Source organism: Echiichthys vipera (assembly GCF_963691815.1).
Source record: "Echiichthys vipera genome assembly, chromosome: 17".
Lineage (NCBI taxonomy): Eukaryota > Metazoa > Chordata > Actinopteri > Perciformes > Trachinidae > Echiichthys > Echiichthys vipera.
Window position 1 is genome coordinate 22,763,842 of NC_139842.1, and position 60,948 is coordinate 22,824,789.

The 60,948-nt window shown below is 43.8% G+C and overlaps 4 protein-coding genes across 5 annotated transcripts in view; 3 read left to right on the forward strand and 1 right to left on the reverse strand.

Annotated features, from left to right (window-relative positions):
- grin2ba (glutamate receptor, ionotropic, N-methyl D-aspartate 2B-a) overlaps positions 1–4,245 on the forward strand; it is a gene marked incomplete at both ends in the record, with an annotated part of 128,982 nt that extends 124,737 nt beyond the window's left edge. Inside the window, one exon of the mRNA XM_083932018.1 lies at positions 1,927–4,245. Coding sequence (XP_083788144.1) covers positions 1,927–4,245 — 2,319 coding nt within the window. The remainder of the gene's footprint in view (positions 1–1,926) is intronic.
- A 21,149-nt stretch (positions 4,246–25,394) lies between these two features.
- On the forward strand, positions 25,395–41,756 carry tcf20 (transcription factor 20). Of its 2 annotated transcripts, none has more exons than XM_083931148.1 (6): positions 25,395–25,614; positions 27,785–36,124; positions 36,230–36,323; positions 36,441–36,504; positions 36,684–36,784; positions 40,236–41,756. In XM_083931148.1, the coding sequence occupies exons 2-6, from the start codon at positions 28,994–28,996 to the stop codon at positions 40,250–40,252; spliced, it is 7,407 nt and encodes a 2,468-aa protein (XP_083787274.1). In that variant the 5' UTR covers positions 25,395–25,614; positions 27,785–28,993; the 3' UTR covers positions 40,253–41,756. The 2 variants fall into 2 exon arrangements, with proteins under 2 accessions (XP_083787274.1, XP_083787275.1); XM_083931149.1 differs by having other exon boundaries at positions 36,441–36,490.
- Positions 41,757–43,451: 1,695 nt separating this feature from the next.
- gsg1 (germ cell associated 1) lies at positions 43,452–54,380 on the forward strand (the record flags this gene model as incomplete). The annotated part of the gene is made up of 6 exons (XM_083931791.1): positions 43,452–43,569; positions 44,038–44,359; positions 50,691–50,738; positions 50,843–51,007; positions 51,125–51,236; positions 53,915–54,380. The coding sequence occupies exons 2-6, from the start codon at positions 44,062–44,064 to the stop codon at positions 54,378–54,380; spliced, it is 1,089 nt and encodes a 362-aa protein (XP_083787917.1). The 5' UTR covers positions 43,452–43,569; positions 44,038–44,061.
- Positions 54,381–54,603: 223 nt separating this feature from the next.
- LOC310960401 (epithelial membrane protein 1) lies at positions 54,604–60,690 on the reverse strand. Its single transcript, XM_083932100.1, has 5 exons — positions 60,552–60,690; positions 58,535–58,622; positions 57,743–57,857; positions 56,189–56,329; positions 54,604–56,096 (listed from the first exon to the last, which is right to left on the reverse strand). The coding sequence occupies exons 2-5, from the start codon at positions 58,610–58,612 to the stop codon at positions 55,936–55,938; spliced, it is 495 nt and encodes a 164-aa protein (XP_083788226.1). The 5' UTR covers positions 58,613–58,622; positions 60,552–60,690; the 3' UTR covers positions 54,604–55,935.
- Between the last annotated feature and the right edge of the window lie 258 nt (positions 60,691–60,948).

Here is a 60,948-nt window from a genome sequence, read left to right on the forward strand (position 1 = left end):
AGGTCCCACCTGCAACACTGAAACAAATTAATGATATTGATTTAAAAAGCCTCTAATGACTTTGGAACAGTAAATGTATTAGGGGTTTAATCACTCCTATTTTCACAGCCCTCACATCACATCATGTCTAGGTTCATTTGCATTAAGCGCCATACTGTATACTTACACCACACACAGGCAGTATTAAATTATGAGCTGCAGCATGTACAATAGGCACTCTATATGCAATCCTACATAAGGGGCAGCTAGTTATTTGTTGATTTCCTGCCTCTCTGTACCAGTGCAATCACTTATAGATTTTGCTGTGATCCCCCAGTGGATGAAAATTCTTAGGAACCCTTAGGCCACAGTTATTGCTATTCACACATCCTGCCCAAATAATCAGCTACTATAGCGCTGGGCCGGCAGCAATCTGCCAACTGTTACATTATGTGGGCATGTGGAGTAGACAAAATCTGCTGTTGAATACGAAGCAGCAATCACTTTGTTAAATGTCCAAGATTCAATGCACTACAGTATTAACTTCTTAAAGCAAAAAGCTAAAACCCACACCGACATTTATCTTGCTCCCAAACACTATCATTGTTCATCACAACTTCACTGTTAAAACCTGAAGAGGAAAGATCCCCAAGTGAGATGTTGTCATAGATGTAACGGGAGGGACGTGACAGATTTGGCAGCAGGTGGGGCGGGATCAAGACAATAAAAGAGGAAAAACAAAAGATATGAAATGATGACAAATTATATAAACAGACAGATTGAAACAACACAGATGAGACAGAGAAGGACCAGATAAACATTGAAAGATGGTTGAAATGGGGAAGAAGGTGGGCATCCTCCATTTCGAGACTCCCAATCCGAATCCGACATGCTGAAATCCTTATGTATTTATGTTAACCTCACTTGATTGTAGCCATTGTCAAGCTTTACATACTTAGCTGTTAACAGACTGTGAAATTGAAAAAAGTAATAAAATCGGAAAAGTGGAATGAGGGATGAAGGCCTTTTTGCTGCAATGCAGGCACTGTCCATGTAGCTAATTAACTAGCAGAAGTGAGCGGCTCCGAGAAGGCAAGCTGAGGGTCAACGAGTCACATTAGTGGATAAAAGGAAGAGGTTGGGAAGAGTCATACCCTAACAGCTTAAAAGATTTGACTGCCAGCTGACCCCCTAACCTCCTGACCTCTGCAGTGGCAAGCAGGACGGAGGTCAGCTTATTTCTGGTCTTTAACAGTGGCCAAAGCATTCAACTATTTCAATAGTCATCTACAGACATACAGAAAAACCTAGCTAAATCATTGTTTGGAATTGATCGGATCCTTTACCGTCCCCATCTGTCATGCCTGGTTTACTCTCCTTTGTACATCCATTTTTATCTGAATATTGTATCGTACATCACTGAATGCAAATGGGGCAGTTTATCTTTCTGTCACTGTAACGCTCAGCCGGCGTCTCCTTGGCTTGGCCTTTCTCTTTGGAGGGGATTGTGTTGAGCGGTAGTAGAACTGAGGTGTTTAATAACTGCCGGAGGATATTGTTCAGCTGAATTCTAATCACATTAATCAAAGGTATTGACCAGTGGGACCCAAGGGGTTTTACACCCCCTTTGCCTTTATCAATCATCCACCATGCTGCTACACTATCCTCTTTGAAACTTCATACTGTATGCTCACTTGCACTCTATCCCACTCCAGCTTACAGTATATACACATGTTACTGTCTATGAATTACATGCAACATCTTTTTTTGCTTACTATATGCTGTTGTTATATATTTATTGAACGAGGAACTGACAGAATTGGCAGAAGGGGTTTTCTGGTCAGGGTCTGCAGTCTCGACGTTTTGTCGATTTATTAGGGAGTAATGATGGTTAATGGTTAAATTTACCAAAGGTTCACTCTTTAATGCCTGTATTTCCCCCCACAGGGCATCTACAGCTGTATCCACGGGGTGCAGATCGAGGAGAAGAGCAGCTCAGCATTGAACTCCCCATCAGCCACCATGAACAACACCCATTCCAACATCATGCGCCTCTTACGCACCGCCAAGAACATGGCTTCCCTGTCAGGGGTGAACGGCTCACCCCACAGCGCTCTAGACTTCATCCGCCGTGAATCGTCTGTTTATGACATCTCTGAACACCGCCGCAGCTTGGCCGGACATTCAGACTGCAAGCCGCCTTACCTCCCAGAAGACAATATGTTCAGCGACTACATTAGCGAGGTGGAGAGGACATTTGGCAACCTCCACTTGAAAGACAGTAATCTGTACCAGGACCACTACCTGCATCACCATGGATCAACGCTAGGGCTCACCGGACCTCCTCCCAACAGGCCCCACAGTTTGGGCAGTGCTAGTTCTCTGGAGGGTGGCATGTTTGACTGTGACAGCCTAGGCGGAGGGGTGGCGCCTATTTTCACCACCCAGCCCTGCTCAGCTCTGACCCACAGGAACATGAGCAAGTTTGACCTGCTGTCTGGACAGACTCCTCCCCCAGGCCAGGGCTTTAAGGGAGGCCTGCCGGACCTGTACGGGAAGTTCTCCTTCAAGGGAGGTGCATCAAGTTCCACATTTATCCCTGGGCATGGCTACTGCGGAGGGAGAGTAGAAGACGATGGGAATATACGGTCAGATGTCTCAGACATTTCCACGCACACAGTAACTTATGGAAACCTGGAGGGCAATGCCAAGAAGCGCAAACAGTACCGGGATAGCCTGAAAAAGAGGCCGGCCTCTGCCAAGTCCAGACGGGAGCTGGACGAGATCGAGCTGGGCTACAGGAGGAAACCCTACCACATCAGCCACCACCACTACCACGGCCACCGCTCTACCTCCCCACCGCTTTTGCCCTCTGAACGGAAGAGAGGAGGAGGAGGAAGTGGAGGAGGAAACAACGATGGCAACTATCTCTTCAGAGAAAAGGAGAGCGTTAGGGATTTTTATTTGGACCAGTTTCGGCCCAAAGAGGGTGTCCCTCAGTGGGAACATGTGGACCTGACAGAGGGCCCTGGGAGTCGAGATGGAGGAGTGGGGACCTGCACCACCCTGGTTCCAGTGGATGACTTTCTTAAGAGCAAACCCAAAAAGTCAGATTCAAAGGGTGGGGGAGGATCTGGGCTGGCAGGGGGAGAGTGGGAGTGCCGGAACTGTCGGGCTAGCGGTGGAGGAGTGGGCAAGCAGATGTCCATGCATGGAGGAGGAGGTGTTGGGTATGGTGGTATGAGCTGCGGGTCCTCGGGAGGCGGAGGAAACAGCCGCCCCAGCTCTGCGACCTGCATGCGCTGTGAGGGCTGTAAAAAGACAGGAAACCTCTACGATATCAGTGAGGATAACAACCACCTCTTGGAACAGATGGGGGGAGGGCAAGGTGGAGGAGGAGGAGGCATGGGCGCAGGCCCTCCGACTCAATCTCAGGGCCAGCAGAGGAGGAAGGGTGGAGGATTCGGAAAACCACTGAGGCGGCAGCACTCATATGACGCATTTGTCGACCTTCAGAAAGAGGAGTCAGGAATGGGAAGTTTGATGGGGGGCCTAGGAGGTGGTGGAGTGATGGGTGGTCCAGGTATGGGAGGGATGCTGCCCCCACCCAGGAGTGTTAGCTTGAAGGAGAAAGAACGCTACATAGAGGGCACCAGCCCCTTCGCACACATATTTGAGCGTCACGGGGGCTCAGAGAGAGAAAGGGAAAGAGACAGGGACCCATTGTTTTACGGAGGTGAGGGCCGGAAACGACCCGGCTCACCATTCGGCCTGTTCAGAGGTGGTGAGGGCCTCCACCGCCGCTCCATCGGAGAGAGAGACATGCGTGACAGGGATAGGTCTTTGATGGAAGGAGGAGGTGGGGGAGGGTTCTCTTTATCCAAATCTCTTTACCCCGACAGGGTAAACCAAAACCCCTTTATACCCACCTTTGGCGATGACCAGTGTCTGATGCACGGAGCCAAACAATATTACATGAAAAAGCAACAGCAGCAGCAGCAGCAGCAGCAGCAGCAGCAGCAGCAGCAACAAGTTGCCAAAAATAGCCGAAGTGACTTCAGGAGCCAGATGAGCACGACGTCATATCTGCCTGCGTCCGCCACAGCCGGGGTGATGTCCAACGTGACCCCGCGGTTCCCAAAAGAGGTCAGCCTCGGTGGAATGAACCACCATGGCTCCATGCTGGGGGTCGGCCCCCCACGTCCCTTCAATGGAAGCAATGGCCATGTGTACGAGAAACTCTCCAGCATTGAGTCTGACGTGTGAGAGCAAAAAGGAGGAGGAGGAGCACACGTTGGCGAGGGAGGAGGAGGGGAGGAATATAGTGTTAGGAGATCAGGGATGATTTTAATGACACTGTCCACACACTGCAACCCATATTGGGACAGCACGATGGCATAAGAGAGGAGAGACAGACTGTGAAATATAAAAATAAGAGCAGGTGGAAAAGGGGAAAGTCTTGAGTTTGCAAAAAAAACAATCTGGGTAAAAAATCAGGACACCCTGAGGAGGTGTGGGATGTTAACCCTCCCTCGGAAACGGCCAAAGCTACTCTACTTTTATGTCCAAACACAGTCAATCAACATTACGCTCAACACCAAGCCCCTCATTTCATCCACCAGCGACGCAGAATCAATGTACTTGGTTATTATTGCAAAGAGGCGACAGCTCATCTTAGTTTGATATTGGAACGTGAGTCTGGTGCGATGTGATGGCTGTCTGAGAGCTCCCGCTGAGGGCTTCTGGGGAAAGACTACGAGAGCAAACTGCCCATCTGCCCCTGTGTCACCGCAGAAAGGAGACATTGTCACGTTTACCAGAGCCGCGACACAGGAGATGACTAGTGCTGCTCTCTCTGGAAGGAGACAGCCCGGCCTGTCCATCTCCTCTCCGTCCTGCACTCGTCCCACACCTCTCTCTTCACCCCCCTCTCTCTCTCCTCCTCCTCATCCCTGACGCCAAAAGAGCTGATCTTGTTTGCTATGAGAAATACAATCATGAATGATAATAAGATATTCTTATAGAAAAAAACAGGGTATAAGAACAACAATAATATTGATTACATTGTGAATAACAAAGATGTTAGTGCTGATTATGATAACACTGCTTATGATATCACTAAGTTTTTTCTTGTTTTATGTTCTGTTGGTATGATATTTCACTACTGCTTTAGTATCTGTAGATGTATCCTGTCTGCCCGGCGTGGCAGCAGGAAGGTTGTTCTAAGTTCAACCAACAAGCCAGAAAGACTGAGTCTTTAACTCCTCTTTTTGTTTGTTTTCTGTAGAATATTTTACTCCATGCTCATACATTTATTTGCTCCTTGTGGAAAAACATGATCTGGAAGACATGTTTAGAGCTGACAGATCCTTCTTTGATGTTTCAAGACATTACAAATCAAGTGCACACACACACACACGCACACACACACACACACACTTAAACACACACAGATTTTGTCGGTCTGAACTTGTGTTACTGTGAATGCCGCGTTTCGTCCGAAGCTGAAGATACTGAGAGGAAGGACGTGCCTTAATGGTCTCCAGTGGATGTGTCCTCCGGTTCACACGCGGTCCTCACCCACCAGGCAGCACCGGGAACGGACCTGCGCGCTTTTTAAGGCTGCTCGGTGTCCTCTTCACGTTTATGAGCCAAAACCGCAGTGGAAATACAGCAGGCTTGAGACGCTGCAGCTGATGGTTTAGATACAAGGGGTTGTTGTTTTATAACTTCGTAAAATTATTTCATACTTGGGCAGCGCTTTACGAACCAGGATGTCACGGATAAACCGACGTCTCACTTCACAACCAACAGCCTTTAGACCACTTCTTTTATTCAGGTTACATGATAACAGTCACCAGGCGCTCACAGTCTGAGAGGGCACACACAGAAAGCTTTGTACATTGTGTATGATTAATATATGCACTGTTGTTTATGTCGGTGAAACGCAACAAAACGTGTAGGAGAAGTGCTGTCGCCCCCGTGACAATGGCGCCGATTAAAGCTTGAGCCGAGGAGGATGTCTATACGAGAGAGGCCCCTTAAACACCGACGGAGGCGTCCGGAAGGCGTCCGGAAGGCGTCCGGAAGGCGGCCATCTTGCGAAAGCTCTCCGGCGTTTCACTTTGATTGATGTAGATAGTTTTATTAGCTGGAGAGGCCTCATTTATTGCACAGGACCTTTTACTCAGTGTAGGTTCAGGCTCTCAGTAGACATGCCTTATCATCCCATCACCCCCCCACCCCACCCAGAGCTGTGTGATGATGATGACTCATCGCATTACTGTACAGAATAAAGAAGCCTCTATTAGTTATTAAAAGGTTTGAGCTTCGATTAGCCGGCCGTGTCAGAAGTTCAAGGGCTGCAGGAGATTGCGCAGGAGTGTTGGCCTGAGATTGGAGTTGCTGGAGTGTGTAAAGTGTGATCGTTGTCATTTCAGACTTCTATCTTATATCCTAATCTAAATGCACCAACGGAATAATTTGCTGAGCGTGCGTGCGTACATGTGTGTGTGTGTGTGTGTGGACGAAAGGAAATGACGATTGAATGATAACAGCTGTTTTTTTTCCCCCACCACTTACCTTCTGATAAGTATTCATAAGTTCAGCAGCCTCTCCTCCTCCCTCGCTCCCCAGATAACACCACCGTCAAAGTGAGACTGATCGAGTTAGCCTTAAATCAAACAGATCCATGCAACCCTCTCCCACCCCACCCCACCCACCCCCCAATGACTCTGTAATAAATAGATTGGGATCTCTGGAATTTTTATACGCACACATTTTGAAAGTTCAGGTCAACCATTATCAGCGAGATGGTATAAGAAGGAGAACAGGAAATGACAAGGAAATAAGAAGGAGCAGAAGAGAGACTTGGGAGTGGGCATCAATCAGTGTCAGCATTTGTACGTTCAATCTTTTCCTTGTAAATAGTATATTTAAAAACTCTTTTCACTTTGTACAGTAAACAGACAGACAGGATGTAACTTTCAATATGTTTTACAGCAATTTAAGAAATAAAGAAAACAACAATAAAAACTCATAAAAACAAAAAAACACATGAAGAAAAATATGCAAAATATAGTTAAGACACAAATATTACTAATCATAAGTGATATAATTGAACCTCTTTTTCTTTTGAATCTCATGTTTACTTAATTAAAATAGTTTACCAATCAGTATACTGATTATGTTAAGAATTATGCTTTTTCATATTTTCACTAAAGTGTTGGAAATCAAGGATAATTTACTGTAGGTGTAGACGTTTGGTGATAAAAGGGGAAAGTTTAGTTTTAGGAGTCTTTGCTAAGTTTCCCTTGAATTGTGTTAGATTCTCTCTTTTTAAGGTAAGCTCTTCTTCATGCTTTTTGAGATAAATTCAATTATCTACACATTTATGGAATACAATATTACATGTATACATAGATGATATTTGCATATAGAGGCAGTATATTGTGATCCTTTATTTTTAAGCAGCAATCCTTGTTAAAAACGTACAAGATATTTGTGTTTTTGTTGCCCGCTTTTTTGACCTGGGCTCTAACGGTGATTGCACACAGAATTTAGAGCCATCGTTGGCCCGGCCTATCCTGTTCCCTCTCTTTGTTTGGGATAGACATCACTGTGGTAAAGGAAGATATATACACACATATAAACACATGCACACACACAAATGCACGCTGGACATTCCCCAGTGTTGATGTTGTTAATAATGCTGAGGATTTCAGCACAATATGGTGGAAAACCGAGAGCGAGTGTAATTTCATCTTATTGAAAATCCATTTGAAGCTGAAATGCATTTGTGCAACCCCTTATTAAAAGGTGCACCATTTGTTCTGTCATGTCTCATTTTATATAGGTTTTCCTTCAGGGGTATCAACTGCCGTTGCTATATTTTAGCTCACACATTATACTAAACTGTGTTATCTGACAGCTGAAAACACTTAAAGCTTTGGATTCTGATTTATATTTGTGCAACTTTATGCACTGCTTGTTTCTCAGTATGAGATGGGGAAATATAATTTGTAATTTGTTGTGTACATATGCAATTTTGTCTCTGTGCAGAAATTATTTCCCCCGCTCTCCTTCTGTATGGTACTGATTCCAATAAGTCTCTATAATCTTGGTCCCAGCCCTGAGAGAAGAAATTCATCTCTCTTCTGTTTTTTCTCCTCAACTGCTTTCATGTCTAGAGGGTTGATTGAAAAGTGAAACATGTATCTGTGTGCACTTAAACTGTTATGTTTGCATATTTTTCACACAAGTCACCACGTTCTTTCTCCTCATTTGCAATAAACAGGATGACCGAACAGAAAAAGGCTCTTACTGTACACTGTACGTGCCAATTCATCACTTCCTGTTGTTTTTTCACACATTGAAAGGGCGAGCTAGAGCCAGCTTCCAGCTGCTGGTTGGAAAGTCAAGCTGCACCCGACACTGTGGTAAACATGCTATCATCAGGCCTTTACCACCTCCAGCTGCTCTGCTCTGCAGCCGGCGTGTGCAGGTCGGGCACTGATGCAGAGTAAGCAAGGCTCGTCACAAGTGTTCATTTCCCTCACGGCCGCATCCAGGTCCCAGGCTCACTTCTCTGCACACAGGCATGCCACAACACATTTGTGGGTCGTGGGTCGTGTAGAGCAAAACACTGTGTCACATTTATACAACACAAGAAACGTCTGTGGCAAGTTAGTGGTTCTGGAACATCCTGAAGGTGGAGGATGTAGATATCACCTCAGCTGACGGCGATACTGACACATGGGACCAAATAAGAGCATGACGTGGTCGGCTACAGGGATCGATGTACCGGTTAAACTGACTCGTGAAAATGTATTTTCTTGTGTTTTCGAGGAAAGGTGTTTGACATCAATATTTTAACATACTGAGTTGCTAATCGTGTTGTGTTTTTTTTTTGTTTGTTTTTAATCAACAAGCCACATGCAGAGAAGAATTATACTGTGATATTCTATGATTGATTTGTTGTGAAGGTCCATGTAATTTAGCCGCTTATCATTTTTCAATCCACCCCAATTCATTGCAGAACTTGTTTACTCCTATTTTAAAAGTTCTATATGTGTGTACGTGTATTACTATGTATTGACATTGCTTTGATGCATACAGAATTTTCTATTAAATTATGTACAGTTTTGTTTGTTTGTTTATATTGCTATTTTCCATTGTCACCATTCATACAATTGAGAATGGATCGCTTTACCTGAATGCAAATGACAGAAGGGGTTGCTACTAAATGTATTTCACAAGGGGAACACTTCAATTTACCGTGGGTGGACAAAAATGTAACATATGAATAGTATCAATTGTATACATAATGATATACATAATATTATTCTTGGCCATTCTTTTCTCTTTTTGTGGCCCTTTGCTTTGAAATAATCCCCTTCAATTTTTACACCATACGAACAGAAAACAACACAAAAACAAATAATTGTACAGGTTGTGTAAATACTGAAGACTGGGGGAAACATTTACCTTGTTTTTTTTGTATGGAACGATCAAAGTAATCTCAATAACAAAATTAACCACGTCATGACAAAATTGCAAAAAAAAATCATTAAGGTACTTCTAATAAGGATAATATTGATATCTACAATTATAAGTGCTCAAATAAGACTATTCTTTCTCTTTGTACATGATGAACAAAATGAAGTGTTGAGTATTAATAATAAAAAGCTATAAGTTTCACGCATATGGCACTGAGTCTTTTTAAGTTTTTTTTGTGTTTACCTCTGAATTTTGACATTTAATTCAAACTTGATTCATCGTTTTCATTCATTTTGCTGGTGTGTTTATATGAACCACAGACGTCCCCCCTTCTTCCATCTCTTGTGCATGGCTCTCACGTCCCCCTGCCCACTGTAGTGGTCTGTCTGACTCTGTACCTCCTTTCTCTCTCGGAACACACTGGCATAATCTGAATACTTTTGCTGACTCCTTCTTCTCTCCCTCTCTGTCTCTCTTTCTAGCTCTCTTTCACAGACTCCATGGCATGATTTTTCTGTCGCACACAAGCTCTCTCTCGCGCGCGTGCTCTCTGTGTCAGGCAGGAATTCCTGGGAGAGAGGGGAGAGAAGGGCCATATGGTGCCTGTATGGTGGAGTGGTTGGGTCTGGGTCTGCCCCCTCAACAACCCACACTGCTGCTGGCGCTCCACACAGCCCTGTCTGATGCCGTCCAGCCCCCTCGGGGTTCTCTCAGGCTGCTCTTTCAGGCTGCTCTCTCCTCTCCCCTACACCATCGCTGCTCCTGCGGTAGACCTGCCCAAGACTTGTTGTGTGTCCTCAAATTAAGGAAGGGGTTCTCACTATAATGATTCAACATGTCAACATCCAGGAGAGATCAACAGCAGGGTTGAGGATGTCTCTCACAATGCATTATAATTATCTGAGGTCAGGCAAGCGGGACAGATTGAAAAATCTCTGGTTGATGGAAGCAAATGAAGAAAACACTCCCCTGTCTCAGCAATTGCCATCAAACTGACATTGAGAAGGACATTTATCTTCCAGCAGCAGTCTCCACGCTGTTCAGATGCCAATAGTGCATATTGTGCTTGTACTGAGCAGGTCCCTGGTGTAAATGTATTTAAATGTATGAAGCGGAGGATACAGTAAAAAAAGATCCCAGTGAAGCTGAAATCATATGCATTTAGCTCGGCTACTAATGCCTGAACATACATAAGCTTATGTTTACATTAACATTTCATATATGTTGTTCACTCAAACAACAGCAGAAATGGAAAGCCAGATTCAATATGGAGGTGTTTGTGAGTAGATGTTCTCTCGAGGCTGTTTTGACCTCTCACTTTATAAAAACACCTCACATTTGAAAAACAACTGTTCACTTTTTTTTCACTGTTGAACAAGCTGTGTAGTCTGTACATTTTATATTCTGACATTTTATCGAGCAGATCTCATCAGGAGTGTTTTAAAAATGCATTAAGATTTTCACAGTTCCATATTGACCGCGGTATATCTACAGAGGTTTTATAGGGTAAAATGATCAATAATATGACACGACAATTACTTTGTGAGGTAGCTACTTTCAGAGACTTTCAGCGCTCCCTATCTCTGGCATCCTCAGCTGGTCAGCGATGGAGGGTGGGCGGTCTGCATGAGTAAACCAGCTCCGCGAAAACATTTTGTGTTCAAGCAGTGTTCTTTTGCGTCGTGAAATGTCATCTCTTCACTCAAACAATCTTTAGCTTCCTGTCTTAAGCGTAAAGCTGCATTCAGACCGGATTTGTTGGCCGTGATGGATGCAAATATAATATACAAATCTCAATTCAATTCAATTCAGTTTATTTAAGAAGGGGACAATGCAAATTAGCAAAACACTTGATCACACATGGGTTAAAAATACCAGAATTACCCTCTAGTCCCCTGGCAACGATGTAAAAAAAAAAAAGGCTTTCTAAAATACAAATAGACAAGATAAAAAAATAACAACATAAGCAGGATAGAACTCCAAGTAAATGTACAGATGCAATTACACGCCATTTCAAGACCGGTGATGTGATACTCATGTTACACCAATGCAAAACATTCTTGTATTACACACAATACCATAAAATACACAAGTTATCCCCAAAGACATTTAAGTCAAAAGCAACTGGACTTGGTTGTTTGTCTTGGAAGACGTCACACAAGTTGAAATTTTGAACTTTTGCGTAACACTGTCACGAAAGCCAATCAGCATTGAGATTGCGGTAAAAGAGGCGCTATGCGTCACCCGTAAGTGCTCCGTGAAAACATCCAGGGGATCACCAAGCCCACCAAACGCCGTCTGGCTCACCAAGGTGGAGCTCAGGGATCTATGTACTGATCTACAAGGAGACCCGGGGCTGTGCTGAAGGTCTTCCTGGAGAACGTGATCTGAGATGCTGTCACCTACATCTGGCATGCCAAGAGGAAGACGGCCATGGATGTGGTGTACGCTCTGAAGAGGCAGGGCCGCGCCTTTGGAGGTTTAATCACTGACACTACCACTGCCTTGTTTGGCTTTCCAATATGATCAAGCGATGCGATACTGGTGCTTCTTGCGATTAAATCACGACCATCGCGTCCGGTCTGAAGCAAGCTTAAGAATGAGATAACTGCAGTTCTGTCCAAACACCTGTCAACATTTATGCAAGTCCCTGGTCACCAGTTACAAAGCTGCCTTAGAAAACTGACTGCAAAAGTCAGCAGCTAAGTCTAGAGGTTAACCTTGGATTTGAAAAAACCTCTTGCGAGACTCGCTTCCTGGTCACCCATACTAGCCCATAGACTGTATAATAGAGATGGACGTAGCTACCGTGACATCCGTCATTGGTTTGTGGATTACCGTTTTGAATTCAGGAGATTGCATTTCGCATCTTGAAACCGGATGTGACCATCTTTGGACAAGGAAGAACTAGTACTAAGCGCTCAGTTGAGTTTAGGCAACAAAACCACTCGGTTGAGGTCAGGAAAAGATCGTGGGTGGGGATAAAATATGTGCATTTGACATGAATTGAATGAGACACAGACCCTGGTCTCCTGGGTGATAGTCTGCTGTTTGTTTGACTTGTCCAGCACCCAACCTACCTCCTTGGCCTTAACAAAAGAGTGATTGACTGAGGCTATGTGGAAGAGAAAGGGTTTTCAGAAAGTAAATGAGGGCATGAAAGTGTTGCGTATAGGAACTCAGACCATCATCAGCTACCTCCCAAAATAGTGAAGAAGAGACGAAGTGGCTGGACTGTCTCCCTGAGCAGACTCTCACCTGCGCTCCCTACAGACCACAGCTAGGAAATAGGTGTCTGCCAGGCAACATGGAAGTTCAGAGTAATGATGGTAAACTTGCTGACAAAAGCAACACAGTCAGGCTCTGCAGAGTTGAACAGCACAAAACATGCTGGGAGTGAGGCATGCTGGACAATACTATAACTAACTAACTTGGCATCCACTCTGTATGCTAAATATCTGACCTACTCTCACCTCTATACCTGCACTCAGCAGCCTGCCTGTCCCCCGCCAAGCTATGATGACACCCACCTCCTCATCCATCATCCCTGGAACCGCACTGCCCCCCCCCCCCCCCCCCCCCCCACTCCTAGCTCACATTAATTTTTCAGTCACAGTGGCAAGCAAGATTTATTAAATTATTGATGGAGGGAGTGAGGTGCGAGGGGAAAAGGACACGATATATTAGTAAGATAGAGATTCACATGTAAGGTTGTTTTTTTTTTGGTTGTGGTTTGGAGGGCCGGACAGTCTGGCTGCCTGAACAGAAGCGTCTGATCTGAAGGCCGAAACCTTGGACAGCTTCCTCTCTATCTGCCTCTCACCCTGCTTTCCCTGTCACCCCGTCCTATTCTCCTGTCTTCCACCTGATAGACCGTTTCCCTTCCTTCTATCCTTTCTCCACCTGTCTCTCTCTCTCTCCCCTCCTCTTCATTCCACTCTTACACCCTCTCTCTCTCTCTCTCCAATGCCCCCTTATATTGTGCGTCAGGTTGAATTATTAGGACGGAGGAAGAGGTGATGGGGGGTGGGGGTGGGTGAGGCATATCAGTAATAAAAGAAAAAGGGGCCTGTGAGTTATGGCTGAGAGTTCACTGGATTATGGAGAATGAGAGGGGGAGCAGGATGGAGGGAGAAGAGGGGTAAAAAGGACGGATGACAGAGGGGCTACAGTACTTCCATAAGTCCAATAAAGCAAGCTTCCACTTCAGTGATAAAACTCACTTTATCCTTGAAACTTGTGACCTGAGAAGACTGTTTGCAGAATATTGCTCAGTGTGTGTGTGTGTGTGTGTGTGTGTGTGTGTGTGTGTGTGTGTGTGTGTGTGTGTGTGTGTGTGTGTGTGTGTGTGTGTGTGTGTGTGTGTGTGTGTGCGTGTGTGTGTGTGTGTGTGCGTGTGTGCGTGTGTGTGTGTCTCACACCAGTATCTACACACTTCCCTGTCATTCTCTTGGTCTAGTCCACCTTTTATTTCCATGACCCTGTCCCTTCTCTTTCTGCTCTTACCTGCACTTTAACAATTAACAGTTACCTAGCAACATGCTATATTATGTCCAAAAACAGATAGGGGAAGAATATATTATTTACAGTAATAATGTTATATACCAGTAATGCATTTGGACTTAATTCCAACATACGCTATAATGGAAGGCGGCTACAGGTGTGTGTGTGTGTGTGTGTGTGTGTGTGTGTGTGTGTGTGTGTGTGTGTGTGTGTGTGTGTGTGTGTGTCTGTGTGTGTGTGTGTGTGTGTGTGTGTGTGTGTATGTGTGTGAGCAGCTGGACAGCAAGAGGCATTCATGATCAATGCAGTGTAAGGAAACTGTGATCAAGAAACACATTTACATGATGCAGCATTCCAAGAGCGACTGAGTAAACACTGGATTTTGGCAGGGAGTGGAGGTTGGCACAATTTTTTTCTGACCTGATGCAGACAAATGTCTCAAATGTTTACACAAGCAACTTTAATTAAGTTGTGATTTTTTGTTTGATTTGTTTGATTTGTTTTAGGCTGAAGTCTGCGAATTCAGGATTAGAACCATGTGGCATAAGAGGGCGATGCATAGCCTACATTAAAGCTGCACTCGGCAGATCTGGCAGATCAAGGTGACTCAGTCAAATTTTGAATGTTTACAACTCCCCTCACCACTGCGCTCCTCAGCTCCCTCCCATCGAGTGCTGGTGCCCGTCTCTTCTCTCATGGATAAACAGAAAGGGTACATGCTACATGGAGGTAGGCTGGCTAACTTACTCATAGATAGCAACTGCTAATGTCACATGTGTGAGGGGGGAGAGAGGATCTGTGGCATGTGCACAAACTTTGAACTGCTCTGAGTGGACAGATTGATACGGGCGTGGTGGATTTTTGCAAAACAAACAACAGGCTCTAGGTCTTTTTTTGTGAAACCGGATGATTTATGCTTTTCTATCGGAGCATAGTGTCGGTTTCAGTGGATACAATCAAACAAATGTTACCGACTTTAAAGTAATTACAAAGTAAGAGTTGTACATTTAGGGAAATACACTGACCAGATGCTGTTTCTTACAGTTAGTTGAGAAGATTGATATCACTCTTGTGTAACTACACTCAATTATGTTACAAATAGAGGGACATGGCTAGCCTGACTTTGTTTACTCAAATCAATTCAAAAAGCAAAATTGACACTTTTACAGGGGGTTATGATGTCCTGGACTATTTCTTGGCTGGAACCAGTTCTGAATTGGCGGATAGATGCTAAGTCTTACTTTCCGAATGTAATTGATATACTGCACGAGCACCAACACTCAGTGTCATCAACTGGCACTAAGCTACCCCAGACCAGGACCTGTTCAAGAGAGCCTGATTGGGTCGTTATCACGTCAAATCACAACCAGTCCGGTCAGGCCCAGTATATGACCCTATCACAACCAATTACTTGCGCACTGATGGACTAAGTCCGAGAGAGTGAGGTTGTGATCGAGTCGTATAATGAGCAGTCACATCAGAGACTATCTCTATTATATACGTATTAGGCTAATGTGTTTATTTACTCATGTGATGTGGTGAAAAACTTTTGCGACATACAGTCTATGATTGGGAGTGAGGTTTTTTTTCAATCAAACTTTATCAACACAAACAAACATGACATTATATAAACATGAAACAACAGTGAAGTACAGGGAGTGCATAATAAAAATCACACAAAAAGAGCTCACGACCGAGTCTTCTTGGTGACGGGTGAAAAAAATACAAAAAGAGGGGGGGAAAAGGTGAAGAAGGTCAAATAATACTGTTGAAATTAGCCAAATTAAGAAATTAGCCGAATTAAGAAGAGTACACCATAAAACTAGGCCACAAAGGCCTGCTGCTAGAAGCATTTGACCGCACTCAGATGTGTGAACAGAAAATTCCTAAATTATACTAATTTTCATTTTGAATTAAGCCAGATAGCAGCTAAGAAAGTAGACACCGTTTGATACCCCTTAAATGGGGTATTTTCAACCCTCTCCTTTCCCCATGCTGCAGTGAAAGTTACGTTTTATAATGTTTGTTTTTTTAAATTATTTTTAGTATTTCTAATTGAATTTGTAATTATTTGTTATTCGTTTCATTAGTGTTGTGTTGTTCAATGTTGTTTTTGTTAATTTGTTCAAAAGTAAATAGTTTAAATTCAATTAAAGTTTTGTGTATCATTTGTGTCTTCAATATTGTTGAACTGAAATTAATGAAATTCTACATTTTGTAAAAGACAATGTCTATTGTCTATTTGTGATCACGTAGCCTATTGCATATTACCTTAAATTGGATAATGATAGTCTTTGCAAAATGAAACATTTGATTTGGCACTTCTCCCTCACTCTCTCAGTTTTAATATGATGCGAACGTTAAACGTTTAGGAATGGGCCAGATCACAGCTGAAAAGGGGGACATTTGGACGTCATTTGCAGGACGTGGTCACCAGGGCGTCCTCTCGACGACATAAATTTGGCCGGTATACGGTCGGTCAGGGTCATTAAAGAGCCGCCGAGGTGACGTCTTGGTAAGGACTTCCTGGAAATGACGTCTAAAACATCACCAATCACCGGACGTCATTTGGCTTGCTGGGATGAGTTTGGTTACGTTACTGTTAAAAGACAGGCTTTGGTTTAGGTCACGTCTCATTACTTGTAAGTTGAGTCTTCTGGTACTGCTTTAATATGTCACTGTTTTTGCTTTGCAACAACTCGCAATCTGCGAGTTTTCAGCAGCTGTTACCCTTTATACTCAGCGTCATTCTAAGCAAATACATCTCTGATGTTACTTTTAGGGCATTGTTGTTCACCCTCCGAAGTTTTGGATTTCTGACTTATACTTTCATAACATTCTACTACAGAGATTCAGACCATCTGCTTCTGGTTTACACCTCCGAGCACATGCTCAGTGAATAGAAATGTTCATGTGACATGCATTTTCAGGAGAGGATTTCTGATACAGTGCTAAAAAGCTTGGGTGGTCAGAGAAGTTTTGAAACACCGGGGATGAAAACGTTTACCTTGCATAGCAGGGGTGATCACGGGAGAATGCATTCAAAAAATCAGGTTGTCAGGTTCCAAGTAATGCATTGGTGCAAAGATTGTCCGCACAGGGCTACCAGTGGCTGAGTGGTTAGAGCAGTTGCCCCATGCAAAGAGGCTGAGGGTCCTTGATGTAGCGGCTGGGGGTTCGATGCTGACCTGTGCCCCTTTGCTGTGTTTTTCCCTCTCTCTCTCACCCAATTTCCTGTCTGTCCTATATAATAAAGACTTGAAAAACTGCCAAAAAAAGAATCTTTATTAAAAAAAAGAGATTGTCTACACTTCAGGCAGCACCAATGGAACCAAGTATAGGTCTCCTAGTAGGTACTGCCTTGTTTAAATGTGTAGTGTTATGTAGATGGGTGAAGAATATGTACATAATTGATTTAAATCTTCTTTTGCTAACATATATAAACACCTAACAGCCGCAGGCATTCACAAACGTTAGTTGACGCTTAACGCCCAAAATCTTGCGAGGCTTTGTTGTTGAGATAGAAACAGATCTCAAACAAAGTTCATGTTCTCCTGATCCGTCCATCTGAAAAATGCCATTTTAGAGTAAGAATGTTTGGGAGATATGTGTCTTGTGATAAATAGGTCCAATATTTTCTTCAGTGATTATGGGGCTAAGGGAAAGGTGATAATCCTTGTGCACATGCACTTCGACCCATTGGAATGAAAACACTCAGGACCTGCTGCTGGTCTCCTAAAGACTCATCCGACCAATCACCGTCCTGTGAGGGGCTACTGGCAGTTGAGGGGGGAGGGGAGAGCAGGTTATGAAAACGTTGTGGTGTGTAGCCTTAGAGATGCTGACAGGTGGATTTGGTCCCTTAGGACAGAGTCAGGCAAGTTGTTTCACGCTGTGTTAAGTTAAGGTAATCCTCTGCTGGTGGTAGCTTTACGCTTACCATATTCCAACCATATTTCCAACTTACTGCTTATTTGTCTTATTTAACTACATTTCAGAAATTGTTAATGGCAATACAGGAAATGATTCATTTTAAGTTCAACTTTTTTATATTTCAAGTATACAAACATTCACATCTTTCAAAACGACCACACATCATTTTCAGCATTCCTTCCTTCAGGGTAGTCCATCACTTTACTGCATGCCAGCAGTCATGTTGTGGCCCCTTGTGTTAATAGTTTCAAATCACCAATAGCACCTGCAGTGAAACAATGACTCCCTGACACTTAACACAGTTTAGCACAAAGTGTTACTGTTCTCAAGCACATGATTCAGTGTTATCAAAGCACATGAGTGCAGACAAAATGACAGGTGTGCCGACATGAGGATGAATAATCAAGATGTAGATAAATGGCTCACGAATCAAGATTGTGTATTGCAGAGAGAGAAACAGACACGGGGGGGGGGGCAGTAAGCTGCATGGAGATAAAGAGTGGGACAGATGGAGTGATAGGACATCAACAAGTGAGAGATTGCTGCGATGGTAAAAGACAGAAGGTGAAAAGGAAGTGCTGAGGAGAAAGGGTTAAAGAGGAGAGGGGAGAGGGATGGTTGCCTCGGCAACAGCAGACAGCGTTTTCTCTCTTTTCTTTACCAGTCCCTCTTGCGCACACACACACACACACACACACACACACACACACACACACACACACACACACACACACACACACACACACACACACACACACACACACACACACACACACACACACACACACACACACAGGCATACATACATACACATGTTCTCCCCCTCCCTCTCCATCCTTCATCTCTTCAGAGTTAAAGTTTTGCAGGCGTATATTCACACGCTGCTCTTCCTGGAACACATTTCTTCAAAGGACGATGTATTTGTCTGATGCTGTGGCAGCACTCGGAAGCACAGGATGTACTTTGAAATGAATGATGTTGTACAAAGAGTTCAACCAATGAGTTTAATCCTATCAAATCATATCATAGCATTTTTAAAGAGGGGCTGCACACTTAAATGTGTTTTTTGAGCCGTAAACTAATTCATATGATTGGACTGTGATAAAACACATCAATGCTGTTGTTGATAATGACGTTTCTCACCAAATTTATGAATAGGTTTATATCATACATTGCAAGTGGCTCAACACGTCCCCTGCTGTTTTAAATCAGCCCTAACCTTGCCAATGCTGAGGTAGACCCTACACATATTGGCTGCTCCATTTTCAAGTAAATAGAGTTGATGCAGCTTGGCGGCACAGGCGTGACTTGTGCGGAGGTGTCGGTGACGTGAGTTGTTGTGCGACCCACAGCGGGGAGTTTTAAAAGCAGGAAGCAGCTGATCACAGAAACGAGAGGCAGCAAACTATTGACCGTAGAGATGAGCAGCTGGAAAGCTTGTGAAATCCAGGAGATGTTGACCAGCACGGCAAAATGCTGAATTATCAGACCACGGGGCTAGCTTCTTCTGACGCATGTGTTGTACGTCACTGTACGCCCAGCTTTGTGCTGCCCCTCATGTCACATGTTTACGCCTATCCCAGAGAGCGGTGTTTTGGGAATGGAGGAATATAATGTGGTTTATCACTCGATTTCACAAATACAGGACTTCAAATTGCAGCCTTTGTCTGGCCGCAAATGTGACGCTTCTTCTATAGAGAAACCCCTTATGTCATCAAATTTGAAAATGTCATTGCCCTCTAATCTGAGGTGGGCAGCCCCCCCCCCTGCTGCCCTCTGAGCCCCTTGGACACTTCAAATGATGCAGTGTGTGGAGTAAGGCTCAGACCTGGGGGTGAAGTTACACTTTAACATTTCTAGTTTATTGCTGCTTATATCATAATTAGTGGTAGTACTCTCCTAAAAAAAAAAAGAACACTGAAAAAACACAGTTCTGATCAACACAGTTAACATGCATTTTAATATTGCTCATATTATTGTTATAAAGATTTATAGATGTGATCCATACAGAAAGTATATTTATATGCATCTTTGCAAAGGTGCGTCATCATTGCACAGTGGCTCTGCTGAGATTACATTAAATGTTAAATTAAATGTGCAGTAATAACAGTTGTGCAACAACAGGCTGGTAATGTGGTAATATTCCCACTCCACCATCTTTCTACCAACTTACACTGTAACACACATACAGAATCTTGCTTTCAGTATAACTCACATGTGCAATCGTATTACAAAATGTAGGATAATATTTGATATACTCACTGTCTCATGTTATATTTGTCAAAGTGTCACTTGTTACAGCTTTCACTTCACAAACTCCTGTTGTCTCACCGGAGTTGAACATGGCTCACTCTTCCTGACTGAACCCTGTCATGCGTGTATGTGTGGCGCACCGTCACATGACAGCCGCCACAGGGGGGGAGGAGATCCAGTGTCTAAGGTCACTGTCGCATCACACGAGGGGTGTGTGAAAGCTTGTGACTGTGAGTGACGAGCATGTGTAGGTGTGTGTGTGAAATGCTCTTTCTTTGTATTCTGCGTGCATGACATATACGCAGAATATTAAATGGGCTTTTCATGTGATGTGCGAGTATTTGGCATATTCAGCACGCCGGTGTAAATATATGTGACGTGTGTGTGATGCAATGTAGGAATGTGTTGCATGTATGTGCACATTTTTGTCTCTGCACACATACATGTCTGCATGTCCCACGTGTGTGAGAGATTCATTGATCACCGGAGAGAAAAGGACGGACCCCCAAGGAAGAGTGGAGTGATGAAGCAAAGGGGCCCGCCACGAGTCACAAGGACGGAGAAGCAATGATGACGGCACCATCAAATTTAATAGGCTACAGGAGAAGGTGGAGGGAGAAGAAGAGAGGACGGGAGGAGCTGCTGAGAGGAGGGAGCATGAGCTGTGGAGGAGGAAAATCAAAGGGTACCCTGAAGACAAACAGGCTTAATTGGGGCAATCACTCTCTTCCACTCCACATTCTGTAATATGCCTGATTTGAATTATGATCTCAACATGTCCCTGAGAACCTTGATTCACACCACTGAAACCCTTGCATCAACTTTTTTACCTTTGCACACTTTCAGTTTTGCAGCTTGGGATGTTGATGCCTCGCCAGCCTCTCCCTCTCCTCCTCCTCCCCCTCTACCTCCTTCACACTCTCCCACCCTCCCTCCATCCTTCCCGGTATCCGTAGTGATTGGAGGCAGGGTTCTGTGGTTGCTAGGAGACGAGGAGAGTGTGGCAGCCGGCCTCAGTGTGGGAGAGAGTTATGTGAGAGCGGTAAGGGAAATTAGGAGTGAGTGCCCCCTGCTGGTGTCTGCTGTCCACTGATCCCTCCAGTACTATGGATCAGCTCATGATTGGTGAACAAGCGAAGGGATCACGCAGAACTGAGCCTATGTGTTTAAGAGGGACAGCTGCTGTACCTTTTCATGTGTACTTGCTTCATGATTACTGGATTTGGTAAAGATCACTTGCTCGATGGGAACAATCACTGTAATGGTGGTGGACAGAGGGAATGCTGATTTTTGTACCACTCAGGTCCCTTTGAGGAAACCCTATCTTTGCTTCATCTTAACTCTGTTAAAGTCACATATTTAGAGTTGGAGCTGTTGCAAGTGTATTTCAACTGGGCTGCATCATGCTCTTTGATCTAGGAGATTCACTGAGATTATACACCGAGTTGCAATCAAAGTTCAAGATCCCATTTCTGTGTCCTCCGAATCATGTTTTCAACCGTGTTTTATCAAAGCTGTGCCTTTCTGCCAATATAATACTTAATGTCCGTGGGACACTAATTGTGATATAGTAGGACACTCCAGATGGAGAAGGATCAAAGACTGTGAAATTGTACCAAAGCATAACTTTAGAAGCGCACACTTCAAAGGGATTGATGAACTGGGATTTCAGACAAAATAAGATGAGAGCTTTTTTTAATTTTTTTTTATTTTTATCTTATTCAGCCTGCTGCTGCAATGCAAGGCCAGCTCCGGAGCATTAGAGCTCAGCTGCATGTTTGTTTTGTATGACTCTGACTCCATGTGGTCATCAAGGAAACTGCAAATCACTGCTGCTTTGTGGGACATCAGTGACTGTTGCTGTGTGAATTGAATGCAGCAGGATGCTAATGTCAAGGCCCACACACATATAGACCTGAAATGAAACATGTGTTGTTAGTGTATAAAACCTAACTATCTATTGTAATATCAAATGTTTTAATTTATTTTAAATGACCACCTGCTTTCCAGGTAGTGACTGTCCTGCTGTGAGAACGAGTGATTCTTAGAAATGTTATCAAGGTATCAGCACTTGAATGGAGTCGTTATTGGTTATTATCCACAGGCATTATGCAGTAGCACAAAGAACCTTCTAGCTTCATACATTTAGCGCCATAAAAATGGCTCTAAACAGTGGATTGTATTCAAGGTGAACGGTGTACACACAGTGTGGGCACTTGTCCTCTGTTCCTCTCTCCATGCACTCAGGTTATAGAAGTGTGTTCCAGCTAAAATTGAATTGCCCATTCACTTGCTTGAGTAACATTCAACAGGCCAGTGGACATTGTAGAACCTGTAGAAACCAAACATACGCACAACACGTCGAGATTTATTCTATGCAAGTGTTTGAAGTGATTTAAATTTAATTTTTTTAATTTGCTCATATTTCTGTAAAAGTGGATGGTGTCAAAGTGACGATGCTCAGCAGTCTCATGCAACATTATGTAGTATATTCAGGAGTTACTTAGATGTGTGTCATGAACACATAGTTTAGTTTATTTATTTGTTATTTAATCAAGGATCTATATAATAATAAATTCAACCATCCTAGTCGGGGAAGATGTGTGTGATGATGATGATGTGAATGATGCATAACGCATTACAGCCTTGAGATGTTTCCTGTACTGAAAGTTATCATATTTTTATCATCATTTCAAACTGACAACATTTATTGATGGACAAAAGACAGCAAAACTGACATGAGCGCTATTCAACTTGGCAACACACAGCTCAATAAAGGATGCTTTGGTTCCTTTTGAGGGATAAAATATTGTTATTCAACTATAAGCTGAAGAAATATGGATACATACATGAATGGTCCCATTGTATATCTGTTTGATTATAAAACATGTCAAGGTGCTTTATTAATACTCTGAAAGTATCAAAACGTGTGTCTTTAAACGAGCCGTCAGGACTTCTGTACGGTTGTGATGTCACAACTATACTAAATATAGGTAGAAAGTGCAGCTACAGTGCAGTTACAGTTATACCCCGGTTGCATTGACAATGCCGATGCGCCAAGAGCGTAGATGTGAAAGACCCAGAAATGTTGACCAATCAGAGCAGACTGGTCTTTTTCAGGAGGGGGTCTTAAAGGTACAGGCGCTAAAATGGGGCATTCCAGACAGAGGGTAAGTACAGGTATATTCAGACAGACAGGATGAGAAAATAATGTGTTTTTTGAACATTCAAGCATGAAAACATGTTCTACTAAAAACCCAAAATACAAGTATGAACCTGAACATGAGCGTGATATGGGACCTTTAAAGACATTTAGTGTTAATACACTCTCTTATTTAGAATTTTTGAATTCTGAATCTTTCTGTCTCCATTTCTATCAACACTTTTTCAAATCCAAACGTTGAAATATAGACGGTTCTGTAGGAATGTGTGTACATAATTGTGTGTGGGTAAGAAAGACGCAGAGGGCATTAATTGTGTTTAAAACCAGTTGCTTTCTTTACAACCGTGTTCTTTGAGCCTCCTCTGTAGAAGATTTTGTGCCCTTGTCGGTGATGGAAAGAGTCTGTGTGTATCCCAGCAGGCGTTCCTCTTGATTGGATAGGCCTGGCTGGCTGACTTGCTGGCCCAGAGTATCAATGCCCTTTATCTCCCCTCTCAGCTCTTTTGATTCGACTTAGTGGCAATACAAGCACACGACTGCTTCCAAGTGATTCATGGCAGAAGATTTGTACCGACAAACAACAGTGTCTGCATGAAATCGCACATGTAAGAAGCAAGTGCAGATACGTAGCCTAAAAATTATCCACAGTTAAGGCTCTGTGATGCAGTTGCTATGGCAACTATGATAGAAATAGACTTGTATCTGCAAGGGAATGAAATGTATTGAACTGTTGTTTAGAAACTGGGAGATTTTACTCTTGTGATTGGCAGGTTAAGTGAGAGACTGCATACGGATGTGTGCTGCGTGTTTGTGTGCGTTTGTGAGTCTAGGATGGCATTTTTGTGACTGTGCATGTGTGTTGTCTCTGTACGTTCATGTGGGGTTTCTTTGTATGTACGTATGTCGTGGGTAATGTGTGTGTGTTTGTGTGTGTTTGTGTGTGTGTGTTTGTGTGTGTGTGCATGTATAACACACTGCAGTACATTAAAAGTGCAGCACCATGGATGGGGGGCATAGGGCACATCATTATGATGGTAGGAGAGTGTGAGTGGGTATGCGCTGCACTCACTGGCCCTGTGTGAGAGCAGATAAGCTCAGGCAGACAACACAATAAATTTAATGGGAAAAGGATTCTGTTTGTAACACCTCCATTGTTGTTCTAGCCATGATGATGTTCTGAGTGGGTTGTGTCAAACATTTACCAATGGCTGAATATTATGATAATGATTGAAGTGGCTATGTTACAAAAAGAAAAGAAAATGCATGTCCATACTATATATATCTCCACTGTGTGCAATGCTGTCTGCATTTCAGCATTAAGAGACCACAATAAACTGAACAAGCTCCATCTATTGCACTGCAATCTTCCTCTAATGCAGGTTTACCTGGTTGCTCACAAATTGTCTTTTATCTGTTATTGACTTATTCATTTCAGACATAAGCAACCATTCCATTCAGCCCTCCTCTCCATATTGCCTTTGTACCCTAGTGCCTTCATTAGACTCCCCTAATTCATTTTCACTGGAGATGAAATAAGAACAAAGGAGAAGTGATAAAACCCTGAGACCAGACTTGCAAAAACTGCATTTGCAAAATTACTATGATCTTTTTAGGGTAGAAATAGGGAAAATCTGTGGAATAGCAAAAGCTTGAGAGAGGGAGGGGGGGGGGGGTGGAGGGATGTGATGGAGAGAGATGAGGGAGGGGGTGCAGGAATATGAGTGTGTATGCATTTTCAAGGCGGTCTTTCTGTTGCAAGAAAAAAAAACAGTAGTCTAACAGGAAAACGAATGGGTCTCGAACAGAGCTGCTGATGAAGGCATGCAAATGCAATTTAGTGACGGAAAGTGACGTTTGAGATTTTCATGTGTAAGTGGAGGCTCGTGAGATGCCAGTGTGTTTCATTTTAGTTGGAGATAGGTGGAATCACCTCAGCGGTGTGTGAAAGAGGGAGAGAGAGGCGAGGGAACAAGAGGGGAGGGGGCGGGGGTGTATGGACCTCACTGGCTACGGGACCTACAGGCACCCCGATTGTGCTCTGCTTTCATCATTTTTGGAGGTGAGGACAAAAGAAAAAAGGGGAAATCGGAAGAAAGGCCCGGGATCTGAGTGTCGTGACGGGCCCCCCGACTTCGCCGCCGCTGGTCGGGGTTGTCTGGACGCAAAAGGGTGAGGGAAAAGCGGCGGAGCAGTCGACTCGAGACTGGGGTTTCCTGCCACAGCAGCGGGATTGTCACAAAACAGCCTTTCACTCTTCGAGGGGCCTTGTATTGCTCCGTTTTCAGGTATGCATTCAGAGTGTGTTAGCTAGCCTGCCTGTGACTGACCTGCCTCTCCCTGACAAACATTAGCTCTGTTTATAGCAGGCAAATGTCAGGCTGCGTGATGCTCATTTTATGATGCAGTGCCCATCAGGTCTCTCAGGATTCTGTTCACTATGCTAGCTAACCCATTTACTCACAACCCCAGTGCATTTGTGAGGGGGAAACATCTGCACCCAATCACCCCTCTTTAGTAGCTAAACGCTGCTGGCTGCGCGTGCCTTTAGCCTCACACAACTATCGTTCTGTGCACGCTCTCAAACGCTTCTAATCATGTAAACGCAGTTAGCCGTCTTGCTAGGATGCTAACTAGTGGTTGTAGCATAGCTAGCCCTCAACATATGCGGCTACAACGCATATTTAATGTGCAGTATGTGAGGTAATTTAAGCTAACGCTACAAAGCTAAAAGAGGCAGCGTTACAAAGCTAATTGTAATGCGAATAACGTTACCTCGCTATTGGCTAATGTAGCTGTATGGTTATGGTACAAAAGCCTGGGTTGTGTTCATGGCAATCTGAGGCGACATAACATCCGAATATAACAGCTGGAGTATGGTCATGATCTGCAAAAAAACATTGCGTATGCTCTTAACAGTTCGGCAGATATGCACTTGATTGACTTGCTGACAGACTGCATTGAGCCAGTTTGTATTAATGCTGCACTGTTCTGTGTTTTTCAATGCTGCTTTCTGGTCGTGCACAGTGAGCTGCTATGATTAATTACAAGTGTAATCAAGGTAGGGGCTAATAGACGGATGGAGATCCATAGTGTCCTTCTAACTTTCCACTGTATCACCCACTAGCTTTGACACTCGAACAGCGACCTGTGTGCAGCAGGTTCGACTCAGATCTACCAGGTTTGACTGTTGTGTTTGTTTTGTGGCCCTCCTGATCCTGTGTTTTCCCATGTTCATTCAACTGCTCATCACTTTTTTTCTGTAATGTAAAAGCAATCCATTACATTAGTGAAGAGAGGTCCACACTAATGATCAGATTTACCAGACACATAACCTGTAGGCTAGTAGTTGTAGTCATAAAACAGTGACTGCTTGTTGTTGTGTGGCTCAGTGTAAGTCGACCCTTCTGGAAGAAAAGTCGCCCAAAGTTTGGACCATTAACCGTTTTACAGTGTATTTGAGGGAGACAATAGAGGCTTGTGCCACACATGGCAATTATGGGTACTGACCTCATAAAGATGGCGTCATGCCCTTTAATTATCACCCATAATCATTAAAGCCCATTAAAACAAGTTAAACACTCTAACATTAATGGTTTAGTCTCCTTTTAAAGAGGTGGGAGATGGACTGCTTCTGTCTTGGCTCCATGGGGTTGTTTGTTTACATGTGAAGTAGTGTTTGTGACCTTGTCTGTTATTTTGTTGCTTTAATTGCATGCTGCTGCTAACCCACTTTTTCCTCCACCAACCCTGTTTGTTATCAGTCAGGAGAGACAGCTTTGGCATGTATTGTTAAAGCTCCATACACAGTAAAGGCTGTACCCCCAGTGCATATTAAAACAGGAGTGCTGACATGAGGCCAACAAGCCTTCTTAAAGGAATAGTTTGGCTTTTTGGGGTTGTATGAGGTACTTATCCATAGTCAGTTTATTACCTGAAGTAGAGGACAGTTAGCACACCGCCAATTTAGAGAAGCCGGCAGGAGTACCGACAGAAGCTGCTGTGGACGGGGGCAGCAGCTGTGGAAAAAACGTACTTGGGTGTCTAAGATCCGTTTAGCTGCTGCCCCCGTTCACAGCAGTACATTGCTCAGCTTCTGTGTTGGTACTCCTGTCTGCTTCTCCAAATTGCCGGTGTGTACTGTTGGTAACACACTGATTATAGATAAGTACATCATACAGCCAGACTTTAAAAAAAGACAAACTGTCCTTCTAAATTAAATGGACAGAGCGGGCAAGAAGGAAGTAATGTCAACATTATTGTTTGTTCGGTGACTATATTTGTGATGGACTGGATTGATTGTAGTGGCCCCACGTATGAGAGAGGCCGATTTCTTTTTTCTGTAGTATATTACTCTTAATTGTTATTGAGCATTTCTCTATCACAAGGTATAGTAAATAAATGGTGCCTTTTCAATTCTGCGTTCTAACTATTTTGATTCATCTTTTGTATTTGCAGAGTTGTGAAGGCTTCTGGTCAGCAGCTCCTGGAAAAGGAACATATCTGCATGGAGATACTGAAGAGAAAACAGAACAGGAGCTTGAGTTGAATGAACTTGAAGTGGAATAAATGGATTACCCTCCTTTTGGAAAATTGTTGCCAAGGAACTAGGTAGAGTGAAATAATGGTTGACAGAAAGAAACAAAGGTAAGACGGCTACATGCTGAAGATACAGGAGAGCCCCAAGAAGAGTGTGAACACAGTCAAGGAAAGAACACTTACTAAAATAGGGACCAAAGTCTTCTACAGTCCAAATGAATGCATGCCGTAGCAAAAAAAGAAAACAGTATTTGAAAGGGAATGACCAAGAAACAGAACAAATCGAAAAGTATAATACTCTGCATCAAAGAGCTGATGAGAATATCAATGGAGTGTTTGCCTCTGGGAGTGTTTAATGAGGGTCTTTATTCAGACCTCCTGATTCAAGTTACTGCAGTTTTGGTCTCACACAGGTGTGAGTCAGGTTCTGGCAAACATATTGACGAACTGAAGGACTGCTTTGACAGAACGCATTCTCAATGGTTTTATTGAATTTTTTTTTTTTTTTTGCACAAGATGCTATTGGACCACAACAAAGTAAAATCCTAACGTAGCTCTGTTTGCTTGAGCTGTTACTCTAGTGGAGCATATACATGTAAAGACATTTGAGGTTGAACGTCTCACGTCAGACGTCTGTGATATCATTGCCTGCTCAGTGCCAAACTTCATGGGAATTACTGCACACTTTTAATATTTTATTTTTCTGCAGAAGAAACTTGCTTCACTACATTTTTTTCCTTTTCCTTTTTTTGTTGAAAATTCCATTTTTTAAGACCCAGCTGTAAAGTGAACCTTTAAAAAAAAAAAAAGACAACAACCATACCTTTATCACATTGAAGAAGAAAGACTTTTACCATTTGGCCTTTTCATATATTGATAAAACTGCGCCTGTTCAAACTCCCTACCCACTTTCTGCTACAAAAGAACTGATTTTTACATCTGCAATATGTATTCTTCAGCTTGAACTCTTTGGTTTTTCAAAGCATTTCCTTGTTTTACTGCCAGGCCATAGACTCTTTCTGTGTCATTTATGGTTACTGCCATAAGCCTTCCAGTTTCTGATCAGAAGCATTCCCCGGTATAGACACTGACAGATATTTCCGTTTTTAATCCAGACTTGGAAAAACAATGCAGAATTTTTCTAACAGCCCAGTTCCCCCATCTCTCCCCCTGGGATTCAGTGGAAGGGGTGGAGGGGGAACTCCGTATCCTCCTCAGCCAGCAGACCAGATCTCCCCGAGGATGACAGATGATTATGCAGGGATGCCACAGCAGAGCCTGCACAGAGGCCACCACCACCCCAGTCAAGCCAGCCACATGCTTGCTTACAGTGCTCGAAACAGGGGGGCCGTGGAGGCACCGCCAACACAAGGTAACATTCATAGCGGCAACGCTAACAACCCTTACAGGAAGGATGCCATGGATTATTATTTTTCAATGGGTGGAAAGGACAGGCACAGAAGAGGGGGCATGGCTTATGGGGCAGGATTTGGATACCCTAATATCGATGGACATATACCTCACCAGTACCGACATGCTGGATCTGGCTCTGCACCATCATCTGGCCTGATGTCACCATATCCAGTAGACTATGGCTCCAGTGCTGGTTCAGGTGGAGGCGCTGGTGCTGGTGCTGGAGCGTTCTCTCCTTCTCATCAGTACAATATGAGTCAGAATGCTGCAATGCAGTCTGTGCCAGGTTCTCAGATGCAGCACCGCCAGCTTGGACAAACCTTCCCAACTGTCCACCATGGACAACAACATAGGAGCTATCCACACTCTGGGCACAGAATGACCCCTCAGTACCCACACTACTCTCCACAGGGTGGAGCAGCCACAGGGTCATCAGGAATGTACAGCCCCCCTCCACAGAGATATCTCGACGGGGCTGCTAGCACGGGGTTCGATCCCAAAGTCAACAGTTCTCCCAGTGTCAACTCCAGTTCAGTTGCTGCTAACAATGTGGGGCCAATGGAGAATGTTCAACAGAGTTACCATGCTTCAAATTATCCTGGATTTTCCCCACAGACACTTTCACTTCACAAGCAAGCCACACTACAGCACCGCAACTCGCAGCACAATTTAGGGGTAGGTTATGACAACTCTCTCAAGATGCAGCACCAGGGCCCGTCTCCAGGCTCTGTCTATGCTAAACATCATCAAGCCTCCAATCCCGGTATACCTCAAGCAGCATCTCAAGAAATAGCCAAATCCCCAATGCATCCCAATGCTCAACAAACCCATATTAACCAAAACTTTAGCCCCATATCCAACTCCTCGCCAGCTGCCTCTGCAGTGCATTCTCCCAGTTGTAGCTCCTCTCCTTCCCCTTCGATGGGTGTCTCAGAGGTACATGGAAACCCCTCAGGTCATGGTCCTTCACACCCTCCTACATCAAACCCCCGTAGCAGCCATGGTCAAGGTAGATTACTGCAGACCATGCCACAGTTAAGTCCCACACCCAACTCAAATAGCAGCATCAGTAGTTGTGGTAGCAGTGGCAGTCATAAAGCTCACAGCATGAGTGCAGTTGGAGGAAGCAGTCTTCCTCCAACAGGCCGCAACAAATTGGGTCTAGGTACAGGAGTGGGATCTCGAGAGGAAGGCTCCTCTATTTATTCACCCTCTCCACTTGACAAAATGCAGGATGCCGGCCTGAATAGTCTTAATGCCTTGAGCTCACAAGTAGCCAATTTACCAAACACAGTTCAGCATATGCTCCTTACTGACTCAGTGCTTTCACAGAAGAAAGGGAAAGATGTGGGCCAGATGCAACAGGCAACACATGGCGTGCCCCCATCACAACCAAGGAGTCGAAATGCAAGTGCAGCCTCAAGCACTAGCACAGTTAAAGATGGAAGTGCACTGGGGATCAGCGATAGCGCCTGCTTAGATGCTGGTGCTGATGAAGACCCCTCATTGATGTCAGTTGGAGGCTCATCAGGGACCAAGGTGGAGCGCGAGGAGCAGTTTTCAGAGGGGGAACATGGGAGAGTGAGGCAGATGAGTGGTGCAAGTAGTGGATCTGAACCAACTGGCTATCCCCCTCCCTCTCAAAGTCAACCGCAGACCGGGAAAGCATCTGTTAAAACAGTCCCCACTGATTCAACGTCGAAAGAACCAAATGTTTCCGAAACAAAAGCAAATCAACTTCGCCTTCCCTCATCATCATCATCTCCATCTTTTGGATGTCAATCATCAGAGACTGGCCCGACTTCACATTCAACACCTCCAGTTTCCTCATCCCCCTCATCTACCGCCTCCAGTATTCCTCCACCTCAGCCAAATTGTGTCTCAGAGCCTGGTCTAACATATAATGACCACAGAGGTGGCCATAGGAGGACAACAGAAATAAAAAATGAAGTAATCAAAAATGAAAGTGAAGGCACAGTTGACAAAACGAAGAAAGGCAGTAGCCAAATGCAGCGAGATGGAGTAGTCAATTCACAAAATTGTCAGGACAAAGAAAACCGATTGCATGCTGCATCCAGATTACACAATAATGAGAGGGAAGAAAAGCATGCATCTGAAGAACAGCAGAGTGCCAGTAGTGTCGGTGTGATTGTTTCAGCTCGGTCTGAGGGAAGTCACACTGAAAAAAGCAAGCATCCCCCAGGCAACTGTATAGAAGAGAAACACTCCCTCTTAAGAGAGTCAAGCAGTCATAACGGGGAGGAAGGTGTAGATCTGAGTTTATATTCCTCCCTTCACCAGAAATCAAACTTTGGAAGGCCTCAAAACCCTCCCCAGTCTGGAGCACATAAATATGGCTACCCAGAATCAACATATGGCTCAGATTTGTCAATGAAAAACAGAGGGAGGGCTGGCCCAGCGGGTGTAATGGAATCGAATTCCAGATACTTAGGGTACCAACAGTCACAAGCTGGTTATGGCCCTGTGCAGCAAAAATATGCAGGGTCTGTAGCAGAGGCTCTGGTCAAGAGAGGGCAAGGAGCAGGAGCTAAAGGTCATGAAGATAATTCACAACAATTTCCAAGCCTTTTACAAGAGGTTCTTCAAGGTTACAATTTAGATAGACGTTATGGCCGACCAGAGCAGGCATTTCCTGCCCATCTCCAAGTTCAACAACAGTTTCAAACCAGACACTCGTATGGCATAACGGAGGCTTCAGCTCATCCTGGACAAATGGGAAACTCTGGAAAGCCCCCACATCTAAACCAGAGGCATGAAAGTGAGCCTGATTTTACTCCAGATGCTCAGTCCTCAGTGAAGTCAGAAGTGGCCATTACTAAGATATTGCAAAATGCTGAGAAAACTGAAGTGGGTGTGTCCCAGAGCCATTTTACACAGGGTGCAGAGTCTCAGCAACATCCAACAAAACATATAAACTTAGCTGACTATTCACTACCGCAGAGAAAAGCATTATCCAATGTGTCCACTCCATCCTCTGCTGTGCAGGAGCTCCTTTTGCAAGAGCCAGAGCCACTAACAGGCAGCATTGGTCAAACTGAGACGCAAAAATCATCAGGCTCCATATTAGCCCCATCAGAGCGGCGCTCTGTTATCTGTGATGTGTCGCCAAACCGACGAAGTACACCAGAGAGGGACAGGGAAAGTGACAGAGAGAGGGAGAAAAGTCAGAGTGGAGCCTCCGTGATTCAACAGCCATTTTCCTCTCCAGCAGCAGCCAATGATCTGAGTAAAAAAGATATTGGAGAGAAACAAGTGGTGAAAATGGAAACGGCATCAAAAGAGGCTGGCCCAGAAGCTGCACCTTTACAAACTGATCATCATGGCAGTGGTGGAGCTAATGAGGCTGAGATGGAGTATCATTCCAAATCTGTTCATTCATCTGTTGTAATGAATGCTGACCCCTATAGGCGAGGTAATGTTGATATTACACCCTTGCCTTCTCATTCTTTGAGCACTAACCCTTTATCTTCACCTTCAAGGCATCCGCCCTATCTTCATGGGGTCGATTTATCAACTGGCAGCGGCAGCAGTTTTCCTGGATATCGGTTTGGAGATGCAAGAGAAGGGAATATGATGCCGCGCACTAACCCCCATTTTCCCTCCCACCACCCATACCACAATTTATCCCCCCAGACACAAGCCACAAATAAGCTTCAAATGTATCCTCACCCCCGTGGCCCCCCTCATCACCCCCATGACATGAACGACTGGGTGAAAGCAATGAACAGGCCATCAAAGGAAATGATGATGCAGCCCGGTTCTTCTCCGGGGAGACATAAGGTCAGCCAATCCGAACCGAGACAAAGAATGATCTCACAAACTGACATGTCTGTCGAGCAACACCCGACCAAAACTTCACTCCATCATCAAAGCGCTTTCTTTGATTTGAAAATGTGGGAGTCGGCACACTCTGGAAGAGAAGGTGCAAGAATGATAGAGGGAGACTCCTTCTACAGAACACAACCGCATCCTCCCCCTCCTCCTCCTGCTCCTGTAGCTTCACTCATCCCTGTTCCTCCACAAATGACTCATGGCCAAAATGCTGCTGAAGCTGATGTCTCCAGAGGAGCCGCAGAAGAAGCCAAACATCCCTTCCCACCTCCTCCACCCAGCTCCACTAAGCCTCCTGCTGACCTGAACTCCACTCAGCCACAGGTGCAGCGTCAGACTAAACCTGGGGGTTCTGGAGACACTAATCCGCTAATATTGCGAAGGAGGGTTCGTTCTTTCATCTCTCCTATTCCCGCCAAAAGGCAACTCCAGGCTGCCACAAACTCACATCACTCCCCTGGGGCTCAGTCTGAGTCTAGCCATCACAATGAAGATGACTCATCCAGTTCAGATATTCCGTGTCCCAGGCTCTCTTCGCCTCTGCCCGGAGAGAATACCTATTCACAATCTCTATCTCCAACGAGTGGCAACACCAAGGCTTTACCCCCCAAGAAAGGACGAGGTTTGAAACTGGAGGCAATAGTGCAGAAAATCACACCAAATATTAAAAAGCCAGCAGGCCATGTTGATGATGAGTCAAATCATTACCCAGGCTTCTCTCACTCAGAAATACCACCATTTAATGATTCACAGGAGCAAGACTTGGCACATTTCCCAAGGGTTGCAGGAGGGGATGATAGTTACATGGATGAAAGTCACTCATTAAGCGACATGATTCCCTTCAGAGGAGTTGATGAGACTGGGCCTTTACCTCTGTCTGCCTACCCATGTGATCCTCTTCAGACAACCCAAATCATAAAACAAGACTTTGACTTTGGATTAGGAGCCGCTGTGGCTTCAGCGTCTGGTGACAAGGAGGATTTTGCTTTGCTCGGACCATTACCCCCTCCTCCGCCTCTTCCCCGCCCAGTCCAGGGTTCCCCACCCCCATCTTCATCTGCCCTGTCGGACATTCAACACTTCACCAACACTTACCAGCAGCTTGAGACAAGAAGAGGAGAGCAGTCTGCTGCTAACCTTCTCCGACAGAAACTTCAAGAATCTGGCATGGGTTTTGATGATTATCCTGGCAGTGACTACTATGGAGCCACCCCACCCCACCATAGTCAAGGACACATGCTAAATAGGCAACATCAGATGTCTTCTGGTAGGTCCAGTCTGTCGCCACAAGATTCTAAACTACCAGACAGTTCCGTGCCAAAAGGCTATTTCCCATCTGGCAAGAAGAAAGGCAGGCCCGTAGGGAGTGTAAATAAACAAAAACGGGCCCAGAACCAAGCCCAAACACAGGGTCAGGGTCAGCCTCAAGCCCAGGCTCAGAGCACAAGTCAGAGTGCTCCTCCAGCCCTACCCAGTCCAAATGTAGCTGCAGCCACAACCCCACCGTTGGTGCACTCTACCAGCAGCACACCACCCCCTTCAGCGCCCCCTCTGACAGAAAATAAAAACACTCCCCCACTGACCCCACCAATTTTAACCCAGATAGTGAAAGTGGATGTTGAGAGTGAGGACACACAGCCAGAGATCGAGGTCAAACCTGTGCGGAGGAGACGCAGGGGTGTGAAAGATGAAGACGAGTCACTACAAGCCAGAGGACGACAGAGAAGAAGGAGGAGAGGAGCAGCGGCCGCAGCGCCACCAGTGGCCAAAGATGACCCAGACACACCTTTAGGGGCAGGAGGGAGCCCTGGCATACATAGAGTATTCATGGATCCAAATAGAAAGGGCCCGTTTGTTCCTCACATACACGTAGAGAACAAAATACCAGAGATAGGGGCAGTGTGCACCATTGTAAATGCTGAGGAGGAGAAGATGAAAGGAGAGCGTAGTGCCGTTGGAGGGAAAGCAAGCGGGAGTGGAATTGATTCTCCCCTGACCTCAGCTCTTTCCTCCCAGTTATCTAAGAGAGACAGAGAATCAGAGAAAGGGGAGACAGACGAGGTGGAAACTACACTTCAGTCAGGGAAAGCTCTTCCTTCATCTGGCTATATTGTCTCAGGCCCTGTGATTACAGAGACCAATCACTCTGGCCGCCTGCTCTGCTGCCTGTGTCAGAAATGGGCAAATTACAAACACCTTGGAGACCTCTACGGGCCTTTCTATCCAGCTGAATACGCTGCCAAGCTCCCCAAGAACCAGCCCCAGGTCCGACAATGTCAAGCTACCACAGGCACAAACAAAACCGGACCAAATTCAGACACATGCTCAAATGCTTTGAGCGCCACCCAAGACACACAAACGCAAGATGCTCAGTTTACCAAGCCCCAAACTGAGAGCTACTATGCCATCAGCCTTGATTCAAACCCAGTACCTCTCACCAGTACAGTCGGAACTGCCCCCACAGGTGATAGAGAGGAAATGATGATGCACATGACCGGCAAGTTCAGTAACACCGCCTCCTCTTCCTCCTCCTCTTCCTCCTGCTCTTACACCAGTAAAGCAAAATCTCTAACCTGGGACATGAATCTAGATATCCGGCCTATCCCTGAGCTTAAGAGAGAGCCAGACCTGGAGATCGACCAGCAAATGCCGCAAATCCAGCAACAGCTGCAGCAGCCAACAGACGAAGCTCAGCAACGACCTCAACACAGAAAGCTGACCTCACACCCGCGCTTTAAAAGGAGGCACAAATCTAGTGAGGATTCCCCCAGAATGGTGCCATCCAACAGTAAGGCGTCCCTGCCCTTCCAGCCCCCACCACCTGCCTTGGACTCCCTGGGACCTTTGGCACAACTCGCCCAGCTGCCTCAGATGCCCATGGACCCAGAGGAGCTGTGGGTCCACGAAGGATGCATAGTGTGGACCAGTGGAGTGTATCTTGTCAATGGGAGACTGTATGGCCTGCAAGAGGCACTAGATGGCGCCAGAGAAACGGTGAGTCTCCTCCTTTACAAAGACAACACATGCTCTACAGTATTTTATTAATAGTGCTGTGTGTTTATTGATCCCTTCTTTGCCGTTCCCTCTGTCTCGGCTCAGTCCTGCTCTTACTGTGAGATGGTAGGCTCAACCCTTGGCTGCTACAGTAAAGGCTGTACACTTCGCTACCACTACCTGTGTGCTATTGAAGCAGGTGAGTGGATGCATTTAATACAGACACACTGTCAAAAGTGAGTCGATGTGAAATACTCTCTGCCAGCTCTGTGTGGCAATATCTGTCCTGTATTAATATACTGCCTCCCTCTTCCAGATTGCTCTCTGAACGAAGACAACTTCTCACTGCGGTGTCCGAAGCACAAGGTAAAGAAGGAGAGGTTGGTCTTTGTTTTGTGTGATTCAGTGAAAATCCTCCCTTTTTTCATTTGTTACTTTTGTTCCTTACCCCCTTATAACTGTTCTTTCATTTATTTATTTTCAATCTCTTCCTCTAACCCCAACAATTTTCTTTCCCCATTTGTCTCTCGGTCTCCCCTCTCCTCCTGTCTTCACTCAGTTCACCCAGAGCATCCGGCCAGCCAAGTCAGTGTACCTGGAGCAGTCAGAGAGAGGCTGAGAGAAACGCAGAAGAAGAAGAGACACAGCAGTCTGGGAGCTGTGAGTTTAAAATCTGTAGCGTGTGTGCGTGTTTGTGTGTGTGTGTGTGTCAGTGTGCAGTGTGTGTCGTAAATATGTCTATTATTCATTCCTTCAAAAACTGGAATGAAAATGCGTTTCATAGTGTGAACTAGTGTCCCAGAACGGTGGTCTGTATAAAACCATAAAGACTGGAAAACACAACTTCCCATAATGGGTGTTAACCAGTGTTCTACTAGTTACTGAAAATAATTAGTTATTTACTAGTTCCACCAAAAACTAATGCATACTGTCACAAGTAACTTTTTAGTCACTTTTTAAATGTCTACTTTGAAATAGAGCCATTGGTAATGTGCCTATAACTTTCATGTCAGAACTGCGTTGAATTGTGTGTAGGGATGGCTATCATTGTCAAGTATGGATACTGCTACTCTAATCAATCAAATGCTTTAAAAAAAAAAAACAAGAATACCTTCAGAACAGGATGCTAATGTTTTTTGTTTTAGCCTCAATATAACTAAATGTGGTTTTCAGCAAAGTCACTATATAAATTCAATAATATATCACCGGAAACAAATCTAACATGCAATGAAATATACCGTATTCCTGCCATCACGACACTTAGGGGAGTTTAGAAAGAATGAAGAACACAGACATGAGTCAGTATCAGTGGTTCCTCCTGTCCTCTGTCCTCCCTCTGCTGAGGTGAGTCCTGTATTAACCTTGTTAATTACCCATGTGCAGGGCGTGCTGCTAGAGAGACGGAGAGGCTTCTCTCTGACAGCAGCTGAGGTTGCAATCATTTGCCAAACTTTAAGATGCGCGGCAGTCCAAGCTAAACTTTTATACAACAGCGTTTGTTTTAGCTTGTTTGTAACAATTAGTAGCTCGCTGTGCTTGTGTAAAACATAATGGTGTGAATATGAGACATAGCAGAGTGGAATATCGCTTGTCTATATGAATGCCTTTAAGAAGACTTAGACTTTTCTTTATTGATCCCTTTGGGGCGACTCGCGCAAGGAAATTGGATTTTCAGCAGCTTACAAAACACTTGTGTAGAAAATAAGGAGGTATAAAAAATACAGTATAAGATAAACATTAACGCTTAGCTAAATAAATACAGAAAGTAAAACAATATACTGTAAACGAACTCTTAAATATAGAAGGTAAACAATAGACAGTAAACAATAAACTCTTAGCCAAATCTATATAATGTAGCGATAATAATACAAGTAAAGATCAAATTCAAGGAAAATGAAATCAAATAAGTTAAGTGTAGAGAACTGTATAGAGGATAAATAAAGATAAATAAGGATCAAATATATAGCACTGTATATGGCTTTGTGTATTATACAGTTGATGATAAATGACATTCGTGGAAATTAGCAGTTCAATTAAATGATTGCACTTAAGTGGTGGATTAAGTTGTCGCACAAAAAGAATTCAGGTATGTATGAGTAGATTATTAATTGCACAGTGAGTGGCTACCACTCCTTCCCTTCTGAGAAGAACATGTGTATTTATAGTATTGGCTTTTTACTTGCGAAGGTTGCACTTAAGGGGTCTCACCAGCGTAGTCCGAGGAGCTCCAATCAGACACAGATGATGCAGTGTAACGTCAGCTTGAAAACACTCAACGTCTTTAATAATTTAGCCCTGGGGCCTGTTTCATATCGGGGTTCAGCACCCTGTCCTATTGAGCCTATGTAAATGTATACGAGACCCCCCCTCCCTCACTTGCCTGGTGATTGCCAAGATAAAAACGAGGTAAAAAGCCTTTCAGTAACGGTTATTTAGTTAGAACACTAGCTCCTGCCAAACGTAATGGAGTTACTGTAACGCAACTGTCTGTCTGACGTTCCTGCCTGTTATAGTGAAGGTTTTCAACACCACCGTACTCTACGGGGGAATTGTTGGGTCTCTGTAAATCATAAATAAGTCATAGAGTGTGGTCTTTACCTACTCTGTAAAGTGTCCTGAGATAACTTTTGTTATGATTTGGCACTATAAATAAAACTGAATTGAATTGAATTAACACATTAGTCCCAACACTGTTATATAGTGGTGTTCTGCAGCTAACCCTCGACTATAAACCACCTAACAGGTTCAGTCCCCACAAATGCATTTTCATCTGTTCATCATTTGGTTGGAGACTGCTTTCTCATGAATGTATCTCCAGTGAATGGCCACCAATTTGTTCCCTCAGGGCTGTTTATACCTTTTCTATTCAGACAATTTAATTTCACACAGCAATGCAATAGCTAGTCTACTGTAATCATCGTGCTCTCGCACTCCTCCTCAGCTCACCTTAGTGGCAGTGCGGCTGCCTGTCACTCCCTCTCACTACCTCCCCCTCACTTTCAATCAGCCTGTCCTCATGGAAACTGCGGACACACCATATCTCTCCGTTTCTTTGTCTCCTTATAGTATACTAAGGATTTAGCAACTTTTCCTCTTTACCTAATCAAGCTTCGCAAGGATAGTTTCCTGGCTATAACCAATCACTTGGCAATAGATGCTTCATCTTTCTTTCATCCCCATTAGCACCCGCGACAGCATCGGCTAGTTCTGGGGTCCGACATACACACAACATACACATTAGAAACATACATGTATACATGACACAACAAAAGCAAAAAATGGCAGCTCCCTAATAATTACGAAACCTCAGAAAAACATCTGACAGACATCACCAGATTCCATTCTATACTTTGGTACCTTAAATAAACTGGTATAATACACTCACAAAGTAAATACATAACAAAAAGAAATCACATTATTAAGCATTACCTGTCTGAAGTAACCCCAACCATGCACTTCAACTGCCCATACACATATATCCACTCCAAGAATATACTCCATTCAAGCTGTAAAGCAGTCGTCTTTATAGACTAGATATGTGAAATCATAATTCATTCTAAGAGATCCTGTTTTAACAGCATTTTAAACCGATCACTGTTACTTTCATGAGCAATATGAACTGGTAGAGTTCCAGGTGACCATAGCTCAGTGCAGAGCTGTTCTTTGTGTGTACTGAGATAACTTTTGTTATGATTTGGCATTATAAATAACATTGAATTGAATTTGTTTTATACCTGTTCTCAATCTGAGGGAAGCCCACCTGGCAACAGCTCTTCGATTGATTAGAAAATTCAATTTTGAATTGAAATGTATTTCTTCAACTTTATGGGATTCAAAATGAAAGGGTTTGGGTGCGTGCCTCGACTCGTGATTACACATTTAAATGAGGTGGAGTCTGTCAGTGAGTCAGATAATACGTTAAGGACTGTGTGGCAATAATACCAGAAGCTGTGATTACATGCTCACTGGTCCAATTCCAAAGACTTCTCACAGAGGTTGTCGCCATTAAAGAGAATGTGTGTGCGTGAGAGAGCAGTTCATTCTTTGTGCCAAAATGCTTCGGTGCCCGTTGATGATGCTAACCCCCACTTGCCTGTGTTCCCTTTCCTAGGTGAGATTGGACAATAGAAGAGTGAGGAATCGGACGCGTTTGTGAAGCAGACCCAAATGTGAAAGGACAGGACTGGCATCTGTGACGGAGAACATCAAAAGGGAATGTACAATATCTCAACGGGAATCAGCATTATTTACATTTAAGACAATGGCGAAAAGTAACCTTTTTCCTAAGAGAACCGTTGCTCTTTACTTAAAAGCAGCAAAAGAAAAAAAGCAACATGGACTTGCAACATGGAGGAGCGGAGCTACAAGCGAAAGAAGAAAAAAAAAACTTCAGAGATCAAATAAAAAGAGACGTCGAGACTGACGGAAGAACAAAAGAAACAAACTTCCTCTCTAGGCTCACTTTGATTTTCCTCAGACACCCTCAAAGTGTCAAACTCTTGTTTATCATCATCTGTATTATCATTTACCTTTTGTTTTTTCTTGGTGTTCTTTCGGAGGCTTTGAAGAGGCGCATTCAAGGCGAGGAAAGGGGAGAATTTTGTATCCTCTCACCAGTAGTATTTTATCTTGTGATATTAGGGCGACCACAGTTATTATTTTAGTCCTCATTATTATTTTGTATCCTCATCAGTATTTACTCATGAAAATGAAATGGATGTATCTCACCTTATATTCAGTCAACACATGAATTGGGTTTATTTTTTATTTTCATTCCTGGAGAGGGAGGAGCCAGAGTGGTGTTGTCTGGAATGTCAGGGTCGAGTTTGCCACAAAGACATTATTGCCTTGGAGAACGGACAGCTGTTGCCTTTCAAATATTCACGTGTATGAGTGAAGAGCGTGCGTGTGTGCGCGTGTGTGTGTGAGTGAGAGAGAGGCTGAAAAAATTGCAGATATCTGGGTCTTTGATTCCATTTTTGGTCCTTTTGAAAAGTGTTCTTATTTTTCATCACAGGTTTTTACGGTACAGATAGTATTCATGAAAAATTAGATGGACGCAGTCTTATTTTTCAAGTACAAAATGTTCGTAACGTGCAAAGAGAAGGACAGAGCCTTGTAAGAGGAGATAACACTATGGACTGATGCGTGTCCGCCATCTTTAAGCGCGCTGACAGGAAGAAGATGAACAGGACACTGAGGAGTTTTGGTCGTTGTGGAACTGTGTACTGGGTGCACAAGTGCCGTGTTCTACATAGGAAGTTACGTTTGACTGACAGGCGGCAGTCCCTCGTACAGTGACGAAATCATTTTTTGGAACTGGAATCTTTAGAGACGGTGTCCTATGAACAGCTGTGATTGGCTAGCCGTCCTGGCCAATGAGGAGTAAGCCTTACCAAGTACTTCTGAATGCTTTCGTTCTTTAGTGACGCAGCGGCGATTTGATCGGGAGATGCAAAATCCATTCAAAAGAAGCATTGCCATAAAATTTCAAAGTGAGTCGTACACGGTGTTGTCTTTATCATTTTTTATTGTTATTCTTGTAAAAAAAAAAAAAAGTCAAGCTGAGAAGACAGTTACACTATCAAAACATGCTGTATTAGAAACCTGTCAATATGTATATGAATTATGAATACACTTTAAAAAATGCTTCAACTACGCTCCATTTATTTTTGTCACTTTTGTTGCACTGATAAAAAGCACCTGTTTCAGTTCCGTTTAACGTTTTTCTAACCCAGTTTTTCCCAACTCCCTCTGCCTCCTTGTTATTTTGCACATATATTTACACACAAGCTTTCGCCGTCTCTATTTCTATCTCCCTTTTTTTCCCTCCCTTCCTTTTCCATTTGAGGGGCGTGCATAACCCCATTCTGACTTTTTCAGACAGGTTATAAATGTTCTCGGGGGCCAGAAACCTGTACCAGGTCAATTTGGTTTCCGCCGATCGATGAAATTCACACTGAAACTAAATAAGCTTAAATGTAAAATAGGAAACCAAAATGTCTGATTTCTCTTACGTAGAGCAGTAAATAGTCTAAATAACTTGCAGTAAATAGATTGAAATAGATGTTAAAATGAAATAGTAGATGAAAGTGGATTTTCATAAATGAAATTGCGGTAGTCTCCATATTAAGATGTACTGTATTTCTGCTACAGTGGCTTACAGTAAACTGATTCCCACCTCAGCAGATACTGCTCCAGGGTGGGTGGGAAGAGTAGAGAAGCGTAATTGGTAATATACAATGAATACAAATGATTATAGATAGATGTTTTATACAGCATGTATTGAAATGGATACAAAATTGAAACTAGTGAAAAATAATGGATAGACAGCTGAAAAAGGGTAGCCAAACTAATAGATAACAGGTGCAATAGCCACTGGACACATGGTGAAATACAGAAAAAGTAGTGCATGAACAGTTGAAATAGCTATGGGTGTAATTGGTAAAAAAAAATAAAAAATAGCTAGCGCAAATATTGGATAGGTGGATAGATATAGTTGTTGAAATGTATAGCTAAAAGTGATGGCTAAACGTTTTAGGATAAAAATAGGCCTAAAAGAATTGGCTAAGTACCTAAAAGTCACGCAGAAACAGAAGGCTAGTTTGCCTAAAAATAGGGAAAACAGTAAAGATAACTAAAAGTATAAATGGTTGAGATATATATCTTAAAGTAATGGTGAAATTGATCAAATTATTAAAGAAATAGTGAACTTCCCTAAAAGGAAAGCCAATGCTCACGGTTTAAACTGAGCTAAAAGTGTGCTAATGGATAACTGGTTAAAAACGTTGAGTTCCTTCTACTCAAAGTAGTGATGTAAATGTGACCATTCTGTTTGACTGCAGTTATTAAATAACCCACCCTCAAGCCCCCTGTGGAGTCACCACCTCTCAGGGTCAAATAGTTGACCGTGAAAATTGCTGTACACATATGGTAGTGCAAAGCAATGTTATCTGTGTATCTGTGTATCTGACATGCTTATTCACAGTGTCAAGGTCATGTTGAATTTCATATGAAAAGAGTGAATGCTGCATGCTTTTACGGGCTGGATAGTATTGGGAGAAGAAGCAGATAAGAGGAGAGATGCATGAAATAGATCAAAATGAGTGTAGGAATCATAATGAAAACAGATGGAACAGAGTTGTCTGGTTTGGATTTATAGGGATGGATTAAAGAAGAGGAGTGCGTGTGTGTGTGTGTGTGTGTGTGTGTGTGTGTGTGTGTGTGTGTGTCTCCTCTGGGGTTGGATCATAAAGACTGACAGTCACTCCGCTCGCAGAGGTCAGTGTGACGGCCAAAATCCTCCATCACTCTCACTATCTGACGAAGAGTGAAAGGGAGCGCAGACGGCGGGAGGAGCACGGCCGCATGCTTCTTTTACCTGCCACGCTCAACTTTGATGAGGGAACTAAGGACAAAGTAGGAAGTAAGAGAGGCTGAAGGAGGTGAGGGCTTCTTTTTTTTCTTTTGTTCAGATTTAATTCACTGCTTGACGTCAACTGCTCAAAGGTATTGGTTTGAGCATCCGTCTCCTGGAAAGGTTCTATGGTGACAGCAATCTTCACTTCTTTCCCTCTGATTCAGCCATCTGTCTACCTGCCAATTATTGTGCAGATTTTCTGTCACAGCCTTTGTTCTTTAAATGTGATTAGTCCTGTAAAACTGCTTGGTCCCCCGCACCTGCTCTTTCAAACACCTCACTAATCATCTCAGGCAGTTGGGTAGAGCTGCTTCTCCTTGGAAACTAAGAGTGATCATTTGTGGAGGTGTATTTAAAGTCTGGATTATGAAAAACCTTTATTCTGATATTTCCTTGTCAGACATTCAACATACAGTGCCGACATGCTACTTATTATTTTTGAATACGTTTTGAATATGCACATCTGTCTCAATCCCTGCTATTCCTCCCCCAGCCCGAGCCCTCATTTAACCCCTGCATGATGACGTTCCTGCAGCAGATACGCTCCCCTCGCCTCTCTTTTATCCAGACCCTTGTGTCTCTCTTCACGGGTGGCCTCGCCCTCATGTCCTCCTACTGGTGCGTGGGTAGCCAGAAGGTGCCCAAGCCACTCTGTTCACTCATCAAGCAAAGCAACTGCATCCCCGTTCCTGGCCTCTCCAACAACTCCAACATCCAGTTCTCCTGGGAGACGGGGGACGACAGATTTGTCTTCCCCACCTTTCACACTGGCCTGTTCTTCATCTGCGAGGAGAACATCTACACAGACGCGTGGGGTAAGAGAGGAGAACAGGTAGAGATATGAGACAGATTCTGTTCAGCCGCGTCTAAAAGGAGGAAATGTGTCTAAAAAGCGGAAGTTGTGATGGAACTTAAATACCCGTAAATAAAACACCTAACTTATCACAAAAGAAGATCAAAAGTCAAAGCCAAAGTAGCTCAGGTTCTTTCAAACGGAAAAAAAGCTCACGTGTCACTAGTGACCCTGAAAATGATTAAGCGTGAAAATGAATAGATGAGAGAACACAGAATCTGTATGAAGAAATCTGTACAGAAGCACTGATAGACCTCAGTTATACATGCAGTTGTGTTGACAGTAAACAGTGAGTGTCGTTGTAAAGGATTTCATAAGCACGTCCCTTGTCACATATGTGCTGATCAGGTCGTGTGAAGTAGAGGATAGTCCCAAAGTGAGATGAGGATTGGCACAGAAACAGGAAGTGAATCAAACTAACTGTGGCACTCGTGTGGCAGACAATGAAGTAGGTCACAGGAGGAGAGGCAAGCCAAGGTGATGGTAGGAATTGAGGCCCCCTGTGTGTTAATTTGTACGTGTGTGTTTGTGTGTGTGTGTGTGTGTGTGTGTGTGTGTGTGTGTGTGTGTGTGTGTGTGTGTGTGTGTGTGTGTGTGTGTGTGTGTGTGTGTGTGTGTGTGTGTGTGTGTGTGTGTGTGTGTGTGTGTGTGTGTGTGTGTGTGTGTGTGTTTGGGTACATGCTTAGCCCAAAGAGGATTATCATCAGTGTGTGTTCTACTCACAGAGATTTAGACTTCAGCAGCAGGACTCAATTATGGATTAGAAACCCAGAGAGAGAAAGGTTAATAGGATTCACAAACATCGGCTTGGCTTTCACCGTCTCATTTGTGGCTGATTTGCAACTGATTTTATGGATTTACTTTGAACGATACTGAAGTTCAGCCAAAAGTTCCAACTGACTCATGTGGTCAAATATATAAATCACTTAATAGTTTGGTAATGGTTGGCAGAAGTGAAAGCAAACACCGGTCCTCCTAATCTGACATATTCCTGATGTATTAATGAAGGTACTGTGTTGTGTGGATTTACAGATATCATTGAAACATAATTTGTGCAACTTTACCATTTTGGTTCACTTTCACCAGCAGTTATTTTCTGTGAAACACTGCAGACGGATGACGTTAGCGAGTGGCTAACATACCAGGGGAACGTACCTACCCGAGTCCTATGTTCCCCTGGCCCTATGTTCCCCTGGTCCTATATTCCCCTGGTCCTATATTCCCCTGGCCCTATATTCCCCTGGTCCTATGTTCCCCTGGTCCTATGTTCCCCTGGTCCTATGTTCCCCTGGTTCTATATTCCCCTGGTCCTATATTCCCCTGGTCCTATGTTCCCCTGGTCCTATGTTCCCCTGGTTCTATATTCCCCTGGTCCTATATTCCCCTGGTCCTATATTCCCCTGGTCCTATATTCCCCTGGTCCTATGTTCCCCTGGTCCTATGTTCCCCTGGTCCTATATTCCCCTGGTCCTATATTCCCCTGGTCCTATGTTCCCCTGGTCCTATGTTCCCCTGGTCCTATATTCCCCTGGTCCTATATTCCCCTGGTCCTATGTTCCCCTGGTCCTATATTCCCCTGGTCCTATATTCCCCTGGTCCTATATTCCCCTGGTCCTATGTTCCCCTGGTCCTATATTCCCCTGGTCCTATATTCCCCTGGTCCTATGTTCCCCTGGTCCTATGTTCCCCTGGTCCTATGTTCCCCTGGTCCTATATTCCCCTGGTCCTATATTCCCCTGGCCCTATGTTCCCCTGGTTCTATATTCCCCTGGTCCTATATTCCCCTGGTCCTATATTCCCCTGGTCCTATATTCCCCTGGTCCTATGTTCCCCTGGTCCTATGTTCCCCTGGTCCTATATTCCCCTGGTCCTATATTCCCCTGGTCCTATGTTCCCCTGGTCCTATGTTCCCCTGGTCCTATATTCCCCTGGTCCTATATTCCCCTGGTCCTATGTTCCCCTGGTCCTATATTCCCCTGGTCCTATATTCCCCTGGTCCTATATTCCCCTGGTCCTATGTTCCCCTGGTCCTATATTCCCCTGGTCCTATATTCCCCTGGTCCTATGTTCCCCTGGTCCTATGTTCCCCTGGTCCTATGTTCCCCTGGTCCTATATTCCCCTGGTCCTATATTCCCCTGGCCCTATGTTCCCCTGGTTCTATATTCCCCTGGTCCTATATTCCCCTGGTCCTATGTTCCCCTGGTCCTATATTCCCCTGGTCCTATATTCCCCTGGCCCTATGTTCCCCTGGTTCTATATTCCCCTGGTCCTATATTCCCCTGGTCCTATGTTCCCCTGGTCCTATGTTCCCCTGGTCCTATATTCCCCTGGTCCTATATTCCCCTGGTCCTATATTCCCCTGGTCCTATGTTCCCCTGGTCCTATGTTCCCCTTCTCTTTTTAAATATAAATTTACATTTTAACCATTATTTTAACCTTTAGCAACCAACTCAGGTCTTCCTAAGGAGGTTTTTAAAGTGTTTTAATGACACAGAAACTCTCCTTGGGCACCGCCTTTCACGCCAAAACCTAACAAAATGCTGAATTAAATCAGCGGAGGAATAGGCAAATGGACCGGGTAACATAGGACCTGGGGAACATATAGGGATGATCCCCATACCAGCTAACATGAACACAGCTGAGCATAAAACAGCCAAAGATCCAGATATTTCCAACAGGTGGAGCAAAAACAGAGCTAAAAGGAGAGTGAATTATGGACTGACATTTACCAGGTGGGCAGACATATGACAGCAAATGAATACTAAGATTGCTTTGTTTGCTGGATGAGTAAAATAATCTCATCTCATCTCATCTCATCTCATCATCAACCGCTTATCCGGGGTCGGGTCGCGGGGGCAGCAGCTCCAGCAGGGGACCCCAAACTTCCCTTTCCCGGGCCACATTAACCAGCTCTAACTGGGGGATCCTGAGGCGTTCATAGGCCAGTGTGGAGATATAATCTCTCCACCTAGTCCAGGGTCTTCCCCGAGGCCTCCTCCCAGCTGGACGTGCCTGGAACACCTAGGGAGGCACCCAGGGGGCATCCTTACTAGATGCCCGAACCACTTCAACTGGCTCCTTTGAACGCAAAGGAGCAGCGGCTCTACTCCGAGTTCCTCACGGATGCTGAACTTCTCCCCCTCTCTCTAAGGGAGACTCCAGCCATCCTCCTGAGAAAACACATTTCAGGCGCTTGTACACGCGACCTCGTTCTTTCGGTCCTAACCCAGCTTTCATGACCATAGGTGAGGGTAGGAACGAAGATTGACCGGTAGATCGAGAGCTTTGTCCTCCGGCTGTGCGTTAAAGCAACTGCAACACCGCCCCCCGCTGCTCCGATTCTCCATCCAAACTCATGCTCCATCTAGGTAATTGCATGCTAATGTTAGCTATATCAATTTAAAAGGTGCACCACATTTTTCATGGCCACACAACATCATATTTACACGTCCACCAAATGTGGTTGCAAAAGCACAAAGCATTCAGGAGATATGACATTTTTGTAATATAAGTCCAGCCCAGAGCATTAGAACAAACTTTGCAGGACAGCCGTAGAAAAACTGTATGGAACAGCAAATATCTGAAATAATAACATTTTCCAACTTGGTCAAGAGATGTTCTGTACCAAATTTGTTGAGGATAACATGAGTGGCAAAATAAAAATGCTGGAATGTTGCTTTAGATGCAAATGGGCGTGGCCTATAAGGCTGGATTCATCTGGACCCACAGAATAGTTTTGTTTCTTACGAGCCAGAACTCAGAGTTTGTTTTTACAGTGCCACCATCTGGCCAAATTTCACCAAATCTGACACTGCACAAGTTTGGGTCCCCAGCAATACACCTGCCAAGTGTGAAGTAGATGGGATGAAGGCCTGTCAGAACTTGACTGAAGAGATATGTGACGCAGTGATCGATATTCCTCTGCTCCTCTGACATTGCTACATTGAATGATGTTTCCTCCAATGATTCACTAGACAAGGCTATTGTTTTGTTTTCTCCAGATCTCAAATGAATAATCTCATTATCACAGGAAAACGTAGGAATTATTGCCTTACCAAGGGAAAAAAAGGAGGCCATAAGTGTATTTATGTATGACCCTTTAGGGCTTCCGTAAATTAGTATAACAATATTTAGATATTTTTCTGGAATACTGTTTTGAAGCAAGTGCGTCAGAGTTAAACATTCACATACAAAATATAACTCAATTGTATATGCATGCATTATCATGGACAGAACAATAATTACATTTAATATCATTTATTTTGCTAGTGATTTATTTAGTACGGTGGCCCTGAGCGCTCAATGCACCACAACTGAAGAAACTGAAAACAAATAGAGCAGGCAGAGGAAAATGGAGAAAACTGATTCATAGCAACACAAACACAACAATTGTGAGAAAACACAACCAAATACCGAAACCCAAAAACTTACAACACAGCACAATACAATACACACAGACAAAACACAAGCAAATGAAGATGTTGACACAAACTGGTTGGTTGTGTTTTAATTTAGTGCCAAAGACGGTGCACTGATTAGTGCAGCTGTCATGTAAACACGCCGGTAAACAAGCCACAAAGAAGCTTAACTGGCTGCAGAAACAGGTTGCTGCTGTTTCTTTTCTGTTTTTAATGCTGTTGCTAGAATTGGAGGGAAAAAAAGACATTTTGGGAATGAAAAAAAAATCATGTTGAAGAGATTTTTATGTTGAATGAACAAACAATCTGCTATGAGTCTACTTCAAATCATTTAATAATGATAATACAACCAAATACAAACTGAGGAAACTGTGTGTGTGTGTGTGTGCGCGCGTGTGTGTGTGTGTGTGTGTGTGTGTGTGTGTGTGTGTGTGTGTGTGTGTGTGTGTGTGTGTGTGTGTGTGTGTCTGTGTGTGTGTGTGTGTGTGTGAGTGGGTGGGTGTGTGGGTGTGTGTGTGTGTTGGCCGACCGTAGATTTAGTGCCAAAGACGGTGCACTGATTATTGCAGCTGTCATGTAAACACACTGGTAAACAGGCCACAAAGAAGCTTAACTGTCTGCAGAAACAGGTTGTTTTTATCTTTTTCTTCTCTTTTAATAGCATTACTAGCAGTGGTGGAAGACATTTTGTAGGCCATGCAAACACTCTCACCTCAACCTGGTTATTTACACAGTAATTCGAGTGCAGTGTTCATTAAGAAGAAGAAGAATTCCTTCATTAATCCTGCAAGGGGAAATTCAATTTTTTCACTGTTATTATCATTATTCATGTTAGACACTCACACAGGCTCGAAATACACACACATGCACAAACAGGACCTGTATACATGCAATTAATGGAGAGATGTCAGAGCGAGGGGGCTGCCAATGGATCGGTGCCCCGAGCAGTTGGGGGTTCGGTGCCTTGCTCAACAGCACCTTGGCAGTGCCCAGGAGATGAACTGGCACCTCTCCATTCATGGTCCACACAGGGACCTAATAGTAGCTCCTAACTTGCTGATTTAGGAGTAATTCTTTTTTTAAAAGGTGCATTTTAGTCCTAACCTTAAGGACTCTTAGATTTCTGGTCTAAGAGTATTTCACAAAGCTTTTGAGTGCTAGATAATAATAATTAGAATAGTAATAATAATAATAATAATAATAATAATGAATGTAATAATGCATCACATTTCTATAGTGCTTTTCTAACTGCTCAAAAACGATTTGACAAGAACAACTGTATAAAACAAGAACAAAGTGCTAAAAGCAGCTCCTAAATCTGTGAAAAGTTAGCGTAAAGTAAGTAAGTCACTTCCTTTCATGCACAAGTTGGGCAAGCAGAAAAAGCTGTTCTCGTTTGCGTCTCTCACTATCATCAGGGTTCTTGTAGTCTTGTAGTCAAGCTGCACATATACATGAGTCAGCAGCCTGTATTACTCCTTGTTTCATGTTCAGTCAGTGACACTTTTTAAACTGATTTTAAACTCGTGTTTTGGCTATGGCAAAACACCTCCCTCAGTATTTGTGTCAAGAAGTCACCGACAGGGACCCCTGAACATCCCAAGAACCACGACGGCCAATTGTAGTTTCATGATACGTGACATCATTCATAGCCACGGGGGATCAGTCCACCTTCCTCTTAGTTATACCTTAGTAAAGTTAGTCTCAGCAGCTTTGTGAAGAGCTTAGAAGAGGACTCTGTGAGCTAGAAACCTTTAGCACTTTTGTGTTCCTTCTAGTTGGAAGATCAGATGTTTTGTGAATACGGGCCCTGGGTTTGGTATAAAGCTTATTGTACATTTTTGAGTTTCTAACATGTGTCTTTTGATTTCCAGAGGAGAAGTGTCGAGGGTTTCATACTGTGACTCCAGGATCTGAGAAAGGTAAACGGCTTTGTCACGTTCTCCTGTGTTTTTGTCGGCACTTGGCTCTTGGAGTACCCTCCTTCATCTGTCTTTGTGCTCAGCCTCTCCTCCTCCGTCCACAGCAATGATGTGGCTGTCTCTGTCGTTGGAGCTCATGTACGTCGGTCTGCTGGTAATCAGCTGCACACTGCTGTCTGTGCAGTTGTGTATCAGGACCTGTTGCCCCTCCACGCGACGCTGGGGCCAGCTGCTCAACGCTTTTGCTGCTGTCTTCACAGTCCTGGGAGGTACACCTATTTTTTTTTAGACAGATTATCGAATCAGACTTTGGTGGTAACATGGATTAACCACTATCACTCGGCCTCCTTTCAGTTTATTTGTTTTTCCTTCCTCTGTGTTCACAGGTCTGCTTGGGATGGTGGGTCACATGATGTACATGCAGGTGTTTCAGACCAGTGCCTCAATGGGGCCGGAAGACTTCAAGCCTCACAGCTATGGCTACTCCTGGGCTTTCTAGTGAGTCCATTAAACATACTGTACACCAAAAACACTCACACATGTGGCCGGACTGAGACTGCTCTGAGGATCCAGGCATACCCAGACTTAGCTGTTCCCTTTCAGGCTTGGACCGCAGTGCACTGGGGGTCTTGGTTTCAAAGCAGATATTTAAAACGTTTTTGTCGTTCCCATATGTGTGGTGGAATGTTTTCACGTCTTCACACTGAGTGCTGAAGTTACCTGACTAAGTTAAACACATGATATAAAAATAAGTTCTTCTTTTCTTCCTGTCCAACCTGTCCACACTCCAACTCTTCGTGTAGGATCACTTTGCTCTCTTATTTGGCCCACATGCTGTTCATTCTTTCTAGCATCACAGTCCTAATTTGACAACCACAGCTTCTGCACGTCCGGCAGCCCTGAAGGCATCACTGTGACGTTCGACAGCTCAGCCTCTTTCTTCTACAGTGTCCCATGAACATGGCCTCAGCAGATGTGATTAAACAGCTAAAAAGCTCATGGTCAAGCCAGTCAACAAAAAACACTTAACCCTCAAAAATCATGTTCTTAGAGTGTAATTCATCCCATGGTCTTTTTTCGGCACGTACATACATCGAATAAGCCATCCAGGCAGTCTTTTTTTGTGTGTATGAACTATTAATTGAGATATTCCGTAGAACCAGCCCGACGGGGCTAACAGTGATTAGCTTGGGGCAGTACGGTGAATGATTTAAAACGTCTTTTTTAACCACTAATACTGCTCAAAATAACAGCAAACCTCTGCAGCAGCATGAGAAGAGTCCCTACACATAAAAAGAAGGACTAACAACATAGTTAGTGAACCCAGACTGTATTAAAAGACTGTTTTAAAGACTTACCTACTGGCCCCTGTACCAGCTCCTCTCATAGTAAAGTCCATTCAAGTGGATTACCAAAGTCAATCCAAAAGGAAGGAGCCCATTGGTGCTTTGTTTTGTGTGTAGGGACTCTTCTCATGCTACTGCAGAGGTTTATTTTGAGCAGTATTAGTGGTTAAAAAAGACCTTTGAATGCCTTCACTGTACTGCCCCGAGCTAATCAATGTTAGCCACGTCCAGCTGTTAGCGAATCTCAAGGATTTCTCCGTTAAAAGTTGTTACATAAAAAAAACTGTCTCGATGGCTTGTTTGACGTATGCAAGTGCTGAAAAAGACCATGGGATGATTTGCGCCGGAATTACACGTTAACTAAATTAGAACCCCTGCATTATAAATAGTCTCTGGTATATATCTGGTATCAAGGCGTTTTTGGCCACAATAAATCTCTCATCCTCTTTTTCTGTCATGGAGGAATCTGTCTTCTTTCCTGCGTCAGTGATGATTCATTAGACCATGGTATGACAATCGTAGAAGTGTTCCATTTGTGTGATAATTGTATATTTGTGTCCTTTAATCAGTTGCCATTTTTTCCAGATCTTTTCAAGTCCATCACATGGTTCCGTCATAGAGGAGCTCTCTGCAAGAACCCACATAATACAGTACTCAAAGTTACTTATCTCTTAGTTATATAGAGCCTGCTGCAGGGTCTACCAGCAAACACAGATACCATTAGACTAAAGTTGTAGTTGTTAAGGAATGGTGTTTTTCTGCTCTGATAATTCATAAATGCTCTTATATTATAAGACATTAACTTAAAACTATAATCAGAATACATTATATACCAGGGCCCATATTCATAAACCATTTGCTCTTACCATTAGGAGGACTCTTAAATCCACTCAGTCACCAGAGTAAAATGTTGGCATTGTCCATTATTGTCCATAATATAAGTCTGTTCCACTTCTGGCAGCTTGTTAACAGTTAGCAGGTATCATGTAAATATCTTGTAATTATTAGACTACAAGAATTATGATGATAGTGAGAGACTTTTACTTCTTCCCCAACTTGTGCATGAAAAGAAGGACATTATTAAAGGAATATTCAGTGGGAGGGAGTGGGGATAGCTGTAAAAGACAAAACAGAAGCGTGGGAAAATATATGTCTGGAAATGAATGTGTCTTTCCCACTTTAGGCAAAGCAGGAGCTGCTTTTAGCACGAAAAGACTCACACTGTGAAATACTCTAAAGGAGGAGTCCCTAAAATTAGGATTCACGTCTATTTTTTAAAAAGAGCTACTCCTAAATGAGTACGGTAGGAGCTACTTTTAACCTTCAGATGTTTCGTGAATACAGGCCCAGGAAAGCTGCACACAAATGCTTTTCGTCTTGGCGCTGTAAAAAACAGAAGAGCAACTTCTGTATTACAACCGTTCCTCTGGAACTCTGTTCTGGTAACAATGCACCTTTGTCTGCTTTGCACACGCAAATCAGATACTGGGGACAAATTTATTTCAAAGTATCAAAGTAAATTGGCAATCTGAATGTCCACCTTCCATATCTGACTGGCTAGTGCAGTATGTCTATGTAAAGCTTTACATGTATAGATACTGTATGTGTGTTTGTGTGTGTAGGGAGGGGTTTGAGTGTTTTGGCTGTTTGAAAAAGAAGACGATCCTGCTCTTCCAGTTTTCCAAGTGTGGTTTTTACCCTGAAGTCAAAGCCTGAACGGATTCAGTATATATTGGTTACAGGCTTTCCTGCACAGGTATGTCATCACACACACACAAAAGCAAACCGCATGCTCCTGATCCCCTTCCTGCTTGTCTATGTCTCCATCAGTGTGGCCTGGTTTGCCTTCACTGTCTGCATGTCAGCTGGTGTCTCCACTCTCAACAACTACACCAAGAATGTCCTGATGGTGGGACCCAGACGTTTCTCCAGCCTGAACGCCTGCAGCTTTAACTTTGTGGGGCTCCTGCCACCTTATTACACCCCCGGGAACCCAGCAATCACCATGGCCTGCCCCCCGTCTCCCCCCCGGATCTCCCCCTTGTCTCCCTACTACGAGCCCCCGGCAGCAGCACTGCCAGCCTCCACTCCGCTCACGCACTCCCGCTCCCTACCTCTCCCCCACTCTGACTCCTTCCCTCCTCCCCCCTCCCACCCTGCGTCTGTATCCCCATTCCACCGCCTCTCCCTCCAGTCTCTTTCTCCATCACCATCCCCGTCTGTCTCCATCCACCTGACCCTGCCAGGACACCGGGAGAACCATTACGGGCTGGAGGAGGACTACAGCCCACTTTGAACTATACTGCATACATCCAGACTGGGGACCTGTGTCTTGTCAGCAATGCTGTTACTAAATTTACTATTTGCAATTGTCATAGTTTAAACAGGAGACAACTTGTTGCTGTTGAATAAATGTAATCATCGTGCTGCTGGTCGTGTGAAACATTTCACTTTTTGTCTCCAAAATGAAAAACAATCCTTTTAATTAATATAGCAAGAAACAAAAAATAACTTCAATAATTGGTTGAAAATCAAGTTTTATTGTTTGTAAAAATTATTGTCATTTCATCCATAATGAAGAAAATGCAAGCAGAAATAAAACAGCATTAGACATACTATGGGAAAAAACAAACATATTTACATATATCTCACGCTTTAAGAGTCAAGGCAGTCCGTCACACTGATGGGAAACAACGCAGAGGTTACTGCTGTCTGTTTGGATTAACAGTCCGACATTTGGTGGATTTAGGTTAAATGGCATGTTTCAGACATACTAGTTTAGTGGATATTGTTGCAACTTTGGGGTTCATTGCTCTGACCTATTTTGTTTTTAAAACAATAATGTATCGTAAGAGTTTGTATGTGATTTGGCACTACACTTCCACACCACTTTGATGTCCTCCTTAACACAATTACCAGACAAACTCTGTTGTATTAGTTTGCTGATTCTATATTATATATCGGCACATCATGGGATCATTAGATTACACACGTTTTGGGTTTTAATGACACTTAAGACTTCCTACAGGCACAGCTTTGTCGATCCATGCCGTCATCTCATAGATGCACTTTAATAAGTGGCGGGTTATATGAAGTAAGACCAGAGCAGATAAATGAAATAAAAATGATGAACTAACAATTTAATAAGGTTGTTCTCACGATACCAGAATTTAAACTTTGATACAATACTACTACAAAAAAATAATACGTCTTCCAATACAAGATCTGCTTTTTTTTAATACTTCCGTTACTATGGAATGTGGATAGTGTATCTTTTTAAAACATGGTATCGAAAAGCATCAACCACCTTACAATAAAATAGCGAGAAAAAAACAACACAAAATCACAAATTCGCCCCCTTTTTATCCAACACTCATATCCATATATAAATGTACATTACAAACAAAAGACCACAGATTTTACTGTTCAACCTGCTTTGTTACAAGCTGGAAATATCGATAGATCTTAATTTATCACATCATCTTATATCTTAAGGCAAATTTTGTTCAGTTAACGACAAAAAATACTTAATCCTTAGATGCCTTAGAAATCCAGCCCAAACTGTGGGTTGAAAATAAACTCAAATACAAATGTGCTTGATTGAGCTTGCATTTTATTGCAGAAAACACCCTGATGATCAGACAGCAGACTCAATAAAACACCTGTATGTATTTGAGAGGATCAACGGATCGGATAAATCTGTAGCTGAATATACGCTAGCAGCTCAAATCTGAATTCTAAAACAAATATAAACACTGTTTACACCATCTGTGACTAAAACCAGATTTCAGCTGAAAGAGTCGATCCAGCCAGAGGTTTGGGGCTGGTTGGAGCTTGCTCTAGTGTCCTTCTCACGCAGTCTTCTTACGTAGCACAAAGTAAATGATGGAGGAGATGAATGTGAGAGCGAAAGAGATCCACGCCAGGATGAAGCAGTGACCGTAATAACCGAACTTCTCATCAATGTGGAAGCGGTCTGTGTAGATGGAGGCTGCGATCATGATGCACAGGCCTGAAGAGTAGAGAGAAATAAAGAGTAGTGAGGATAGAGAGAGGAAGAAATCAGCCAAAACAGGAAAGAGAAAAAAAAGCAAAGATACTCACACGCAAGAAGCTGAAAGATGCCTGAGATGGTGAACCTCTGTCCTTTCGGGAGGGTGAAGAGCTGAGCCACAAACACGAAGATACCCAGGATGGAGAATATACAAGCTAGCACTGAGCTGGCCTGCACTGCCTGGAGGTAATCTGCAGGGGGGGACAGAGAGAGCAACACAATCAAGATAAAGGGTGTGTGTGTGTGTGTGTGTGTGTGTGTGTGTGTGGGCGTGCGTGTGCAACTTCCTGGTTGATCCAATAAGGAAGTGCCAAAAAACTGCAGTTCTCAGAGTGTCCACTAGGGTCGTTTGCACAATAGAGCAGTTTCTCAATGACCCCCATGTTAAACAGGCTACAAAAAAACATTCTAGTGTGTACGTTTAGGTCATATCTCCATGACTTTACTCCATAAATGCACTGTATTTACAACTAATTTGTATGTTACAACCATTAACTGTATATTATAGAACAAATTAAAAGTGATGGGTGTGCGAGTGTCACAATGTGTTAGCTTTGTTATGCTAATTAAATAGCAGCACTTGACTTGCAGTACAGCCTGCTATCTATGGCACACACTAGATGCTAATGTGAAGCACAGATCTGGACTGTGAGGGTCTGTGTTTTACAGTCTTATGAGCGTGGTACTGTGTTGAATATCAGTTTAAATAATAGACCATAAATGCTGCCTGTACCCCACTCCCAGAGCCGGTGTATTCTCCACTAAAGACTGACACGGGAGTCGATTTTCACTCCCGTCCTGTCCCTAAAAAAAAATCCTGCTACCGTCTTTCCATTACAAAATTAAAGAAACATATTCCCGTTCAATCCCAGTCACGAAAACAATCTCAACATCGCCTTGCTCCTGGCAGCTGTGCTAATGTTCAATGCCCTTTTTGGTGAGAGGAAATAAGGCCAAATCTGACAAGATGGCGGCGCCCATAGGCAAGGACGATTGGATCAACTTAGTAGAGGCTTTATCCATTTTATATACTATTATAAAACCATGTAACTACATACAATGTTTTAGAGGTCCAAAGTTACAAAACATTATTATTTATGAGGTCCAGGAGATAAACACAAGTCATTAGTTTCAATTTTTCTACAAAATGTGATCCATATTGTTGATATATAGTGACATAGTTTCGAGCTATACGGGTTTTTAATTTTAAAACAATAATCATTTGGATAACAGAAAACCCATTGTAACAAATAGCACTGTAAAATGAGTTTGCAGCTACGTGTATCACTCTATATTGAATGTGTTGCTCTGCACCAATCGTGGTTGAGCAACATTTAATCCAAAAGTGATGACAGCTGTCAATCAAATCTGAACAAACTACACCCACACAGGCCTGATGAAGCAGCATTAAACTCTTAAAAAATCGCACCATGTGGTCGTTTGGGCATGACTATTTAATGTTTAACGTGTGGCAGAAAATCAGTGGAATTTGTTTATTTATTGAGAAGTGAATATGACTTTGAGTGTTAAAGTGCTGCACACATGGAAACAAGTTCTCCTCACTTTGCTGCTTTGCTGCAGCACGGGCAGTGTGTGTGGCTTACCCTGTGGGTAGTGTGAACCGTCAGGAAGATCGGTGTAGTTCCATGCTCCGTTTTGATATATCCACCGGGCCCACACATCAGTGGACATCAGTGGAGTGTCAGTCATCCACCAGGCCTGAGGGAAAAGGCAGAGGGATGTTAATGAATGAATGTGAGGAGAGAAAGAGAGAGAGAATGGGGAATATTCAAAGCATGAGTGCGTGTAAACATAGCTGAAGAGCCAGAGTGTGTGTTCACCCTGTGATCTGACATGTATTTGGGGGCAGCTGCAGACAAAGGGACAATCAGAGAGAGGAATGCACATCCGCCTGTCACTGTGGCATTCCACAGGTCTCACTCCAGTATGCAACACTCACACACACCTGACATGTTTACATATGTATGTTCACTGTCTGACTGACACCTTGCCTGCAGTGTAAATGCACACACACATACACACAGATGTATTCAGTGGCACTGGGTGACGACACCGTGGCAGGCCCATCCGTCACCCAGAAATGTCAAATATGTGGCCCTGAGAAGGACAGCGGACCAGATACAAGGAAGGAATGAAGGCCTTGAGCGATGACCGAGGGGCGAGCAGCCAATCACTCAGGAGTCTTGACTCTTGGCCGTCTGTCAGCATCCGAGGAAAAGCAAATAACTCTTCAGCTCTGTCATTTTAACATCCAGGAAGTTTGGGATTATGCAGGGACAATTATGCCTCGAGGCTGTGAGATGTCTATGCAGTGCTGCACTGCACAGGTGTGTGGAACTAAAGCTCCAACAATCAAAACAGCTAAATGCACTTACATTGTCAATGGTGGCCACCAGGAGGAGGATGATGCCTAAGACGTGAAGGACAAAGATGCCAGCGAGAAGAATCAGCATGATGACGGTGCTAAAGAGAGAGAGAGAGAGAGAGAGAGAGAGAGACAGAGAAAGAGAGAGAGAGAGAAAGAAAGAGAGAGAGGTACAAGAGGAAACTTGTTACACCACTTTCCACCTTTTAATATGCAGGATGAATATAACTGGAGGGCTAACACATACACAACCTAATAAAAAAAACACACACACACACACCCAGCACATTGGCAGCTACTGTGAGCAGGGAAAATCAAATATGGCAAAAAAAAAAAACAAAGGCTCCACACTTCCTGCTCGGTTTCAGAAAGGCAGCGCTTAATGACAGCTCCAAGCACACACACACACACACACACACACACACACACGCACACACATAATCTTCATAAACACACTCAGCGCAGCAAAGCAAGGACAAAACCTGGCACCCGCTTAGGGTGTGGCTTCACAACTTCTAATTACTTTGAGTTACAGCTAACGCACTCACAGTGAAATGCCTGAAAATAGACGGCGAGATAATGTTCCTATGGAGAATCAGAGACAAATGCAGAGGTGTTGATGTACATGTGCACACAGAGATCCGAAAACCGAACCAGTTGGGCAAACAGATACTGTTAGAATAGAGAGAGAGGGTATTAAGGAGGGAAGTTCATGGCGGGTAGATGAGTTTGGACTTGTCGTGTGTTTTCAAGAACCCCGCCACTCCTTAAAATAACTGTAGAGTATACCTGCTAGGCTAGCAGCCTAGCTGGCCCACGCCCGATCCCCCTAGTTTGAATTACAACACACTCTTGCACACTGTAGTCCAAAAAGATGTTTAAAATATATCCTCTCCACTGTGTTTAGCTCTCTTTACTGAAAAACCATTGCAGAATGTTTTTTCTTCCCTGGTCCCTCCACAGGTGGCTCTGCCCTGAGTTAGCACAGATTTGATCACTTTTTTTGTTACACTCTTACTCATGTGTGAACTATCTGCGGCTGAATCCAGTACCAAGGCCGCACTGGGTGTGAACAGAGGAAGAGGCACATCTGGAATGTGCTGGTTCTCTGCACGGTAAAGGAGTGGTCAAGGGCTGGGTCAACACACACACACACACACACAGACACACACACTCACACACAGTCGTCAGCTCACTCACACGCAACCAAACACAGACCGAGGGCGCGCTGGAACATATGTGATCACGCCTGACGCATCTCTACAAATATTTCCCACTGTTCATTTGCTTCAAACTGCAAGATCAAGTTTTTTAGAATTAGAATTTCTGCCTGAAGCGCTGAGGGCTTAAATGCAGACTTGCGTTGTCAAACTTTAATGAACAACTTCTGGATGGAAAAAATAACAAGTGAAGGCTCAGCAGTTTCTTTAATATAAAACACACTTGTGGAATACTTTGATCAGACGTCTTCCAAATTCTTGCCTGAAAACAAGACGTGTCAACTGTTGCTGCTGGCTGTGGCATATTTTCCATTCGCAAAATGGCTGAGGCTGGGTTTTTAAATGCCCAAAATCCAAAAAGCAAGCAGGAAAGCAGTCCTGTGCCCTTAAAAAAACACATTTACATTCAAACTAGCCACTTTAGCACTGCGACAGGAACTGAACACATCTGGAAAGCTACCTCACCTAGCCAGTAATGAGGGAGCTACTGCAATTCAATAGCAAAGTTACCTGTGAAGGTGAACAGGCATGTGGGAGTTACACGCGCGCACACACACACAAACACATACCCACGCACACACGCACACACACACGAACACACACACACACACACACACACACACACACACACCTGCCTTCCCTCTGTTCCTCATCAGCATTTGTTTTACTTCGTTTATAAAAATGGAAAGTATTGAAACAATCATGCAGAGCTGCTATTGACACATCAGTTTTGTTATTCTGAAGCATCTGTAGAAAAGTCAGACAAACAGAGGGATTGAAAAAGCATAAGAATCTTTTTTGACTTACTGTTTGAAGGCTGTGTGTCTCTTCAAGTCTAATTCCTCCTGCTCTCAAGGACACTGATTTCAGACTCGGAGTCTAAGTGCACTAAATGCACAAACACTAGTAGCTACCCGTCCGCCCACTTTTACCCAGCCCTCTTTTGAAGTCCACACCCCAGACAAGCCTCTGGCTTGCTTGATCACATAATCTCTGCCTCTCTTCCCCCCTCCCACTATACTCTGTGCTCCCTGTCCCACCCATCTTTCTTTCTCTCTACTTTACACACATGCAAAAGCTCAATCCAGCCACTATTTCCACAACTTTTGTAGGCAGGCAATAGATATTTTCCTTTTGTTGGGTGTCTCATGTCTTTGTCACTCAGCTGGTGGTGGTGGAGGGCAGCTGATGACTCACTGCTGTT

Excerpts from the sequence above, each read along its gene's own strand:
- tcf20 (XM_083931148.1), top strand. The coding sequence starts at position 28,994 with ATGCAGAATTTTTCTAACAGCCCAGTTCCCCCATCTCTCCCCCTGGGA. Across the intron at positions 36,125-36,229 it reads TAGATGGCGCCAGAGAAACG|TCCTGCTCTTACTGTGAGAT; the intron begins GTGAGTCTCCTC and ends GTCTCGGCTCAG. Across the intron at positions 36,324-36,440 it reads CCTGTGTGCTATTGAAGCAG|ATTGCTCTCTGAACGAAGAC; the intron begins GTGAGTGGATGC and ends TCCCTCTTCCAG.
- LOC310960401 (XM_083932100.1), bottom strand. The coding sequence starts at position 58,612 with ATGCTGATTCTTCTCGCTGGCATCTTTGTCCTTCACGTCTTAGGCATC. Across the intron at positions 57,858-58,534 it reads TGGTGGCCACCATTGACAAT|GCCTGGTGGATGACTGACAC; the intron begins GTAAGTGCATTT and ends CTTTTCCCTCAG. Across the intron at positions 56,097-56,188 it reads CATCTTTCAGCTTCTTGCGT|GCCTGTGCATCATGATCGCA; the intron begins GTGAGTATCTTT and ends TCTACTCTTCAG.